The following is a 69973-nucleotide window of genomic DNA, read 5'->3' on the forward strand; positions in this document are numbered from 1 at the left end:
TGCTTGACAGCAACTGTTTGGGATATGACAGATGGCGCTCGTGACTGATGCGGAAACACACTTCATGACTCCACCATGGAAACTGTACTTCTTGAATCTGTTCTACTTTAAAGTTCATAAAATAAGTCACGTGCTTTACTGGTCCCTTTAAGAGGTTAGTCTAGTAAGTGCTTTTTCAGAGAGAGGAGAAAAAAAATCCAGTAGGAACTTCTCCCTTTTCTGAGAAATGTCTGGGCAAGTCAAGTGCTCCTCCAGAGGCAGAAATACAACGGCCAAGGTCCTAACTGCCACCAATTACTTTGTTCTGTTTGGTTTGGTTTTGTTTGGGTTTTTTGTTTGTTTGTTTTTTAAAACAGCACAGCAGTTCATAATCAAATTAGCTATTTGGGTGTCATTTTCATCATGCTTTGACTTTCTACCTGGCTCCTCCATATTGAAAAGCCATTATTAAATTGCCAAGTTAAATGTACAGCAATTGGAGATTTGAGGAGACAAACCAAAAGCCAAGCTTGCAACCCTCCTGACAGAGGATTATATTACCACCTTCTCTTATGAAAGGAAAAAAAAGGTCTCAAGAGTTTTAAGGAAATAGGATCAACACCAGAAATGCTGCATGAATTTAAGATAAAATTGTAAGGAGCCATTTTTTCCTACTATGTTTCTGCTTACATGATTACTCACAAGGGATACTGAAGGAAACCTACTTTTTCCCCCTCCCAATTCTGCAGTCAATCACCTTTTCACCACCACCCCCTGCCCCCCCCCCCCCCCCAAAAAAAAAAAAAAAAAAAATCACTAAACAGTAGCATGGGCCCATAGAGTTGATTTCAACTTTGGCAAATGGCAATTGTGCCACTATCTGAAGCTACCAACTTCATCTCTTTACCTAAAACAGGCTATGTTTGAATTTGGAGGACTCTAAATTCCCTACAAGATCTGTCAGGCATAGCTTTCAAAATCCAGCTCAGACACCCAAATGCTGAAGTCATGTGAAAGTCAAGAAGATTTGTTAAATAAGGGTCTTTGCTCCTTTCAGGGCCTCCAGCACTGAGCCGGCATAACCCACACTGGTGCCCTTCTCTGTTAGCCCAGGACAGGGCTATGCCACCATGATGCCCCCAGGACTGCAGGCAGAGCCCAGCTTGCACCTGCTCCTTCTGGATTTTGCATGTACAGAGCACGTTTCTATCAAGGACAGAGCCTCTGCAGTCATTTGAAAGAACCGCAGTTCACATGCACAGACTAAATGTTTTCTTCCTAAACTTACCAACAAAAACACAGCTAGAGTTTTCCACTGCGCCTCCTTCTCACGCTGAAAGCTTTTGCTACTTTCTCATAGAAGGCTGAAGAAGCCTTACCCCACACAAGACAACGACATTTCCTTGGCCCAGGCTGTCAGATGTCCAACCATCAGAAACGTAACCTGCCAGTGATAAATGACCACTCGTTTTCATGTGTGCAATGCTTTTATTTTGTGCTGTCAGTGCAAATGAAACACCAAAACTACCACCACTTGTGCAACAGCTTTCACAAAACAAATCTTACAAACATATAGCAATATACAACAGATCAAAACAGTAGTCTTACACTTTCAAGAGTCACAAAACCTACGCAGAATGAAATTAGACAGAAGAAATACAGCTATTACAAATATGTAACCGCTAGTGGCAAAGAAGCTTTGTTTTGCAAAATCTGAGAAAGCCAACCTATTTCAAACACTTTCATCCTCTAACAACCCTGTGCCCAAATTCTACCTGTAGTTGTAATGGCAGCTTATTTCAGTGCTTAAACAAGAACCAGGTGTCTCAGTGTTCCAGTGCAACCCCTCACAGAGGTACATGATGCAACATTCCTTTAGTGATAGCATATGGTTTTTACACATATTTTATGTAGTCAAAACCAAGCTTTGTGTTCCCTGCACTAGTTTGTGTATGTATACTCTTCTCCTATGCTTTCCTACGTAATTGACTAAAACAACATCTTGTCAAGTCAACAATCACTAGCATAAACCTAAAGAGAAACATGAAATTTGATATGCAGTTTAATCAACTGAACCAGCCCACCAAGACAGGGTAGCGTTTACAAAACAGTATTAACACAGAGTTGACAAACAAGATACAAGAGAAACCAAGGGCAAGAAGTGAGCTTATAGCTCCCAGATTTACATTCCTTGAGGCACATCATGAGGTGCAGGGTTAGGTGAGGCAATATAGCTGACCTGGTGCAGCGGTCCAGAACTTACAGCATTAGCAATTTGTGGAGAATTTCCATATGGTGCATTTACTGGATGCCAGGCACTAATATAGCGATAGGCAGGTACTAAAGAATCAAACCCAGGAAGAGATTGCTGGCTGAAGGGGTCCGACACGACTGGGTAATATACTGGCCCGTAGGACAGGGGTGGAGGCTCTGCATTTTGAAAGTTACCTTAAAAGAACAGAACAAAATACACACACACACACCATATTTTACCATATCTATGGCCTTTTTTTATGCAGACTTGCATTACCATGAACACAGCATTATTGTGGTGGCCAAAAGGGAAAAGCCATTTAGATGACAATTTTATGCCCATATACGTCCCTTCTAATGGAGGGGTCAAAATCATTTTGGGTTCCAAGTTATGACTAGAGGACAAACTTGCTCATCTCACTAAACTCTTTTCCAAGAATTGCTTAGCTGCCTTCTGCTTTGGAGCATCAGCTTTCAAGATGAACTCAGATAGAGAGCAAATATATTCTTTCCCTGTTTGATCTCTGACTATATGACACTAATCTATGCAAAAGAACCACCCTAGCTGAACAGGTGGAAGCATTAGCAGAGCAATAAGCCTGTATGCCTCTGAGCAACAGTTCTGTTATGATGCAGTCCTTTCCAACAGTTTGCCATGTTCCATAGATTTTAATGAGCTAGGCATCTGACCTTTTTGACATCTCTTTCCTCATTTAATACAATCGTCTTGCTTCCTGCCAAGCAGATCTACAAGCTTGCTACAAAGCCACCAGGTGAAACCAAGTCTTGCTGTAAATCTTATGCACAGTAAGATTCACAGCTAGCAATAATGGCTACTCAAGAGGTAACAGCTCAGCATGCTGAGCCTAAAACCAAGGCTTGCAACATCTTCCTTTTAAAAATTGCCCTGGAGTTGAAGTACCAGTGCTCAGTGCTTGCCAAAACTCAACTGCCTCCTTTAAATACAGGCATTCTGTTTTGATACCATCACTATTTGCTTATCAGTAAGCAAAGAGATTCCTTCACAGTTTTAGACAAAGTTCCCCCCAGTTAAAGGTAGCATACCTAGTACAGATCTAGAAAGGACTACTTCTTCCCTTTTATGGCTTTAGAAAGCCCTTTACACATTGGTGGCTACACCAGTGACTCCCGACATACTTCAAGTAGTACCACAGATGGCAGAGAAACTCGTGATAACCCCTTACAAGGCATACTCTATGTCCTCCCAACCTCACACTTCCTACAGGACAGCAAAGCTGCAGGCAAGCAGCTCCTATGGAGCAGTCATGCTCTGAAAACCTGTTCCTTCACTTCTTATTAGTTGTGTCTGTGGTATAACACTCAAATACTAACCATTTGCAGGTGCTTCCAAGGGAACATGGTGGACTTCAGTTCGCCCAGCATCAGTGTAGACCTGAGGTACTGACTGATCTAGGACAGGAGTTGGCTCAGCATATGCTGGATAAACTTCCACAGGCGACGGCGGCAGTGCTGGCTGTACATACACCATGGAAGGCCAATAGCTCTGATGATAATACTTGGAGAAAAGGAAAAAAAAACACCACAAGGTCATGCATACAACCACATACTCTCCATCCCTCCTCCAAATCACTGCTAGTTTCAGATCTAAAGCTCCCAAGAAGTGCATTTTTTTCCTTCCTAGCCCCTTAAGATACTACACATACCAGAACAACACAATACCGCCTACCAGAAAACACACTGCAATACCTGCAGCAATAGCCACCTCAGTTCCACATTGCTGTTGTGTCAGAAATCTTTACAGAGAAAGATTCCCACCTATCAACTTTGTCATATTCAAAGAGATTTTTCTTATTTCTTCAGTTGAAGAAGCTGACATTACTTCTTTTACCGCCCTGAGCAGCACTGACACCACATTTGACTGCTGGTGCAGGCAACTCTTCAGCAGAGCAAGAGGTCACAGAACATGGAGAAATAGCCAGTCTGAACACTGTTGTACGAGTCCTAGAATACTCAAACCACACAAACCACACATCTCTAAATGGTCTTTGATGTCTTGTCTAGGTACACACCTTTTCTTAAGAATGGCTCAGGTTTCTCCCTTATCTTGAGGGGAAAAAACAGTATTTATCCACCATTCTCCACAAAACAAAAATTCCACCACCACAACCCAAAGTAAAACAACTAAACACACATACTAATGTGCTTCACATTTGGAGTTAGAACTTCACTTCTCAAGCTGTTAATCTCCACCAAGCAAGCCTATATGTATTAATAGTCAAGTGCACAGGATGTACATTTAGCATGCTTGGAAGTCTTAAATACATCAGTACATTTGTCAAGAAAAACAGTTTTCAGAGGCAATTTTCTATACTCATTTGAAAAGCACTTACTTGCAATCCCAGATTAAAATAATACCGCAAGACCTTTGTATCTGAAAGGAAAGGATATGGCATTAAAGAGCAGAAGAGCATAAACCAAGAAGCAAAAGAAATTTACACACATTAAGAGCATTTTATTTTAAGTTGCTCTTACTCAGTGAATAAGTGAATGAATGAATTTTAGCACTACTTTTTCTTTAAAGTTTCAAGGGTAAAGAATACATCTTGAATATAAATAGTTGTTAAACCTACTTTATCTTTTTCAGTTAATCCAGTTAGCTATTTGTGCAATAGTAGAGCATTTGTCTGACCAACTTACTATCAAACTTCAATGATTACATTAGCTTTAATTTAACGTTTATTCATCTTGATTACTCAAGTGATAATTGTCAGCGTTGTTACAAGTCTCCCCTGTCAAAGCAACGAGGACTTAAGCAATTCTGGCTTCCTATTAAGGCTGCATTTTTAGAGGAAAAATTGTTTTATCAAATAAGAATTTGATTATGAGCCCCTAAATCAAGTTGACTACTAAAAGCACTCCCTCCCTTCCTCACTACAGAAATGAGAAAGGGTTTGGGAGCGCACAGACAGGCAGGAGCAGCCTTCTCGTACACGAGTGACAATCCACCCCCAATGTCTATGCATTAGATACACACTCTGCATACATATTGCAAGTACCCATACGGGGCTGGCATGCGAGGCAACAGGCCAACTCCATGGAGGCTCCAGCTTCACACGGTTTCTGCCCAGTGTGAAGTCTGGCTCTGCCACTATCTCCATCTTCAGAGCTTTGTTGAACAATGACCACAGAGACATGTCATATGCAGCAATCCTAAAACCTTCTGACCTAGTTCTGGGGTCCCCTCAATTGTCCTATCAAGTCAGAAAATGGAGGAGGGGGAGGAATAAGGAATATATTCCCTCCTTCCCCTTCCTCACAAGGGTACTCAGTTCCCTGCTTTCTTGCAAGCAGTCTTTTACTTCTGTCTTCCATGTACTGAATAATTTGCCCCCAGGCAAATACACAACATGCTGAGAGGCAATCCCAGATGTATGGACGAACCTTGAAACCACTCTCCAAGAACAACAGGGTTTTGAACTTGGAAATGCATTTCCAACTGTCCAAAAATGGTGAAGCAGTTTTAAACCTTTAAAGTTGACCATTGAAAACAAAAAAAGAGAGCACGTTTTAACCCTGTGACACAGTTCTGGAACTGTGCACAAGAGACATTGTTGATTTCTCAGATTCAAATACAGATTTGTTTTAAAGGCTCAGGAAGACCAAGTCACCTATTCCACAGCTGTAGGTTTGCACATGCATGCACACGCACAGACTTTGCTTTAGTACTGCTGGGAACTGAAAGGGAAAGCAGGGAGACAACTCAAAAGGAACAAGCCACTAAGGGCTTCGACTTAGCAACACCTTCAGAGTTACCATATATACCATCTTCTTACCACCTACCCACTTCCCTCTAGACCAGGGCCTTGGCTCCACATTGCTCCCCTGTCCACCCATCTACTGTGCATGCACGCTTTCCCAGCTCTGCTCTTCTACGCATCATATTTTGCTTCAGATAGGCACAGCAACAGAAATGCAAATAGCCAGTCTTGAAATGCACAAGGATTTGTTCCTCTGTGGCTGCTGCCAGTTCTCAACTCTTCTACTGTTCAGCAGCACATTTGATCAGGGCAACAATCCACGCAGCTATTTTAGGAAGTGCACACAGATCCTTCCTTACATCTAACAGCTGTAAGCTTCCTCCTGAAAGTGCTGGTGATTGGCTGTGACACTGACCAGTCAGTAAAATATTAAAAATAACCCAAAGGCTAATAACACAAATGCCAACTTCTTAGTATCTAGCTGAAACTGCATCCATGTTTGGAACAAGTTGTTGTGTTTGGGTTTTTTTTTTTTTAAATCTGATCTCATTCTTCAATTGTTTATGCAAATCTATGCAAAACAAGCATAAGAGCTGAATGAAACAGCTGCTTCATAGCAGCAATGATAACAGTACAAAGGAGAGCTGGGAGACTGAAGTGACAAACTGATACTGGAAATACTGACGTCTGTGGAATGCTGGAACAGAAGCCAGTACAGTAGGAGACCAGTTTTTGTTTATATTCCTCTTTTAGATGTCTAGAAATCAAGTCAATCTTCGCTAAAACATGACTACCTTATGAAGCAATAGCTAAGCCAAAAAAAGTGAACTACCCCAACATGAAAACATAAAGACCATGTTGACTACTGATAAAAAAATCTCATCTCACAATGCATCAGGACAAAAATCATGATAGAATTTTTACTGTGCTGATGGGAAGCTCTGGTCAACCCTGAGCACTACACTGCAGCCTCTGGAACACAGTAATATCAAGCAGTCTTTTATCAACAGCTCCTTCAAGTACAAGGGAGCAGGCAAGGGTAGGACACCTAAGGTCACCAAGTTAATAAACACGTTTCACAAGCCCTAAGATCCATTAAAAAAAGATCTCAAGAGACTGAAAACTGGAACAAATGCAGATGTACCAAGTAACACTAAGGCACAGGGCAGGGTTTCCTCCCAAATCCAGGACTTGTCTGTTGACAAGTCACACCCCCCACCTATACCATGCCATCTCCAGCTAAGTGCACAGAACTCTAGGACAAGTATACACACATACTTTATCCCACACTACTCCAAAGCTTCTGGATTTCTTAAATTAAAGGCCATAGAGATTATACTACAGCAAGCAGTGTGTCAACATAAATGCTACATGCAATTCCTTATTAACTACCAACCTGAAAATCCTTAACAAAATTTCTAGAGTCTATGCCAAGAAGAATATGGCCAGTATTATGTGGAGTGACTCAGCTGACGAGCTACAGGCAGGGTCTGAAGAGGTTATTAATCCACATCCACTCCAGATTCTTGTCAGTACACTTAACACCCAACCCTTCTAAGTGCTGAGAGCCTCAGTTAAGGGCATTCAACTAAAGCTGAAAACCATTAACACTGATGTGTGCATAGTATCATCTAGAGTGATACTAATGCAGCAGGGAAGTGTAAACAGAATATTCAAGATTAACAAAACCAGGAATTGAGAGCACCTGCAAGAGAGCAGAGTTACTACAGACCACATTAGCAGTACCTGTGAAAGCAGCACACCTTTGAGCAGCCATGCCATAGTGTTTTGGAACCTGCCTTTCTCCAGATCAACTTCTGACAAGACAAGCATGTTACATGGTAAATGCAGCTAAAAGACTCCATACCATTTCAGCCCAAAGTTCTTCTGCAACCTACCAGATGTAGCTACCTGAACTGTAGATACCAAGAGCAGCTCTATCTTACCCAAAATTAGCCCTCTAGGATTAGTACATTGAGGAAAGCCCCACACCGGGACAACAGAGCTACTTTAGATAGCAATACGTCAAATGAAGCATGAAAACATTTTGCATTACTAAAACACTTTTATGCTCCACCTTCAAGTAATAGATTTCAGAATAAAAGCCAAAAGCTTTACAGTCTGATGCAATAAAAGCTACAACTGTCATATACCTAAAATGCAGTCAGTTACAGGGATGTGGGGTTTTTTTTGGGGGTGGTGGGGGGGGTGGGAGGTGGGGAGGAAAGCAAGTCAGGCAGTTATAGCAGAACTACACTTTTCAAAAGAGTGTAAAAAGGAACACTTGGATTTCACAGACCCTACATGTATGCAGCCAGTTCATTCCCCCACTCACCTGTGAATGAAAAACTACTCCACACCAACAGAGAACGTGGGAGATTCAGGAACTTGAACTAAAAGTAGTTAAGTCTGATATAACCATGTCATCTCCTGTATCTGTAGATGGCTGTTAGAATAAGCCAGCTATGATGCACAGACTTTCAACATACCCAGTGTATGTGGAGGGGATATTTTAAAAGTTCATGTATTTCAACCAATGTGCAGAGATATACCTACTACTTCAACAGCAAAAATGTCAACAGCCAGTTTTGCACTGCTGCTCTTCACAGTAGGCTACAGCTTACCTCTAGCTTGACCACACTACTGACAAAAATAGCTTCCCCTAATGCTCCCTGCCAGAGGAGGGACACAACCAACACACAACCGACAATCCTTATCAGCTAAGACAAGACACTGTGGCACACAACAGTTTTATCTGCCTCTCGAGATGTGTGCAGCAATGCAATGGTGGCACACTTGGGCCTCACAGCATTCCCCACCTAGAGAAAAACAAGTCACGTAGCATAATAGCAAGCAGTACTGTTATTCCTGTAGCTGAGAGGCACTTAACTTGCAATAAGGACAGCAGACAGCTTGATCTTTGGGTTATTAAAAAAAAAAAGCTCTGTGAATTACAGGCTCTGTTTATGCCTTAGCCATAAACATGGCAGAATGAGGGGATAAATTAATAACAACAAAAAAAAAAAAATCAAATATATGCCTGTTGCACTGCCTACAAGCTTGGCTGTCTGATGCAACCTTGCATGGTATGCTGATATTCTTAAGTTGTAAGAGCAAGTTGACTGATGATTACCACTTTCAAAATGAAGTCCACATTCAGCTGACAAAGCTGAAAGCTGTTTCTGAGCTGCTTTGCTGGCTGGTACTATGTTGGTCTTTGCACACTCGTTGCTTAATAGCTGAAACATACCACGAACACTGTCATAATTGATGCCCATATACAAAAAAGGCTAGGCACCCAAGGAACAAGACACTGTGTCCCTGCTTTTTGACGACACAGAATGAGATCTTGGAGCCCTACAGGAACACCACAATATCCCACTAAACTGTGCAACAGCACAACTGTATAAATACACAGTTGGGTTTGTTGTTTTTTTTTTTTTTTTTTTTTTTTTTTTTTTTAAATCAGTTACCAGAAAAATAATTACTCCACCAAGAACCAGTATGATATAGGCTAAGCACCCTCTCCCTTGGTATTCCTTTCTTTAGGATGCTGTCTAAAGCTGCAGCCATCACATATTTGAGCCTGATATGAACTTGCTATTCAGAACTGGGAATTAAAACATTTTTTGCATAAGCATCCATAATATTATTTCTCATTCCCTGCAAGCTGCAAAGAGCCATTTCTTCTCACTAGAGGTATTCTGTTAAGTTTCCACGGAGAACACAAGTCAGAAGTGTGCTGAAGAGCAGCAGTAGTAAAAGCATAAAATACCGTCATTACCTCGAGGTAGATCACTGCCACTGGGATCACAAGAGTAAGGTGGGAGAATGGCACCAGCCTCTCCCACCTCACTGACTGGAGGAAGAGGAGCTGAATAAACTGGGAATGGCATCGAAGAAACTGCTACAATTAGAAGGAAACAAAAGTCAAGTCAAATTTGCAATGGCATGTCAAATGAGCAAGATACCAAGTCACACAATTAACCATGTACTTCTTTGTCATCTCAGTGCCCCTAAATGCAAGCTTTAACACAGTTCTCTTTAGTAATCACTTCAAAAGAAGTCCAGAAGAAATTTTAAAACTAGATGGAAAGTTTCCAGTCTCACAAGCCTTAACTGTATGGCTATCTGCAAGCTTCATAGTCCAGTTAAGAATAAATGTCTTTTTCAATAATTTCTCCATACTAGAAGGCAGGCCAGACTTTCCTTACATAACTGTCTGTCTTGGAAAAACAGGGAACAGATTAATCACTTTAAGTCATCAGAAGCATGAGAATAAGCCCACAAAAACAGGGGAAGGTTCAAGACATGTCAGGCCACAAATATTTTGGACAGACTACTGTTAAATGTTCATTAAGTGGTCCACACCTCTAACACACCAGTAGGTTATTTGTAATGGCATCAGCAAGCAAACAGCTTAGAAACTGTACTGACTAAACTCTCATGCAAAGCAGGAAGAAACAAGCCAAGGAGAAAAACAGAGAAGAAAAAGGGAGACGGAGTTGAGCAGAATTGAAGGTGGAGGGTTTTTTGGATGCTAAATGAAGAGTTACAGAAGACATAAAGAGTCCTCTTTCTAAGAAGGGAAAAATCATTTTTTCTTAACAGACATTTCACAAGAACAACATAGATACAGCATTTCAGGTGACAAGTACACCATGTGACAAACCACAAATTTGATCTCCTTGCATAGAAGTAATTAAGCACGGGTGCTAAGGGGCACAAAATTGAATTGGACATTTGTGTGGATCCTGAACTATCCCAGCCAGTGACACTTTTGGAAAGGATAGTAAAGCCTCAGGACCAATATCTCAACTCAAGAGGAAAGTTAACTGTAGGAAACGGGGAAAAGGGAGCTGCCATGAACTTTTGTCTTCTGAAAAAGAACTTCCTAGCAAAACAGTTGGCATTGATGGCTAAAGGTGGCAAGGGGGGAACCCAAAGCAGAGACCTCCAATTCCCATGCAAATTCAGGGGCAACTGTCCCCTCCAAAACATGAAAGCAAGAAGTCAGCAGTGAAGTTGCAACTACTATTAAGTCATTTTCAGACAAAGTGATTTTTTTTTTTCCAAAGCCTTTTAACATTTGTCTTGGATAGGTGGGGGAGGAAAGGTGGGGGGGGGGGGGGGGGGGGAGCGGTGGAGGGAAAGATGTAACCGAAAATGTAAGACATCTAAGTTGACAGCCATAGTATGTACACTCTACCTGGCCTCCCTATAGAAAGGGGAGATACTATGACTGGCTGAACTGCTGTTTGTGGGGAAACTGCTGTTGTGACATTGGCTGGACTGGAGGCAGCAGGGTTTGAGGAGAAGCCTGTAGCTGGAGCAGCATAAACACCTGCTGAGGTTGAGATAGCTGTAGAGTTCACCATCACCTGAAAAAGAGTCAGAGTATTCAGCAGGCCGCCTCTACAACTGGCTTTAACAAAGACTATGGAAATATCACAAAGTTCAAAAATTCTCACTTCACATAAATGCATTTTGGACGTCCTAGCTGTAAAGGTAACTAACTATCCCAGTTACCTAAAAATTGGCTTGAAAATACCAGTTTAGAGTTGCAGCCACCTGCAAGGCACCTTCTTACCCTTCTGTTTTGCTTATATTTATAGGGAATTGTATTCTTTGCTATAAGATGGTGTAAGAGGCAGGTAGAGGGACCCCACAAACTGGCACTGACCAAGCAGAGTGGTCACCTCTCCAAGGGGCTACCACAATAAAATACTAGATACTACCTTCTGGGGACAGCTGTAGGAAGCCACTCCATCTCGAGGTGACACAGAGACCGGCCCTTCTTCCTAGAGGGATTCCAAAGCAAAGCATGGTCCATTTAAGAAGCAAAGAAGTCACAAGGCATACACACACCACACCCCTACATTTTTTAAATTTATTTATTGACTATACACACACAGAGGACCTTTTGTAACTCAAGTAAAAGCAGTTTTATTCTGACATGCACAGGGCTGGCTTTCAGCTCCACTGTAGACCAGTAGGTGACTACAGATTTAGTTTCAAGTTAAAAAAAAAAAAATAAAATCAGAGGCAAGATCTCTCCAGTCCCACAGTGGAGGAATGACACTAACTGGAATAGGACTTGAAGGGTAGCATGATAAAAGCAAGCGCTGTCTTGAGCAGAAAAAGAAGAAAAGTAAACAGCACTCAAGTACATGCTTTCTCTTTGCAGAAGGGAAGGTGGAAAATCATTTATGTATCTAGTACAATTCAGACTGTACTTGCAGACTCAGACAAAAACCTCACCATTTAAGGAGGAAAGGGGGGTGAATATATAAATGAAACCATCATTCCTTTCTTCCAAAAGAAGTCTCTGACCTACTGTGTTAAGCCTGCATCCAAGGACAGTTTCCATGAAGAATGCCACACACTTCAAGGATTCCTAATCTGAACAGACAGTGACTGAAGCTTACCAAGTTTGCTGTAGGTTCTGCTGAACTAAATACTGTTGCAGTTTCACAGCCGGGATCTGGAGGACATAGGCAAAATTATTTGAAAAAGAGTAGCATTACATCTCATCTTTCAGAAACTTACAAAAATGTCATAATGACAGCATTACATTCACCAAGTGTTCTATCACTAAAGACTAAAGTTTTACTTACCTGGAGGTGCATAGATATATTCTTCATGAAATTTCCCTACAAGGGAGAGAACAAGAAGCTTTGATTTGGGGCAGGGGGAAAAGCTTAAAGCTGAAGTTACCACAATTACATTTCAGTGCATCCATCAATAAGCTGCTTTCAGTATCATCTTGTTTTGTGCAGAAAAGGCAGAGAAACACTCAAAATATGCTCATTTCATTATTCCACCAAGCGTCAAGGCTGCCACTACCAAATTTACACCATGCATTTTTAATCAGCAACTTGGCTTGTGTCATGGTTTAACCCCAGCCAGCAACTAAGCACCACACAGCTGCTCACTCATTCCCCCCCATCCAGTGGGATGGGGGACAAAATCAGGAAAAGAAGTAAAACTCCTGGGTTGAGATAAGAACGGTTTAATAGAACAGAAAAGAAGAAACTAATAATGATAATGATAACACTAATAAAATGACAACAGTAGTAATAAAAGGATTGGAATGTACAAGTGATGTGCAGGGCAATAGCTCACCACCCACTGACCAACACCCAGCTAGTCCCCAAGCAGTGATTCCCTGTCCCCACTTCCCAGTTCCTATACTGGATGTGACATCCGATGGTATGGAATACCCTGTTGGCCAGTTTGGGTCAGGTGCCCTGGCTGTGTCCTGTGCCAACTTCTTGTGCCCCTCCAGTTTTCTCGCTGGCTAGGCATGAGAAGCTGAAAAGTCCTTGACTATAGTCTAAACACTACTGAGCAACAACTGCAAACACCAGTGTTATCAAGGTTCTTCGCATACTGAACTCAAAACATAGCACTGTACCAGCTAATAGGAAGACAGTTAACTATCTCAGCTGAAACCAGGACAGCTTGCTACAGACCTACACAATCACAAGGGTGATAGCGTAGCAAGCTTAAACTGAAGGGACACATTTCTATCAGACAGCCAAGAAAAATAATGTGCTCACAGGCATGTTCAAAGCTCACAATAAACAGATATTTAGAAGATACAAGGAACCTGCTTTGACAATCAAAAGCACACTGAAAATCTTCTAAACCCGTCTCTTTACCCACTAATCCTTTAAGAACTCACCATTTTCACTTGTTTCTTCTTCCTCCTCAGAGGAATTCAGGCTCTGCTTGTTAGGTGGAACAGAGTTTGGGCCTCTCCTTGCTACCCAAAATCCTGCTGGACCATGGACAATGGGAGCAGGGCTACTCTGGCTCTAAAAAGCAAAGTCAGAAGTGTGCAATTAGAAATAGTTTAAAGCCTTTCCATGCTCTACACACACACACGGAGTAGAAGCAGGCTAGCAGACCAAGCTTGCTGCAACCAAAGCTTACTACAATTACCATTTGTGTATCTGTTCCTATGCACCTTGATTGCAGCACAACAGTTGCTGACACATTTCTTTACCTTTTGTTCCGCCTAGCATAGTTAAGGTAATTCATTTTTGAAGACCTACCACTGTCCTATGCCATACAGTCAAGTTGCTCCCTCCCAGAACTTAGCCAGCTTTATCTCCAGCTCAAAGCCAGCTGAAAAGGAGGGAGCAGACCCCAGACAACAGCCAAGACTGCTACCCCCAACATATACTCCTGCATTCCTCATCCTGGAGCATTCCCACCACACCAACAGATCAAGATCAGTTCATCCAAATACTCTAATTATCATGGAAAAGGATTATCTTTAGGTCACAACTAGTGAAACCCATGGGTGGCTGCTGGCATAGACACCACTGTCTGCACTAACCTGACCCACACATGCAAGCCTGACTCTGTCAGAGAGCAGCAGCCATCAAGGTTTCTCACAGGACTCCTTTAACACTTCACATGCCCTTTGTCTTTGCTTTGAAGTCAGTCCTTAGCTGCACCACAATTTAAAATACAGAGTTCTCTGAAGCAGGAATATAGGATTGAGATGCTCAAGTAAAAGAAGTTGATTCACTCTTTTGTGATGGCTAAGGTGACACTCAAAATTCTCCTCAGAAGACATGGTGACTATGAGATCGATAAAGTGCTCAGAGAGGCTTGTAAGATTTCCAAGGTTGAAGCAGAGGTGGTAAGTCAGAAGATTCTCCCACCAGGCCTCTAGTAGGATGGCAGAGTTTTCTGCGAGATGCATCTTTCCCCAGGAAATGTTATATTCCTTTACTAAACAAGACAAGGAAGAGACAGAGAAAAGGCTTTGGCATTGACAATAACAAAGTCACTGAAAGAACATGAAAAACTATTCATTAGGAGCTGCAGGTATATAGTCTAGCAATGGGGAGGAAAAGCTAGTAAGCTATATTGATTTCATGTCAGAAAAAAGAATTGTAGGATAACCTGTCCCTTATTCCTTGACACTCTTGGAGGAAAACTGGAGCAAAGATTACAGATCTAGCACATGAGGATGAATTTAAAAATGGCTGCTGCTGAAACAGCCCTGAGCAGATTCCCTCGCTCTCATTTAAATACAAGCCTAACACTTGTTAAGTCTACTGCTTCAACACAGTAAAAAGGAATTCAAATCTACCAGGTTTTTGGTTTTTTTAAAAAAGATCAGCTTTCCTATTCAGATACCTAAATATCAATTGATTTTTTTGTCGCATATCCAGCTTTGTAGTAGACTTGAACTACAAATAGAAGATTTATTTTAAAGTTTAAGAATACACTGTGCCACTTCATCTACAACCTGACAGAAACACTGTTTAAAGAAGTCTGGATTTGGAATTTACTCCTGTTTCTGTAGCAGAAGAAACTGTTTCAGGAACAACAAGCTAGCCCAAAACATCACAACTATAAATTCATAGGAACAATCCAGGCTATCACTATACAGTTTCTGAACCTAGTTACACGAATGATAAATTACAGCGCGGCAAACAAGTGAAAAACTTTCTCCCACAATATTTAGAGCTAGACAGACATCCACAGTAGGAAGGGATGTTTTGTTTTGTTTTCAAACAGCTATAGAAAGGAGAAACATGACTCTACTTTTATGAAAATATACTAAAGAGAAAACAAGTGCTGCCGGTGAGGGGAGGAAAGAAGGGGAACATTTAGAAAACTTGAGGTTTTAAGCAGGTTTTACAGGATCTAGACTGATTTCAGCCTTCCCTTCTCAAAAACCACATTCACTGCTAAAGCTTATTCCAAACAAACAAAAAAAAAGCTGCTGTATATTTAGGTAAAGTAGTGCTACACATTTGTACAGCTTCCCCCCCTCCTTAAGAGGTTTTAACATACTCATTGTTCATAACTTACTGGTAAAGTAGGAAAAGCAGTGTCATGCTCTCCCTCAATTTCATAGAAAGTTATAGTTTCTTCTGATCCTTGAGGCTCCTCTCCATTCCCTGGTACAAACCCATACTGACATTCCTTATTCACACACTGCATCTGACGGCGGCTACGGCTGTATGAGCTTTAAAAACAAGAAAAGAGATTAAGAATCACCAGTATCTGGAGCTTCACCTTGAGTTCATTGCTCAGTTTTAACTCTGTTCTTTTTGGAGAGACATAATAAACCCGTTGTCTCATATTGTGCCATTAACAGCCAATTCAGCCCTCCACACGCCACCACCCACCCCAACTCTTTTAGAGCAATGTTTTGTAAAGAGGTTTATATTCACTTACCAGGACCTGCAGGAGAAACTGTCATAGCTCTGATAGCATCTCTTTCCTGGACTGGGGCAGAATGCTATTTGAGGGCCAACCATGTTGTGCCTGTTTATAAATCGGGCAGATCCCCTAAGTTTAAAGGGTAAAAGGTGCAATTACCAGGAAGTGCCTCTCAGGTGGAACTCATTTGTAGTTTTACCTATTAAATAGCACAAACTCTCTCCTAACTAGTCTGCAGCAAGAATGAACAGAAAACAAGTGGTGATGTCACACAGGTTTTCAAGGCTTCATACCTTGCCATCCCAAATCCACGGTTATGTCTCTGAGGAGGGTTCTGAGGATGATAGGGTTCATAAGGTGCCATGTTTCCACCACCCTGTGAGCAGTGAACTGGAGGAGAGCGCCCCGAAGGACCACTGTGCTGTAGCCGGGGTGGAAGAACTGGCTGACCCCTGCTATAAGCCACAGTCATAAAGACTTCCTTTCCACGAACTTTCTTAAGGATTCTCTTCCGTGTTTTCATATCCATTTCTGCAGTTTCAATTGAGGACAGAAAAGATATGATTTACACCTTCAACAGCTGACTCCAGAACTATGTTCTCGTTATCATTTGAGAAGAATCAGTATTTGGACGGAAGAGAAAGAGCCAATGGCCTAGCCCAGAAAAAGTGCATTTTAAGTACACAAACTTCATACCCTTATTTTGAAGGCTCAAGCAGGCATTCCAAATTATGAGCAGAATACAAGCATCTCACATGTGAATACCTTCCCAACTTCAGCTAATCAAACCAGCACTCTCAGTGTTAAAACCTCTTTATGAAGGCTGCATTTATTTATTAAAAAAACTTCTCCAAATTAAACAAATACAATCCATATTTAATTGCCTGGGCAAGTCCTAGTTCATCCATGCATCTCTGCTAAGGCCAAATCAGACAAGCTTTTTGGTTCACAGACCCAGTCTTTATACATGCTTCTCAAATGCCCAATGTCTTCTTGGTAATTTTGAGCAATACTAACTTTGCTATCTATTTTCAATGGATTTGCTCTTTTGCAAAGGCAAATTCATCCCTCTGTCTGAAGGATCACTTTACATTAAACCCCTGCAGTGACCAGGTTTTTTTATCACAGGCTGAATTAAGTCACTTCCAATATGCAAATACTGCTACTTTTAAAACTGTCATGAGTGTCTCCCCCACTGTCCCCTGGCCTCACGGGAAGGAATGCTTGTGGAAACCTTGTACAAACCTATTCCTGAGAAGTATCCCCCTGTTATTTTCTGATAGGTTCCTCCTTTTCGGCTGGGAACCATATTCCAAGCAAGGACAGGTGCCACTTGTGTCACTGGTTTTAAGTTTGCCAAAGGAACTGTATGCCTACACAGGGAACACTGATGTTAGCAGTGCCACAAAGATACACTGTGCATAACTGCACAACAACATAAGCTGAAGCAACACCAAGACAGACGAAAAGTAGAAAAAACAGCCAAACCTAAAGAGTGTAAGGACCTTGTGGAAATTAAAAAAAATCTGTTTCTCTGACACCAAGCACACATTACTGTTACTTGTTTATTAAAAAAGCAAGCTAGGATTTAGTCTCAACACTATTGACTTCCTGGGTCAAGTCTTTCTTCCCTGCATTTGTATGCCTTCAGAGGTATACCTGAAAGCATTTGACAACACAGCATTTTTACAATATGTCATCAAGCTGAATTCTAGGTTTAGAGAAGGGTGTATGCTTTGAACAGCAAGGTGGAGAAAGTCATTAGACTCACCAGAAGTGCCAATTATTTTGTTGTTTGGGTACAACATAAAAACTCCAGAGAAACCAACAGCAGAGCGTAATTTGCTATCCATGAATTAAGCGCAAACTGCAAAGATCACTTTCACGTTCCAGAAAAGAAAGAGCAGAAAGATTTCAGAGAAAGCATTACAATAATGATTTTGGTCATTAGAAATCAAAGAGAAAAAACTTCCTGCAACATTGTATCTGAAGAGTGACAGCCATCAAGGAAGCAAAGCCTCACTTTATATTTAAAAGCCTAGGTTCTCTTTTCTTTTCAAAGTATCTTAACAATCCTATTTTAAGCCTCTGTGAATATACAGACTCAACCAGAAAGAGTTCAAACATCAAGTTGTCACCAGACTGCTTACTTTTCTGCCAGCTCCTCAACAAATACGGTCAACGTGTTGCCATCCTGTCCAACTTCCTGGATATGAGCGTTGTAATACTTACCTCCAGGCTCCAGACGTACCTGGAAAGAGAACAAGGGAAAAATCTAAAAAACCCAAACTATATCAGGGGATTCAGAATACTGTTTACAAAGCACTACTAGCAAAGGCCGCTCCTAGCTGATCCTGTTACTGAGTTAACCGAGAGTCTCAAATACTTCTTAAAAATAAAGAGCACTGTACTAATTTTGGGGAGGAAGGAAAATAATTAATAATAATAATAATAATGTCTTGCAAGTGACTGACAGGTAAGAAGGTACCTGCTTTCTAACTTATTTTTATACACTGTTCCAAGCAGATCAGTACCAAGGAAGACCACTATTTAAGAACTCAAGGAGGATGGAGGATAAAACAGGAAATTGGAATGGAAAGCTCTGCTCAGCTAGAAACAAGTCACTGAGAGAATCATCAGCACTACCTCAAACAGTGATAAAAAATAAGCCGTCACTACCTACGACATTGGAATACAAAGAAAGCTGACCTTCCTTTCAGCATCTCCTGGCCAGATCATGCTTCTCCTCCCTTTTTAGCTCTTCCTTTTCTGTTTTATGAAAATATTTGCTACATTACTGTGGAGAAGCAGAAGATTGTCCAGACTTGTTGCTGACCGCCAGTGAAAATCTAATAGACAACTACCTCAAATGCACACTCTGTGCATTTTGAGCTCTCAGTCTAGAATTTCCACACTCACAGAACATAGATCACCGGTTTGCAATGAATTTCCAAGCAGTTTTTCCTTCATACTACCCAATGTTTAAAGGAAGATTTTAGAAAGAAATGAAATTAAAAAGAAAGTCAGATTAATAGCTACAATGAAAAGAACAAGAAAAGCCTTGGAAAATTCTATGAAGTCACATGACTTTATGGCTTACCATACTCCATTTAATGCAGCTGTAATAGTTTATCATAACTGAATCTCCTTTGAGTACTAACCTGACACTTGTCTCCTAAATAGTACTGTCTCCCAGCAAACACCATGTAGTCAGTTTTTTGAAGCTCTAAAAAAATAAATAAATAAAAAGGAAAAAGCCTTTAAACCACTGTTCTTCCTTCGTGTATCCTATAAGTACTTCATGACAGCATCCAACTACGTATTGCAGGCCAAATGAGTTAGATATTTCCTATGCATATCTGAACTTTCCCCACAGTAATGGTGAAGTAACTGTAGATGTTCTTATAACAGACCATAACTAGCCTAAGCCACAGGAGATCAATAATAAGCTGATAGTGCAGTAAATAGCACTACTTCTTCAATAGTACAATGTGTTTTGTGATGGTACTGAGTTAATCTTGCATTTAATACCAATTCTGGTATTGAAAGTGTTGGACATGTCTTGTCTTGCCAGAGTACTGGTAGAACTTGGTAAAAATGAGATGTCATCCAAGAAAAACTAGCATCGCCTAAAGTCCCCTTGCTGCAAGATTTCAGTATGTTTTTCTCCATTCCTTGCCTGGATTCTCTGCACATCAGTACTCTACATAGATAATTAGTTACTATACTCTGTTCCAAGAATTTTAATGACCCTCATTACTACTTATGCAGTTGTAAAATGCTGGAGTCCTTCAGTATGCAAAGCACTTCAGGTCAGATATCAAACACCCCTTCAAAACTCGTCTTTCTTGGTAACTTCTTGCTTTACAGATCAGCCATAGTGTATGCCAAAAAGCAGCAACCTATCCCAAGCCATGAAGACTATGAAATCTCTCCAGAATGTTCAAGCCCAGAAGAGCGCTGGGAAGCAAGAGAAAACTCATCTCATTTGACAGATCTCAATGCTAAATTTGAGATCTTCATTATTATACAATTCTGAAGCCAAAATCGTGCTTTAAAAAGCAAAAGTCCTTGCACACATGCTGCAACAAAAAACTCTTGAATTTCAATATGATTTCCAACACAACAGAATGGTAGCACAGTTCTGTACTTTGCTCCGACTCCTCCTATTTCCTATACTATAATCAGTAAGTAGCAGAGGTCAGATTTTTAGCAATCTTATCACCATTATACAGTGTCAGAAGCAGTTTGTTTTGTACCGAAATGAAGCCAAGAAACCAGCTGCTAGCAAGAATGTGTAATACCTACAAGCATCTGCTGGGTTAACCAGTATCCTTCACATTTCAGCTGTGAAGAAACAAGTGACATAGGCCTCAGATTTGTAAATGTAACACTGAGCCTGTACAGAAGAAGTTGTGGTTTTCTTCCCTTTTTGAAGATACCTTTTCTGCTGTCCAGCCAAACGTCAAACTCCACATTCCGATAGATCTCAGGGTCCAGCGCCTTTAGCACTTTATAAGGAACAGGCATCTTTGATGGATTTTCTGGCAGCTAAAACCAGAGTTCAAATAGAACATTAACAAGTGCATTTCATGTGTTCAGCATAGTCTCTATCCTGCCAGCACCTGTGAGTGATTTTAAGATGTACACACACTGTTTTCCAAAATTTTCACTTCCACTATATTTGCCTAAAAACTAAAGCTCAAGAATATGAAGACACATTTAGGCATTCAGAAGCTGAGTAAACAGACTTTGGAAAGGTTAGAAACAGGCTCAAGAGTAACATTTGGCATGTTCTTTACTCAAAAAGAATCAAAGGAAGCTAACTAGACCAATGCAGCCATGGCTTCAAAAGTTGGTGGGAATTTAAGTTATTATATCTGAAAACAGGTTTCTATAGAGTTTCTAAAACTGTTCCAAAGTGATTTATGCTGTGTTCAAAACAAAAGTGAACTGATTTAAACCATTTCTGGGAAAAACAAACAGCAGACCAGGAAACATCTGCTCTGCTCCATCTTTGGGGGGGAAGGAATATTAGCTAGAGATGAACAAGAAAATCTCCGAAAGGAAAAAAGGTTTATGCAATTAATAGAAACTCAAGGGCAAAACCAAAAGACAAGCAGATGGAAGAAACAAGCCACCCACTTTCCAAAATGTCATTTTTAAAAAGTGGAAAAGAGGGTTTAGCCCCAACAAGGGTAACATCATACAACAACAACAACAAAATAAAACAAAAAAAACCCCAAACCACCACCATAAGGAATTCTTCCCTAACTGACAAACCTTTTCTTCTTCAATGCCTTGTTTGAACTTATCTTCCTGTGGATTATCAGTATCATTGCCTTCCCAGTCGTCCACTCTAAGTAATTGAAAATAAGATTACAGAAGATGCAATATGTAATTTCTAGCCAGGATTAAAATCAACCAATTGCTCATACAAGCTGAAAAAGCACCACGGTGCCATCAAGTGGTAGGTTTTGCCTTAAACACTAGCCATGGCTGTGATGCAGTACATGACAACCCTTTTCCTAGTTTCAAGAACATGACCTTTACTTGTTCCAACACCCACCCCTAACAAGGGCTACTGCTTGCGTTAGGAAATTAAGATGATCCCACTAGCTGATTAAACTCTTGCACTGTCAAGTACAAGACACCCTGTTCTAAGTCCTATCAAACCAATGTCATCTGCAAGCATTCAGTAACAGTCAGAGGCATCCCTCAAGCCTTTCTAGTGATCTGAACAACACAGGATATGAGACTTTCTATAGGTACATTCCGTCTGTTCCCCTCATCCCCAGTGATCCAACAGACTTGAATAATGCCACTATTTAATTATCTATCTGGGATATGATTTCATTAAAAAAGGACAAACAAAATAAAGCAGAGCTCATTTTCTCAGTACACTATTGCCTCTGCAGAGATAGAGGCTTAGAAAAGCAATAACAGTTTCTCACTAAAAAAAAATATTCTGATGATGTAAGGAACATTTTTATTTACAAATAAGCTGTCATTTTACAGAGTAACACGCAACTATAACATAGCCAGCAGCAGAGGATGTTGAACTATATGACACTTCCCAGCTTCAAGGAAAGCACACTCTCTTCGACAATATACTTCAGCTTTGTGTTTGTGTCATGAGATAGAAAAAAGAGTTAATACCCCATGAACATTCAAAGAAACTTGGAAAAGTTGCCCTTCACAAGGTTTTAAATCTTTTTGCTTCCCTTTTACCACATTCCCTTCCCAAAAAACTACCTCTTTTCTGATGGATTTCTGGATACTTTTTCATGAAGACAATCAAAGTTTGCATCCTCACTTCCTACAGAGCCACTGTTTCTGTTCTTCTTGGATCCACTTCGAAACACCTCAACTGCAGACCGTAATTCTTCCTCATCCATGCCAAACACATCTTTGTACAGGATCTCGTACAATACAGCTGAACAAATCAACACAAAGCTTGAACCAAATTAAGATAATACCAGACCCATAAGAACTGCTGCAATTTTCAAGGTAAGCAGATCTTCAGTATTATCTACTGTTACAAGGCACTAGTTATATTAAATTCAATTAAGAAGAGGAGCATAAAATAATTCAGGTGGGAAGAAGGGACCTCTGGAAGTCATTTGGTCCCATATTCCACTTAACAGATGGAATAATGAGCATATGTATATATTAATATACAATAAATGAGCTTCCATCTTTCTCCTCCCCGCCTCTGAAACCAAAACAAACACCGCCTATAAACATATGAAAACATGTAATTCTCTTCCATAGAAAAATTATTTCAAGTTTACCCTGGCAAATAGCAGCATTTTCCTGGAATTGTTTTGTATACACAGAGTCATAATGGTCATTGCCGGAACAACACAGTAAAATCTGGGGGGGGGGAGAAAAAAAAAAAGCTTTAAGGCTGGAATAATGCAAAGCCTCATTCTTTCTATTTGATATCCTAGGTCAAGACTACATTATTCTTTCATTTTACAGTCAACACCAACTTATCAAGAAAACAGTAAATATTCTCGATGTAAGTATGAAAAAGCTGTAGAATCAGCTTAAAACTGAATCCTAGTTAAAGTCTCTAAATAAGTTTGTCTATTATACAAAGAAAAGTATCAATTTTTACATCATGCTGTATTAAACATGAAATAAAAGAGTTTGTTTCCAGCTTGCCTCCAAAACCACCAATTGCTCAGGAGGCAAAATAAATACAGGCCATTAAATGCAGAACCCCTGAGATACACTGTCCAAGTATCAAAGGCACATTTCACCCTTCCCTACCTGAGGGACTAGAATAGCATCTACTTCTTTTACGCTCAACAAAGCCTTGCTTTTAATAAGCAATATTATGCTGCCTTTTGAAAAGATGCATGCTTTCTGCAACATATGTATCGATACGCCAAGTAATAAACATATAGCATTAAACCCCATCTTGGCACGTGACCACAGCCAACTGCAGCTGGCAGAAGCCCTTAGGCAGCTGTCAGCACATTGCCAGCAAGGATGCTTCCCGGTGACCCAGCGGGAGCTGGGATGCCAGGGCTCTTAATTCAGTGTGCACTATGTCTTCTGCCAACACAAGCTCTTATCTCATGGTGAGAATGAGCAACACCAGAAAGAACTGCTGCCTGTACATGCAGTCTAATGACAGACAGCTGCTGACACTTAATGAGACCTCTGGTGGTAAAGCCTTTGAGGACAAACACACATTTAGACCATACTACTTGATTTTTAAAGTTAGCTCATTTTGGAATTAGATTAAGCTACACAGGAAACTAACTACATAAAAAAGAAAGAAGAGCATGTAAACAAAGACAGTAATACTAATCAACAGAAAAGAACAGCTGCAGCAGCACAGATTTCAGCGCTAACTAGCCACTTTGGCAAATACAATAGCCCATACTGAAATCCATACTGCAGCAACTTCACTGGCATCATGCCTGAGCTAGCCACGTAATTGTGCCGGCACATCTACATGAATGCACAAAAACCAAGAGGGGTCAGATGAGATGTAATACAGAGTATTTCTCCTTTATGTTGCTTCTTTTTGCCCCCAGCAGTAATTCTTGTGTAGATAAGCTGTTTGATTAGTTCCCATAACTGGGCTCTATTTGTATGTCATAGAAATGAATCAGTTTATTAGATTAATCCGACCACATTAACATCCCCTTTTCAGGAAGAAAAACTGCACATCTCGTCCAACTTCAGGAAGAGAAGCCCTGGGGGCTGGGGGGCAACACCTTCTCTCCACCAGTATGATAAACACATCTTGTTCTGCTCTTCAACTCAACCCAGATATTTCATTCTACCCTGTCAGATCAGTCAAATTCCCACTGGGAAGTGCTGTTAGCCAAAGATATTTCAGAAACATGAAAGAACATTTTGGAATTGTGATGTTACCTCTTCCTGCCAAAACTAAACTTCTTTCCAATAACAAGCTGGAGTAACAAAAAAGATTGGCAGGGGAACAGCACACAATCCATCCCTCCTATGGGAAGCAAAGCTACTGTAACTGAGTTAACCATTGTGCAAATACTGTGCTTTTTCCATGAGCTGAAGTCAGCTTTAGGGTTTTGTTCAGGTACACAAGAGCACTGGAGTTAGAAGAGCTCAATTCCAGTGGCAAGTTTTTACAACTAAGCAGGACTGGAGGTAACTAGGATTCAGGGGTAGAGGTAGGAAATTGCCTCACTTCTCCTCACCTTGTCTTCAAATCCATTGTCTGTAGCATAAGTGGGTGGTTTTCCAGGGTACCGGTACAGAATGAAGTCTCGCCTAGGTAAGCAGAGGAAAAACAAGACTTGAAAGAGCATACTTTTAGTAGAGCAATGTTATGAAGAAGTTTGCAGGGAGCTGTTTAGAGAATCCGCTGCTGGTTTATAGAAAAATCAAGCAGAATACTTTTCCTGATAAATGAATGCTACCATACAGCAACAGCTAGATGAGCAAACACCACCCATCTTAGGGGGGGAAAAAATTACCTGGGAAAGACCATTATATTTAGTCACAGATTAGGTCAAGTACTTATGCTTTCAGACACTGAGACAATTAAGTCCAAGTAATTTAGTCACCCTGTAAAAGGATTAGAGTCTCAGTATAGAGAACTAGTAACTCTTGTAAATCTTCAGTTTGTTCCTTTAGTACTGGAACAGAACGAGCCTGCAAAGGGAGGGTTCTTCCTTCTACCACCAGCAAGCCAGACTCCTTGTTATAGGACAGCATCATTTTTAGCAAGACAGCAGCACCTGCGCAGGCTTATGTTACCTTTGAAATAAATATCAGGGTTTACGCACCAAGGAGAGCAAGTACTCCTTACTACTGGAGCTTTCAAGAACACCTACATGAGTTTTAGTCACGCTTGTAACTACCAGACAGTGTTTCCACCACACAGACCCTTGTTTTTCCCCCCTGTTTTCCAACCTTCACCCACTAGAAGGAAACACTTGACTTCAGAGTTTAACATTAGCAAAAAGATAACAAACATCACTGGAAACTGACCCTCCCCTTAATCCTAACACTGTGAGAACAGGGGTTGTGATGGCACCCGTGTACATGTTAGTTTAACTACCTTTGTTGGGGTAGCATTTCTCACCATGTTTCACACATTAGTATCTCAACAACAAACAAATAAGAGGTTCTAGGGCCAGAACCCAAACACCACCAAGTCAAAACCAAAGTGAAACTTAAGAAAGAGATGCTTACTTGTATATCACTGATAAAGCACTCATTTCCAGCTGGCCAGCACTTTCCTATGCAAGATTATGAGATTACATCAGATAGCAGAGCCATTTTCAACACTGAGAAGTCTATTCTAGCTCTCTGTAGTATTAAAATATCTAACGAAACTGATCAGTTTGTTAAAACAATCGATCAATACATTGAGAGTTGAGATACTAGGATTTCTGGGGGCAGGGGGGACGGGGAAGTCTGCAACCAAGCTGAGTAAAATGGAGCTAGTTCTGGCAGCGACTCTTGAACACATCACTCAAGATACATTTTTTTAAAATTAAAACCACTAGATTTGTTTCAGAGACTGTTGCATTCACCATACTTATTGGTTAAAGTCTAAAGAAATAAAAGTTTGAAGTCTAGTATTCGAATCTGAGGGTAAGGGAAGAAGCAAGGGATTGCAGAGCCTGATAAACATTTGATGTGAGGTACACTCCACATATTTTGCTTTTTCCTTCTTAGAGAATAATTGCAATTAAGGCCCAGGAAAGGCCTCAGCTTTACTGTCCAGTCTGCATAAATTGCTCCTTTGCAGCAACACAAATTCCCACTAAAATTGATACTGTTTATACCTGTGAATATTCAGTACAAACCCATAGTATTACCTATGCAAGTGAGACCCCAGGATTGGGGTCTCTCTCAGGAAAAAAACCAAGCCCAATCCACTGTATTTTAAACCATCACCTAATTAATTTCCTGTTCTAGACTCCTCAAATTTTAATCTCTTGACAAGTATTAGATCCATCTTACCTTTGGATCTCCTAGTCGTTCAAGGTATTTCTCAAATGATCCTTCCACATACTTTAAACAAAACAAAGAAAAAAACCACATATAAAAAGTTAGCCAGCTGGAAAGCAAAGTTAAACATAAACTTTACCCATACGTTACTAGCTGTTGAACGGGAGGAGGCAGGGCAGGGGCTGGGGGCATAGACACCAAATTTGGGACTATTTTGCCAACTGCTATCATTTTTGGGTCCTGAAGGGCTGTGGTCTAACAGGGGGCACGACTATAGCTGTTCCCTGCCTTAGAGCATGGGAATGATTTGGGGTACCAATGTGGAAGTACCAAAGGATCCTAAAAAAATTAAGAGCATGAGTCTGAAAAATACTCAGCGACTCATCTCCCTCCTAGGTTAGATAAAGCACTTAACTGTGATGGGGGGGGAAGAGGGTGCAGGGGGAAAAAAACACACACCAAGAAAAAACAAAACAAAAAAAGCCCCCAACACCACAAAAAACAGTGCTGTGCATGCACCCACACAAACCACCACATGCCTATGGCCACGCTAACTGCCACACGCAAAACCAACCAACCAAACAAAAAAAGCCAAACCCCATGACTTTATGCAATGATTAAACATACTCTGGAGTTTTCCACCATTTTTTTATGTTTGTTTCTCACTCCAAAATCCTACATATCTCCTACCTACTAAATTCTGCAATGGCTGCTCCACAGAGAATATACTACACAAATAACCATCACCTTACTGGTTACTTGGGTATTAGTAACTTGCTTGACTTCAGGAACTTCAGAAATACAAAGTCAAATAAAACTTGAGCGATTACAACTCGAATGAATTAAGCGAGCAACCACCCTGCCGTTTCTCTTCTCTTACATGCATTAGGCCTGGCAAAGCATGACGTGTTTTCAGTGCATATATTTACGTGGGTATGTTTATGGCTAAACCGCTCACCCCCGCCCACCATACGTCCCAACTACACATGCAAAACCGCCTAACGCACGCGTTACTTACAGATTCAAACTTATGCTGGTGTTGGCTTATGAACGCGACACAAGCTTTCCTGACTTCCATGTGATGAATCTGAGATGAAAACAGCTGAAAAAACGAAGGTTATGAAAGAATGAAGACGACCGCGGTTTAATTAACGCTTCGCGTTAGCCTTATTTTCCTCGTAGTTTACGAGGACCAGCACCACCACAAAACACTTCGCAACACAGCGAGAGGACAGGCTGCAGGGGGGCCACGGGCGCTTGGGGAAAGCCGCTGAGGGAAGCCCAAGCGACGCAGGAGCCCGCCCGCCCCCGTCCCCACACGCATCCCCTCGCGGGAGGGGTCCTCCGGGAGCACCCCCCTACCCACCCCCGGCCCTGCCAGCCCCGCCGAGGGCCTGAGGCGCCGGGGCTGCCCCCCGAGGCCGTGAGCGGTGCCGTCCCGCCGCCCACCTGCTCCGAGACGGCTCGGAAGAGGCAGGAAGCGTCCTTGGCCGTCATCTTGCGGTACAGCCCCAGGCTGCCCAGGTACTCGTCCATGGCCACCTCGCTGAAGGACTTCTGCCCGAAGTACTTCTTCCAGCCCTTCTGCATCTTCCACGGCCGGCGGCGGTGGCTGAAGCGGCAAAGGCAGAAGCGGGAGAGGAGGAGGAGGGGGGGTGGGGTGGGGGGGTGTCCGCGCGGGGCGCTGCACGGCGCGTGGCGGCGGGGCACGCGGCTGCCGCTAATGAGGGGCCGCACCCAACGCGCCCACCTGCGCCGGGCGCCATAACCCGACCCCCGGCATCCCCCTTCCCGCCGGTACCGGGCGCTGCCGCCCAACGGAGCGCACCCCCGAGCCCGACTCCTCCGGCTCGCCCCCGTCCCGCCACAGCTGGGGCCGGTTCCCTTCTCCTACCAGCCGTCCCGAGAGGCAGCTGCGAGCGGTGCCCTCCCGGCCAGCCCGCGGACCGCCCGCAGGACCTGTCTCCCGCAGCAGCCATTTTAAGATGCCCGTGAAGAGCCCCGAGTACCTGTCCCGCTCTCCCGCTGAACGACTGCGGGGGCTGTCCGAGCGCCTGGCGGGGGGGGGGGGGGTGTCGTTTTCCTCCAGCCCCCGGTAGCTCTCGGCGTGGGCGGGCACGCCGAACCGCGGTAAGCCCCATCCCCCCCCGCAGACGGCGTCTCCTCCCGGACCTGCCTCGGGAAGAGAAAGGAGTCCGCGCTAAGCTAACTCCTTCGGGCTTCATTGCTTGATGTGCCTGCGACTGCAAAGAACTAGCGGGAAAAACGGTCAAATGGCTATTCAAAATTTCCTGTGACGTTCCGGCCTGCTGTCGGACTGGAGAGGAGCTGCTAGAGGTAAACTTGAAATAACAGCCTTATAAATATCGTTAAGGAAGCAAGAATCTTAGTTGCTGCCAATAAAGTACTTGGGGAAAACTTTGGGCATCGGCGAAAATCACTCTCGCACAACTCTGCGGCATGACTTACTCTGCGGATAGCCCCTGTGCTTGATTTGATGAGGAAAACGCCTCTATGTAAATTCAGCTTGCTAGTAAGAATTGCACTCGGATATCAGATGCACCGATTCAGAAGTTTCTCTGTCTTGTTTTAAGCAACAGCAACAAAAAACCCCAAACAAATAATGCCTTTGCAGGAAGGGCAATTAGCACCAACTATGCATGTACAATTATATAGAGTATTATAGACCAAACAGCCCGCATGTACACTTTTATGTTTAAACCCCCTCTGTTTTTCAAAATATTTACTTAAATTGATGGTAACATCAACAGTTGACAATTTCAATTAAATTACATGGGGAAGCTTGAAATGGGGAGCTCCAAACAGCATCGAATAGGAAACATTGCGCTTTACTGAAGTCCAAACTAAGTAATGATGGAATAATGCCACGTAAATGGATTGACTGTACTGTCAGCTCCATTCCTCTCTTATAGGCCGTGTTTTACTCTGGGAGCAAATCACCCAAAACCAGGCAAGTCAGTTGGTGGACAGTTTGGCAGCAGGTTTGCAGCTCTTGACTTTTCCCACCCAGATTCACCACATGCCCCTTTCCCTTTAAAGAGGTATAAATCTCTCAGTTTTAAAATTCTCTTTTCAGTGCTTCTGTAAACACATAAAATGAGAGCTGAAGGCATCTGCTTATCTGCAGAACATCAACGAGGACAGCTTACTTCCACCAGTACTAGGCAGATATGGTCAAGAGACCGCTATGGATATGCCATGCCTGTTAAGAAGTAATTTAGCTTGTCCTTCTCATTGGAATTACCAGCTTTTTTTGTGATGTAAATATCTGTCTGTCCAAGAAACTAGACAACTCATACTCCCTCCGCCCCTTGTTGGCACTGTGCTCTCTTAAGCATAAAGCCAGATGACTTCAAACTGGCACTAAATAGGAAACCACTTAATGTCAGTTAATATTAACAGACGTTTTCTTTGAGGGTTTGTCCCAGTTGGTGGACTCTCTAAGTATGGAAGGCCTCACTAGGAGAGGAGAAAGGTTTTATTCTGACATTTTTATTCCTCCGTATTGTTTATTGAAACCCAACAACTTGATCCAAGAACAAAGCAAACTTTTCTGGCTGTCCAGGAGGATAAGGTTTCAAAGTTGACAAGTCCATTGACTGCAGTGTCTCCACAAGAGTGCTGTAAAAAGAGACCAAGACCAAAAATTAAAAAAAAATCCATCCCAAAGGGAAGTATTTTCTTCACACAATTTTCTTTCTATTCATACATACATAATCCTTTAGCATGGAAACAAAAATAAGGACATGTATTGAAAGGAAGAGACCCCCACAAACCAGCAGGCCCCAACCATCGTTGGCTCCTAGGCAGCATTGCTGAGAACACACTTGGACCTACACCACAGCTTTGACAGACAACCTCAGCTCTTGACTTTTTAATCTGCTGTGGTTGCAATGTTGGGAGACTGAACAAGATCTGAGGATCTCCACCATAAACGGTACCAGGAAATTAATCCTATTTTAACACACGGCATAGTTCTCCACTTAGCACATAGCCAGAAAGAACAGTCAAAAATCAATCTGTTTGCTTGCTACTATCAGACTGCCAAGTAAGGCTCAAATACTAGGCACTGTTCAACACTGTCCTGGTTTCAGCTGGGATAGAGTTAACTGTCTTCCTAGTGGCTGGTACAGTGCTATGTTTTGAGTTCAGTACACGAAGAATGTTGATAACACTGATGTTTTCAGTTGTTGCTCAGTAGTGTTTAGACTATAGTCAAGGATTTTTCAGCTTCTCATGCCCAGCCAGGGCACAAGAAGTTGGCACAGGACACAGCCAGGGCACCTGACCCAAACTGGCCAACGGTGTATTCCATACCATGGGACGTCCCATCTAGTATAGGAACTGGGAGTGGGTGCGGGGAATCGCCACTCGGGGACTAGCTGGGTGTCAGTCGGTGTGGGTGGTGAGCTATTGCCCTGCACATCATTTGTACATTCCAATCCTTTTATTACTACTGTTGTCATTTTATTAGTGTAATCATTATTAGTTTCTTCTTTTCTGTTCTATTAAACCGTTCTTATCTCAACCCAGGAGTTTTACTTCTTTCTTCCTGATTTTCTCCCCCATCCCACTGGATGGGGGGGGAGCGAGCGAGCGGCTGCGTGGTGCTTAGTTGCTGGCTGGGGTTAAACCACGACAAACACAAAGAAATAAAAATTCCTTCCTGTCTCCAAAGCTGTCAGAAGCACTGAGACAGTAAGTTTAAGAAACTTGCCCAATATAAATCAATGACAGGCCTAGTCTTTTCAGAAGGCTCTTCTGAAACATATGAAAGCCTATTTGCAGGGCAAAGGAACAAGATGCAGACTAAATAATGGGAGTTGCATTTCCTCTGCCTTCAATTTAGAGGTCATCTGTTATTTATAGAGTGAAATCAATCATAAATAAAAACAGTAAGATATAGTCAAAACAAGAGAGCGAATGAAACTAACAGGAGCCAGGATGAACACAAAAGGAACTGGGGTTTTTGTTGATGGTTGGGGGGGAGGCTGGTTGTTTGGTGGTTTGGTTTGTTGTTTGGTTTTTTTTCCCCTGAAGTGACAGGCAGTAGATCTGTGAAACTCCCTGTCAGAGGATGTGGTGGATTCAGGAAGCTTGTTTAAAAGGGCAGCCTGAATAAGTACTTGGAAGACAGAGGTATTGAAAGTTACTAACCAAACAGCATCTGATTTAGGAATCCCCCTGAATCAAAGCACTTAAGAGCATCAGAGAGAAAGTAATACAAGGAAGTACCTTATGTTCTTGCCCTGCTTCTACTTTTGGCTGAGGATCTGCATATGGCCACTGCAAATAGGATGCTGAGCTACGTGGACTCCTGATCTGTGCCAGTAAGGCCATTGTCATGTTTTGTTCTAAACACTCCAGATACTTACGATTTTATTATGTCAGTGCATCTATACAGTCAGCTTCAGTGCCCTTTACTAGGAAAATCCACATAGCAAAATGATGAAATGGAATCGTAAGTCTGCAGGGAGCATTTTATTCCTTATGGCTCATGGTTTCATAGAGATGGTCTGGCTTGTATTATTTCTAGACTTCAAAAAAGAAGTGCCTCTAGGACGCTACCTGACTGTTCCAAATTCAACCACTTCTATTTGGTTTAAACTCCTCTTCTTTCAATCTGAATACATGTGCCCTCAAAAAAAAAATAATTAGAAGGAGTCATGGCCAAATGGTTTGATAAGTTTGGTAAATTAGCACCTAATGTTAATCTATCCACTATGGGAAATCTACATTGCAAATGGTTGTTACAGAGGAGGATGTCGATTTCCTTGTTACATTCTCAATACTGTAATAACACACCGAGTGATGGTGCTGAACACTGCTTGTTCCATCAGGACAGCCACAGCAGCTCCATACCTGCAATTACAGTAGAGGACGTGCCCATCTCTGTGGAGCTGTTTTGCCAGCTCAAGCTGATGGTTGTTCATCAGTTTTTCATTTGTTACTACTATTAGTGGCTTTCCTTCTTCTAGAGTCTCCAGACAGCTACCTGCACCTACAGGAGAAGCAGAAAACATGATGAGTTTTTTGCCCTGACAGACGCAATATCATCCTACTTGCTCTCGAAACACAGGAGACTCCTGAGGGAGAACATTTAACCATCCAGCTCTAGCTCTGGACCTGAACATTCACTGCCAGCCCACCTCCGAGCCGCAGAGAAACAGATTTCATCCAACCGACACCCACTCCTGCCCCGAGGAGAACGGCCTGGGCACACAAACAGGGCTCTCTACCTGCGTGGCTGATGACCAGGTCCGCCCTCCGCAGGTCCTCGGCCAGCGAGTCCTTGAAGCGGAAAGCTTCCACCGCCAAGGCCGGGCTCCCGCGCAGCGCCGGCTTCAGCTCGCCCCGCCCGACCTGTAGCACCAGCTTCTGGTAGCCGCGGCTCTGCAGCACCTGCGGCGGCAGGAGGGGAGGGAATGGATGGGATCGATGGTGGAGGGGGTGCGTGTACCCGGGTCGGACACCGGGCCCCGCTCCCGGTTACCCCGGCCCGGGGGCCGCTGCCACCCCCCCCTCCCCGCCTCCCGCTTCGCGCCACAGACCGCCCGCGCCTCCCCGTCCTCCGCCACTTGACGCCGCTCACCACGGCCCTGCCTCACGCCCCCCGCCACCGAGCGCTCCCGGTTCCCCCTCACCCCGACACCCCCGGCAGTCAGTGGCGGGCGGAGGAAGGCGGGGCGGGGCGGAACAGCTCCCAGCGCGCAGGCGCCCGGTTGAGGCGCTGCGGGCGGGCCCGGGTCGGCTGCCCCGCGGAGCCGGGCCTGTCCGCCGCCTCACCTGCAGGGCCGGCGGGGAGCAGACGGTCGCGATCAGGTCGTCGAAGCTGGTGGTGCCCACGGTGACGAAAACGGACTTCATGGCCGGCGACCGCCCGCTCCTAACTGATCTGCGGGCGGGGAGCCGCCAGAGGGCGCCGCGCACCGGCCGCTCGCCGCACCGCTCCCCAACATGGCTGCCGGCCTGAGGGGACGGCTTGGCGGGAGGGGGCGACACGCCCACTTCTCCTCACGGCCCACGCGTGCTCGTTTGGGCCCGCTGCCTCCGCCCCGGTGAGCGGGGGGAGGGGGGGCGGGACGGGACCCGGACCCGGTGCCACCGGACCCTCCCCAGGACCCCCTCCGCGGTGCCGGACCGTGCCCGCCCTGACGAGCCTTCTGGCCGGCAGCGGTCAGCAACCTCAGAGTGGCAGCCGCGAGTGTGTCTCAATTTTTCAGACTTTCGGGGGGGGGGGGGGGGGGAAGTAGCGCAAATTCGGAAAAGGGATTCAAAACGTTTTGATCTCCACGTATTATTTTAGCGCTTGGGGTCACTGTAACTGACAGCCTGACTGGGACCAGGTGCTGGGTGTGTTCACAGCCTAGCATTCCCATAGCATGGCCACAGCAACCTCTTCTTTATAGACTGACCTGGGCTAGGCATGGGATTATCCAGTCTGGCCCAAGCCTCCTATGGCACTTACCCTGGGAGTAACATTACAAAAGGATAGTAGCAAGTGAGCAGTCAGTCGCGCCTTGGAGGAGAGATTGATGTTTCAGACAACTTGCCTGAAGCTGTGCTGCAGCGGGTCCTGTCATGGCAGCCCGAGAGCAATGGGCTGATGAGTCCCCTTGAGCATTGGGCATCACTGGAGGACATGCTTTGCTTCTGGTCAGAGCATCACCTGGGCACACGTCATAGCATTGCAGAGCAAATGCATGGGATACAAGCCTACCTTCAAATGGCTGAAGGCAGAAGATTGCATACATTTCTATTGGTGGGTGAACTTGGGTTGTTTTGCTGCGTGGATACTTCCACTGATACCACAGGGACTGGTGAAGATAGGAGACAGAAGGAAAAGAGACATATAGTTTGAACTCTGCATTCTATGGGGTTTTTTAGGGAACTTTAATAATTCTGGCTCTGTATGAGCACTGTGTCCGCTCCCCCAAAATCCCAGAAATGCTGCAAACTCCAATAGAAACTGCTGTCTGCTGGCTCCTAGTTGATTCCGGAAAGTCAGGCATAAAAATTATTTGGCCTAAATAGATGAACCTGTCACAGGACCTGAGACTGCAACTCAAGGAAAACCCTGAAAGTGAGACTGAAATCAAAGCTAAGAGCTCTCTTGTCCTGGTTTATTTTCCGCACTTTGCCGATGGCCAGTGTTAGCACCTTTGGGAGGTGCTCATCTTTTCTGTTTCTCCACCTGCAAGGCAGTGTTTAGCAATTTATCTCCTCTAATTGAAGAAAAATTGAGTCTTTTAAAAATCTTCACTGTAGCAAATTTGTAAAGACATTGAATAGTTTTTTTGCCTACCCTCCTTCCCTTGGCCTTTTGAAAGATACATTCTCAGTATCATCGAATACAGGTAGGTTTCCCCTCCCTCCCTATTGCCCTTTCTCTAAGCACACATCTTTCTGATGCTGTTTCAGGCTGGTCTTACTACCTTCTAACGAGGACTAAAGGAAAGTACTCCCTTGAGCAAAGGCATGTCAGCTCCTTGTGGAATGTGATCCTAAGAGCCAAGGGACAGGAAATCAGGCAGGAGCTGAGGCTGGAGATGAAGGCCCTTTCTGAAAAATAAAAATGCTGTGCAGTGCTAAACCACATTAAATCAATTGCAAAGGTGAAGTCACCAGTAAGTTTATTATTTAAGGTACATTTCCCCTTTGTGATGAAAACCCGGGGCGGGGAGAGGGATAATATTTTAGTCTCCTAAAAAATCTGAACGTTAGATCTGTTAACAGTCTTGTCCACTGAAGGCTAGGAATAACCCCTTAGCATTTGCACAAACTGAACTAGCGGTTTTCTTAATTGGAAATGTAACACAATGTACAATTCTACAAAAAGAAACTACCCAAGTTACACATCTAAATCTGTTTATTCCCTGGATTAAATTTAATAGATGAGGTCACATCTGTATACGCTATTAAGTGTTCCAAGAAAGATGCAGAAAAGATGTAGCTATCTTGAGGATACCTCTGATTGCCATGTTAATGGATCATTCACAATGCTCATTAGCCCCCTGTTGCTTTCATTTAGCATAATGAGCCACAGTGAAATGTATTTATTTTTTGATTAAAGCAAATGCTGCTGACAGCAGAGATGGCTAGGGGGGGGAGGGTAGCACTTTATCTCGGGAAACACGCTATAGAGCAAAACAGTATGGGAGTCCTGAATGGACAGGGCCTTGTGGCCCTGACCAGCCTCGCTCAGCTCTTACTGCTCTCCCTCAGGACAAGGAAGCCAGGAGCTGAGGGTGATCACAACACAAGCCAGGCAAAGACGTCACCAACAGGGCACAGTTTGACTGCACCAGAGAAAAGCAAGCAGAGCAGTGGCACCAACAGGTCCAGTGACCATCAGGCAAAACAAGGTAACAAGCCATTTCCGAGGTCAATCCAGGAAACCCAAACAGCAATTCAGGAGCAGAACTAGCAGCAAGGACACCTACAATTTACCTCTGTCATCCCAGCATAAGAAAGACATGGACCCACTTGAGTAGGTCCAGAGGAGGGCCACAAAGATGATCAGAAGGCTGGAGCAGCTCCTCTGTGAGGACAGGCTGAGAATTGAAATTGTTTAGCCTAGACAAGAGAAGGCTCCAGGGAGACCTTATAGCAGCCTTCCAGTACTTAATGGGGGCCTACAGGAAAGATGAGGAGGAACTCTTATCAGGGAGTGTAGGGATAGGACAAGGGGTAATGGTTTTAAACTGAAAGAGGGTAGATTTAGATATTGGGAAGAAATTCTTTACTGTGAAGGTGGTGACACACTGGAACAGGTTGCCCAGAGAGGCTGTGGATGCCCCATCCCTGGAAGTGTTCAAGGCCAGGTTGGATGGTGCTTTGAGCAACCTGGTCTGGTGGAAGGTGTCCCTGCCCATAGTGGGCCAGGGAGAAGGAGGGGGCTGCAACTAGATGTTTTTAAAATCCCTCCAAACCATTCTACTTAAAGCCCGAGCTTAAATGAACTCCCCATCAGAAGGTGTGGGTGGAAGCCCCAGCTGCGGCTGGTCAGGGCAATTAAAACCTATTAGTGCAGTCAAGGCCCTGACAACTGATGGATAGGAGGTCAGACTTTGGGACAAAAGGAAGGATGCTGATTTTTTTCAGGTGTGTCAGAGATGAGGGTCAGCACAGGTGTAAATCTTTGTGAGAAAAAGTAAGGACAGGATAATTAAGTGATTGTAATTTTTTTTAAGTGAGGATAGAATTTAAATACATTGGAGTGTTTTCCTGTTTATATAATTATTTTATATTAGTTTAATTACAGTAGTTTAGGAAATTACTGCTCATTTGTGACTAAAGCACTGTAACTCACCACATGCATGCTCTTAACTCTGCCAAAATTGAAAAATAAACTCACTATCATGATAAGTCCACGCATTCATTCTGCAGGTTTACAGTGGTTGCCATTGTACTTCAGCTGTGACCTTGCTTTCAGCCATCCACTCAACTTAAAATTCGTATAAAGTAAGGCACTCTCAAGAAAATACTCCGTGCATGAGCAGCAACTTGTTCATACTCTCACCGCTCCCTCAAACTTCAGCAGAGTAAAATGTGTATTTAGAATAATGAAGACACTTTGAATAATACTAGTATTCGTAACCCTCAAGCAAGAGAGAAACTGGAGTACAGTCAGCATAGTACTGTGACTTAAATTCCTATATCGAGGTTTGCTATTACTATTAATGTTTGCATACAGAAAAACTTCTTACTCTTCCAGTCAATGGGTACCCATTTGGTGGTATTTTCTAAACTCTGCTCAGTTATTCTTGTTAGTGCTTTAGGGTATTCACAAGTTAAATTAAACATTGGGCATTTTAGGAGAATGACACATTAGATAACAATAAACCCATGCAGCTCAAGAAAAAAAGATTCGCTGACCTCTTCTTACTCTTAAGAAGAGGTTTGGACTAATTGCAGTGTGATCAGAGGACTGCTCAGAGGGAGGAAAGCATACTGCTCTTCTTCCAAAATGTAGAAGGCCTGATTGCATAAGAGCACAGTACTTCAAGTTTCAAGGACAGCTGAGCATACTCAGCAGTTTGCAAAACCAGACCTAATGTTACTAGTGTGTTAAATGGAATCTTTCAGTTTTCTTAATCAAAAATGTCCAGGAGTGAGTGAGCACCTGTCAACAGGGAGTCCTTCTTACACTGAATCTCTTTTAATACTGCTTGTGGAAGATGTTATATACAGTTTTGTTTGAAATAATAGTTAAAACAGCTATTCTTAAAATACAGTATGTTCAGGATTGTGGCACATCAGGTTTTACATTAGATTCTTTTGCTTTTTATTGTATGAATGCTGAATTTCACTTCTACAGGCCCCTGTTTTGCTCATTTGCTTTCTAGAATGCAGACAATTCAGAAATCACTGGAATGATTTCTATGGTATGGAGTAAGTCTGTGTGATTCCAGCTTGGTAGTTTCCATGTGTCACTGAAAGTCAGTGTCCTCTGCAGCTTGTACTCCCAGCATCATGCTGTACAGGGACTAGAAGAAAAAAATATTCACAAGTAACATTGCAGTGACTTAAATTTGCATCCGAGTTTTCACTGGAGGATACATTCTGCTAGCACATTGAATTAGGCTTGTTACGGTGATTTTAAACTAAAGAGAAAAAGGAAAGCCATCCATTATAGGACTCAATCTCATGCTAATTTGTACCTGCTATTTTAATTAGATGTTGTGTAGGGCATAAGTAGAATTTTGTCCCTGAGCACTTGTGCTCTGGTCCATGAGAACTACAGATCATTCGCAGAATGAGATACTTGGAGCTGATCCCTTGCAGTTTTAAAGCAGTTAAAGATCATGTAATCCAGAGTTGGTGCTATGCCTTGTTTCTGGCCATTCTTTGCTACCTCTGTTCTGCATTTCTACAGATAATCATACAACCACACAGTGATCCAATTCAGAGAACTGATCTGACAGGAAAGTGATTTGTTTGCAGTTAGATCAGTTCCCTGAGTTGCACGAGCACCACTCCTAGCACAAGGAAGAAGGCGGAATTGTGGCACCTTGGATTTAGGTTGGCTTAAATGCTGGGGAATTGCACCTATGTCTACCCCTTCATTGCCATTAGAGCTGCGGTCACATTCTCTGAGCCATGTGGCTCAGGTGGTTGACTACCCATTGCCTTTGGGGCAAACCTTGTGTGAACCTGTCACTGCTTGGGCTGGAGAGTCTCTCTTTGCAGTGCCAATTGTTTCTCTCCAAGATATGTGTGTGGGATATTATCAGGGACATTCAAGAAATATGGGCTCAATCGGATATAATGTAGTCCAAGACCCTAGAGAGAGGCTAGGAAAGGGCTAAAATGGAAGATACATTCTTGTGAGAGAGCTTGCTCCATCTGTGCTTTATATGGTATAATTTATATTCTGATATTTTCTTCCCATGACAACATCTGGGCAAGAAACTGAAGATGGCATGAGTGCAAGCTGGTTTTTGTTAAGTGAAAAATGAGGTATGCCTCCTCCCTTCTTAGCCTTTATTTGAAGTGTTTCTGGATGGCTCAGTTTTGAGCACTGTTGCTTTGTATTCAGCTCAGCTTGCCACAGTTTGCCCTGAAAGTTCCATAATTATGTTATACAAGAGTAAGAAAATGCATGAAAATAAACTGGTCAGTTCACATCTTGGTTTCTGAAAACTATATACTGCTCAGTTTGCTCTTGAAGTCACAACTGTTGCAATAAAACTCCAACAACCCCTGAAATGCATGGGCTGCAGACAATGTATCAAATAATGAATCATAACATATAATTTAAAAATATACACCAACAGAAAGGCAGGTAAACCTGTAAGCCTACACAGTCTGATTTTCTTTGAAGGAAAAAAAAGCCAATGATTAGCTAGTTAAAAATGCACCCCTGTCTTTCCTCTACCTTGTATTTTGCAGATTGATTCTCCATTTGGCTTGTGACATAATGGTGCAGTGGATGACATGAGGCACAAGAAAGCAATTAGACTTCTCCACACTAAATTTAAGACTTCTCCACACTAAATTTACATTGTGTTTCCGTACTTTTTATATATTTATGAATGTGCAAAATGAGTAAAGGTAGTCTTACTTCTATTTCCAGTTGGCTTTATATAAATTTGAACTGAAAAAATGTTCACTTCCTTATCCTCTCTCATTTAGAGGTAGTGCTGTACCTATGATATTTCTGTTACCATAGGGAACTGTGAATATTAGATGGAGACTATTTTGGGGAATGATTCCTTCATATTACCATGATTCAGAGATGCTTGTTCTGGGAAAATAACAGAGGAACATTTGTCAGGCAAATTTAAATAGTATACTTTGAAATATTTCATCACAACGCTTCTACATCCTTTGAATTGTCTCTTTGTGGGCCTGTTATTGGGCAGTGGGGATTGTCAGATAGCCTACAGATAGGAAAAGGCTCAGACTGACTGGAGACAGCGAAGGGGATGTTTGATCACCTCTTTCTCAGGGCTGACTAGCCTACAGATAGGAAAAGGCTCAGACTGACTGGAGACAGTGAAGGGGATGTTCGATCACCTCTTTCTTAGGGCTGACTAGCAGAAGACAGGCACTGGAGCAGCACAGAGGAACTGTGTCCGCTGACTAAATATTTCACATTTGAAGTGAAAGGGGAGGCTGTGGCTTAGCTAGAATGAGTGTCCATGATCTGACAACTCTCATGGATTTTTCTGAATTTTGCAGTATTTGATGGTGTGCCTTGAAGCCCCAGGTTCTGGAATTACGTGATTGTCATTTCTAAGGCCTTATGCTTCTGAAGAGACCAAGAAAACAACTCACTGAACGTTAAGGCCCTGAAGACTAACACATAAATGTAATATATAACTACATATCTTTTTATTACTCCTGTTTTGCTTTATATTTAAACAATGTCATGATTCTTTGAGACCTGACTTCTGGAAGGTCAGAGCTTACTCATTTATGAAAGTAAAGTGCTGCTGGTCTTTGCCCTGCCCATGAAGCAAGAGGTCACCTCTACACTGGGATATAGCACATGCTGTGTTTCAATCCTTGTTACAAGTAGTGTGGCTCAACTGATATGTACCAGCTGTTGAACTGGACCTTTGCTGATGTTTAGTGCCTCTGCTAGGTTTCTATCAAGGGTAAAATGCTTGCATTAAAGAACCAGAAAATGGGCTCATATCAAATCAAATTTCTTAAAGCTGGTAATTTCCAGTAAGTGTCGGGGATATTTGGGAGACTGTAAAGGAAATAATTTGAAGAATGGTTGCAAAACAGGCCAGTATGCAGACGTAGGAGGGAGTCTGAGGTCTGTCGGAAGGAACGTTATCCTGGCTGTGAGGCTCAATATGGTGATGTCTCCTGGCAACTGGTCCCTCCAGGTCCCCAGAGAACCTCTGCCTGTGACAGCCCAGCACTACTCCTTGCTGTCTGTGGAAAACACACACCACTATTCCTGCCTACTAGCCACCAGCAAACACGTCTGCAGCAATCCACTGTGTGAATGCCCTGCCATTTCATATTCCTACATAATCCCTCTGACAACTAAATCTATTAAAAATTCATTTTCATCCAGGCAAATCAGACTCCTTGAAATCAATTGAGCTTTGTTCTCTGAAGGCAGCTTGTGCTGCTGCACATGTAATCAAATCCTGAGGTGCTTTGCATGCATTTTTACAAGCACTGAGATAGACTTCATGTTTCAATTATTCTTTTTGATGTGCATTTTTGAAGGAAATTAGAATGTTATGCTGAAATAAACTAACAGTTTTAGATCTTTAGGAAGGAGGTCCAAGTGAGCAGAGTTCCTCCCTTTTCCCAGCCAGTCCCAACTATACAAGTACATATAAATATCTCTCCTTGCTATGCAGCATAAAAATAGGTAAGGAGGTGACCTATGAACCCATTCTAAAATTCACCTCTGTCCATTTTCCTGCTGTTTTCCAACAGCTGGCTCTCAGCAGCAGTAGTTTATGTAGGCATTTTGAATTGCTCTTCAGAAGTCTTCAGGGACACCTAAGTCAATCCACTGATTAAGTAAATGGATTTTGGAAGTATATAAACTAGCTGAATATACCGTACAATTAATGAAAAGCTACTCTAATTCTGCCTGAAAAGGAAACAGAAGAGCATGGTGTTGGGCAAACATGATCAGTGGCATTCATACCAGTAGATGGCTGCCCGCATACACTGCACTGAGGGAATCAAAAGGCATCAAGCATGCAGTCTCCTTTTTGCTCGGTGTTTTCAGTATAATATTAGCATCTTTACATTGACAATGCCTGTTTTTTCTTCTCAAGCTGGCTCTCAAAACCAAAGTGAAATAGCGAAAGCATATGAGATTCACTTCCCAGCTGATCAACAGAGATAGCCATGGATAGCCATGGATTTGCGCAAGGCCTGAAAGATCTAATGATGTTTCATGCACCAAGCCTGCCTGTTTCCAGCAAGTCTTGTTCAGAGGAACTGTTCCCTCTGCATCATTCCCGAGCCTTTGCAACAGCAGTGGGGGTGCTAATAGCAGCGAGAGAGTCGCGATTCATTTATCTCTTCTCTTTGTTTGTACTAGTAAGATGATAGTCGGCTTATTTACAGGCAGTCTAGTTTCCATTAGACATTAGGGATCAAAGTAGCTACTAGATACTTGCCAAAACCACTGAGCTCAACTTGAAGATTCTTTAACAGCTCTGTCTGGGCCACCATTTTTTTTGTTTGCATGTTTATATAGCAGTGAATCATACTGAGAAGAATCAATACCAGAAATATCTTTGTTTGCACGCATTTCCTGTTTATGGCCTTCTTTTTACCACCAGAAATGCTAGAAATATTTTATGCAGAGGCAAACCAGAAGGTTAATATTATGTTGTGAATTTCACAAAGATGTGAAGATAAAAAAATTGTGGCTTTTATTTTTTAATGTCCTAAGGATGTATGCAGAGAGACACGCAAGAGACATATATAGTCATGTTTACAACTGGAAAACTGTTTTGAGTGTGTGTGCCTGTGCACCTCACAAATATATACTCTGATTTAGGTATCAACATATATAATGGTGAATCTGCTCTCAGGATTTCTTGCATCATAATTCCAGGATAACATTCAGCTGTTTAAAATAAATAATCTTGCTAGAATTCGCTCAGAAATATTGGACCAGATTCATCCCAGGTGTAATTTAACTGACTTAGGTCTAAAACAGAGCTCAGTGTTACATTTGGGAGAGTCATTACTGCTGCATGCACTAATGTCAAAACAAGACTGTTTTACATTATCTTGTCCCTAGAGAAAACTTTGCTGAACTCACGATAGTCCTGTTTGCTTCACCCTGTAGCATATTTATGCATGGCCACCTGTACTTCCATCTACAGTAACACTGCCTTTCCCTTTCCCTGATGAAACTAAGAGATGTTCAGATACTAAATGTGACTGTTCCTTTATATAAGGCTTCGTGTACCAATGTTTCCTGTTAGTGGCACACTACAAAGCACTGTTCTTGTCACCGTGCTGTATTAAAATGGTGATTCATGGTTAAATCAGTCTAATGAAGAGCCTTGGTTTTGGTTTGTCTGATTTTTAAGTGTATCAAAGATTGGGCTGGCTGCTGAGGGTAGACTGAGGTCTTTAATCAATCCAAAAGTGAGGTGAAACGTACTTGGCAGATATACAGATAGGTCAGCTTTCCTTTGTTTTGCTTGGGAGGTGGAACTATGAAGGCTGAGAAAATTCTTCATGCTTCACAGCATGGTCCATTTCTAATCCTTCTAGTAATGGCTCTGAGCTTTCAGTGGAGATATGGGCAGTTGGCCATCAGAAATTGGACTGAGGACACTTGCAGGCTGCTGGGCAACCATTGTATAGAATAACATCAGGTTGCTATCAGACAGTGTTGTGCTTGACCCAGTGCCTTTGCCATGAAGCATATAATCTTCCTTTTCTGTCCCTTATCAAAGGGATATAATTGCCTGGCAGCACCTGCAGTTGATATGATGACAATTCTGGCATAACTAGCAAAATCAGTTAATTTTTCTGAATGTAATGAGCTTTGATATTGAAGAAATGATTCATGTCTAAGATCAAAAAGAAACATCTTCTGAAGCAAACAGTGTTCCATTTCCCTCCAGGGCCTTAGATTTCTGTCATGATAGGCAAAAACATTCCCTTTGGTTTCTCTGAACCTGGAATTTTATTTTTTATTTTGTGAGGCAGTGACTTGGTGAGGATTCAAGTGAAATCTTAATCGATTCTGAGACTGGTATTACACAAGGTACTGCTGGGATATCTTGCAGGTCCCTTACCATTTTCTGTTTATGAACAATGTACCCCAAGGTGCTAATTAGCTAGAAGAATTGCATATACACAGAGTACTGTTTTGTTCCTCCATAAAAATACATTTTTGGTTGAGGTGAATTTAACTGCTTGCCTTAATTGTGAGCATACTGGATTTCTGAAATCAGCAAGCTAATAGCAAAAATTTGTGAGACTGGTATTTTTCATCTAAAAACTAATTACAAATATTTGATTAATTCTTAACACCCATCTCCATTAATGATTTGTTAGATGCAACAAACCCATTGAAATATTTTTATTTATTTCCCACAAAGTGTGGCCACATATTGCTTGTACTCAATACAATCTGTCTTTGGTGGTTTGTACCTCTGTTCTATGATTGTAATCAGCTATCTTCTTGGCCTATGTTCCGCGTAGGCTGGAAGAAATTCTTTTATGTGTCTTACTTTGACATACAGATACGATTTGTGCCATGCCAAGTGTTTCTTTTCTGACTTGAGTTCAAGGATGCCTGAACAAGGAACATGAGGCAAAGCATGCCTGGCTGTAATCTATTGCTTCTGAGAGTAAGCAATGCAAATGCCACTGATCTTAAATTTTCTTTGGGGCATTTTATTTTTCTCAGAGGAAGAAGGTTCACGTCAGACTTCTTAGATGGATGAAGTCTTGAGGATACTTGTGGGTACTAAATAATAATGATACATCAGTTTTAAATTGAACACTATGCTTTAGAAGTGGCTGCAGTAGGAGGAATCAGCATGATCTCCATGGGTTTATGTAACAAAAATGAACACCAATTACAGTGCATTTTTTCCACTGGGACTTAGCCCATCATTTTGTCTAATTATGGTATGAATCCCACAATGGAGAAAACCCTTCTTCTGTAAAGAACTAATTCCCTCTAGAAATGCTAAAAATCTTAAAGAACTCTAATTATAATACATTTCTCAATAGATAAAGAGAGCCAGAGAAAGCCTGCATCAGCCACTCACCGCAGGAAAAAAAAACCCAGAAAAAGATGAAGGACTACCCTGCAACACAAAGAGGGGATGTGAAGTAGTTTGTATAAGCTCCTCTCATCCTTCATCTAGGCTTTTACTAAATATAATGACTGATCTATGCCTAAAAGCCTTGCTATCAGTTGAGAGTTGATAGATTTATTGACATATACTCAAGGAATAATGTTGGACTAGAGAAACTTGGGAAGAAAATGGCTGAAGACAGGTTCTACTATACTCCTAAGAAGTTCTGAGACACTCCAAACTAGCATGGGTACCCAGACTACTCAGGTATGCAGTTAGCTTTGTGTTTTGTAGTTTCTGTCACTAGGCATGTTATACCATGAAATGGGTTGCCTGTGATCAAAAAGGGAAAAACCTCTGATTTCCTCACTCCCAATCCTATTCTTCAGACCAGGTTCCAACATCAACTTGATTGGATTTCTGCAAACCTGAGATAGTTCATTAAGCTGCAAAGCTCTACTGAGGGTTGTTCAAGACTGCTGAATGGTAAAAAAGCTATCAGAGAGAAGAGCCTGCAAGGCTTTTTCAGTACTACAGAGCATGGTTGTAGATGAGAATGACAAAGAATAGGCTACAGTCACTTGGGGATGAGATAACCACACATACACATAACTAGGCATTAGTTATTTTGCCTGATTATGAGTTTTAAACCTGCAATATTAAATAAAGAGGTGGTATTTAATATTGAAATTGCCTAAAACATGCCTTCCCCAGCTATCTGGTGAAATTGAGTCCAAACTCTTATTTTCATTCAATGGAATGGTCTCACTGACTTTATAACACTGAATGAAAGATCTTTCAGACTACAAGAAAGAATTGTCCTGGTTTCAGCTGGGATAGAGTTAACTGTCTTCCTAGTAGCTGGTACAGTGCTATGTTTTGAGTTCAGTACACGAAGAATGTTGATAACACTGATGTTTTCAGTTGTTGCTCAGTAGTGTTTAGACTATAGTCAAGGATTTTTCAGCTTCTTGTGCCCAGCCAGGGCACAAGAAGTTCTACTAAACCGTTCTTATCTCAACCCACAAGTTTTACTTCTTTTTTCCGATTTTCTCCCCCATCCCACTGGATGGGGGGGAGTGAGTGAGCGGCTGCATGGTGCTCAGTTGCTGGCTGGGGTTAAACCACGACAAGAATAAACAGCCTTCCCAAGAGGAGGACTGCATTTATTTACAGATTGATCTACAAAAAAAACCAAAACCAAATGATGATTACTGCTGAGAGATGATAGCTTGGGAAGTGAAAACCTGGTATGGCTGGATCTGATCACCCGAGAGACAGACAACAGCTCTCACTGCTTCCTGGCCATGGAGATGTTTGTTTGTTGTGTTTGTCTTTCCTTGAAGGAAACAACTGAGAGAATTTATACACCCACAAATACAAAATCTCCAGAAAACAGACAAAACCTGGCAACTCACAGGTCTTTCTGCCTCAATAATGCCGAAGTTGAACTATGTGATAACAGTCCAGGGAAAGCTGGTTGGCTTCTCCTCATTTTACCTTTAAATTACATTCAAAGAGAATGTAAACTTAAGAATGTGAAGATTTTACTTAGATAATTTCTTGCTATCAGTTTCCTGTGTTCTTTCTTAAGTGGTTGACACAGTGATATGGAACAGTAAATGGAAGGAGAAGCACATGGAACATGCACAGAGACAAACTGGGTACAGCTCAGCTGCATTTGGTGTACCTGACCTCAATGCAAGGAACTGCTTGTTGAAAGAGACTTTTTCAAAGCAGGTTTTACTTATAAAAAATAGTCTCATAGTCTGTCTGCATTCCAAAGTCTTTGGCTGGCAGTGCAGCATTGACTCTTTCATTTGATTTGGCTATTGCTGGTTTCTCAGACTCCATTTCCTGCTGTGAGAGAGGTAACATTGCTCTAAAGTAAGAAATAAGAAATTACTATCCTCTGCAATCACACTATCCATTCCCATCTGATCTGAGTCTGTTTCATCCCTGTAGAGGAGACATACAAAAGTTTGTGCAGTTAATTGTGGTGAATGATATGTCAAGCGTTATTAAAATCCAACCACTGGACCAAAAGATCAGCTCTACCAGTAAGGGAGCAATTGATTCTGCCAATGTCTTTGCCTCTGAGACTGACACTTACAGCACCATCTGATTTCTTTGAGAAGGTAATGGTTCTGTAAGTGATGCTAGTATAGCATAAGCTTCTTATGATTAAATGGGTTACTGACATTGTCATTGCACATGAGAGTTCTAGCACATAGACAACACCTTTCTTTCAATCTAAGTTCCTTAGAAGCACCAACATCATATTTTAATGCCATTTTGCCATCGTGAGCTATTGTGATTTTAGTTGGACATGAAGCTCAAGTGCTGTATGGTACCCGCTGCTGATGGAGTTGGTAATCCCGTCTGACCATTGCTGTATTCCATACAAGATTAGTCCCCTACTTCATTGACCTCTTTGACCAGCCTTTTAGAAAAGAAGCACATTAGAGCTTGTCATCCAGTAGCCCGAATTCCAACTTAGTGAGCCTTTTCTTGGAACTGTTCAATTTATGGTGAGCTGTTATTTGTTAGTATAGAAAACAAAACTTTAATAATCACTTCTTGTTAAGGTGTTTTCAGCTTTATTAATTGAATTGGTTCCTGCTTCATTTCCTCTCTCCCATAAGCTATTTACTGTTGGGGGCAAGTATCTACCCATTTTGAAGTTCAAAACTAAGCATGCACTAAGAAAGCTCTGATGTGGTCCTCCTATAGGTCTTGCTTTTCTTTACCTTTTTGTCTGATGTGCAACTGGTCTCCAGATTTGTCTTTTTACTTTATATGAACATCCCTAGCACTCTGCTGTGATTCATTCCAGTGATTTACCGTGTGGCTCTTCTGCCTGTTCTTGGATTCAGAGCTGGATCATGAGTAGAACATTCTCATCGTAGAGAAAGCTACAGTTACACATCTACCCCCAACAGACCTTCCTTTGCCTTGCCTGCCTGTTGTATGGATTACTGTTCTCCGTGTCATGGATACTTGTGTGCCTGCATAAACCGGACACTCTGACCTAAAGTTTTAATTATAAGTATTTTACTCTGTCCCCTGTTCTTGAGGTGTGAGTAATTCCTGTGATCTCAGGTTTCCTCAGCAGGAGAAAAAAAGAGGCAATGATGCTGAACTAATCTGTATTCATAAAATGTAAAGGCATTTTCGAGCCTTTAAGTGCCAGGAGTGATACTGAATTTAAAGGTGTTGTCTACAAGCATTATGTCTGAACTGTGACTTGCTCAGGGATATGGAAGGCAGCTTTTCAGAGAAGGGCCTTCAAGATGGCGTCTGTTCCATCCCACTACCTCAAAGTACGATAAACTCTTCCTAATCTCTGTTATTGCTGTTGTCCAGCGTGAGCACTGAAGACACTGAATTTCCACTAAAGCAGTATCCATTTGGAGGTATTTTAAGAATTCTAAGCCAGGCAAAATTCATTGGAAAAACAGAAATAGAACAAAATCTTACCCAGGCTAAGTATATACTCAGTCTGTCAGCATATCTTTCCCAAATTACTTTGCAGCAAATTATTATTCAGCCTCATGCCAGCTAAGCTGGTGCTGAGCAGTCTGTGGAGGTAAGCAGGGCAGTAGGCCAGTGGTGTGTCTGGTAGTGAACTGATAGATAGTTACAAGCAAAAGTCAAACAAAGGAAAAGCAGCCTCAGCATTCTGATCCCAGTGGTTTCTTTCTTCCCAAGTAGCTTGCAGAGGTGCAAATGGAGAATGTTGCCATGCTGTAGTTATCTGTCAGCTGTCCCTTTCAGTGTTGGTTACACTCTATACCAATAAACAGATTTGAAATTCAGCACATTAGCCAAAACCAAGTGCATTCAGAATGCTCCTCTCTTTCCTCTCTCTGTTTTGTTGGATGCATTCAACAAGTGAGTCACATTTCTTCCCCACTAGGTGCCAACATGAACTAAATGCAAACTGGTGTGGGGTTATCACCTGGACTCCACATCCTGACAGAGTCAGTGCCAAAAAGGGCTGTTCAGAGCTTTTCCAAGCTGTGGAAGCATGAAAAATTTGTGAACAGCAAACCCACATCAGTTTGATTCTGTTGTGACAAGCTGTAAGATTTGCCAGTGAGTGTATTGCAACAACCTCACACTGGCCCAGATGTGAGCTTCCTGGGGCATTATGTGCTTGTCATGCCACAACTATTTGGACAGGTTTCTAGTAACCTAAAGATTATGGAGTAATGATATAAAAAGTGCCACACATTAACTGCTATGAACATGAATTAGTTTGAATTAGGATTGCTAAGGCATAAGGAGTAAAGGGGAAATCTTCCCTGTAAATTTTGCTTCAGCAGGTAGCATCCAGGTTTGCATCTTTCAAGCTAATAATACAGGCTTACATAGCCTTAAAAAATCCACCCTCAGCTGCTCTGTGCACCACAGCACTGGAAACACCTATTTCTGAGTTCTGGGCCAAAGACAGGATTCTGATATGGAAGATGTTTAAGGGGCATGGGAAGAATAGTAGGAGGGTGCTGGAGGATACCAAAGCCAGTGAAACACTCAAATCCAGCTCATGGGTTTGTGTTGTCCTGTGAAGAGTGCCCCAATTCAGCACCTGCTTGCCCACACAGTTCGACAGGTAGCCCAAGCCCAGTTTGCTTCTGAATCTCCCCTGCATTGTAAGGAAGAGCTTGTCTGCCTCATGTTTGGTCACGTGTGGGGTACATAGAAGTATCCCAGGTAGGTGCTACTTGCTCCTCCAGTGTTGCTGGTAGGTATGTGTTTTTTCATAAAACTACATGAATAAACATCAGCCAGTAGCTATTGTGGTGCACGTGTTTCAGGACTTGAAGAGGAACTAGCTTCAGGATGACAGCCTGGATTAAATAAGATAAATTTCTTGCTTGCAGAAGAGAACAGATTTCAAGTATCAAAGAATGTTGCTGAGCTCTCATTTGACTTGCAGGTGCCTGTTGTTGTATCTTAATCGATTGCTATTAAATGGGACTGTAAGAGTAGGACTATGACCATGAAAACAGAATTAATGCAGAGAGAATCAGTTTAGGAAGTCTGTGGCTATTAGCTTGATCAAATTATACTTTGAAAATGGGTTAATAAATCTAGAGGAGTAGGAAGGGAGGGGAAGGTCTTCTGAATTATTCATTATTTGTTTCCCAGTTGACAAGTTTACATAGACATGAAATTCAGGTGGGAGTATAGGGAGTGGGTTATTTATTAATTACATATGAATTGGACAGACCTTTCCCTCTTGTATCCAGATCTGCTTTCACAACTCAGCATTGCCTACAGCTGGACAACTTCTTTTTGCTTTCAGCTGAAAGCTGAAAATCCTAGAGTACCTCTGAAAAATCCAACCCATCAAAATTCAAATTCAGTTTAGGATTATTTTTCACACATAACATCAACTGTCCTAGATGATACTTTAACCGTTTTCTCTTATGAAAGGACCGAGGAAGAAATTTTCATATACTGCATTCTAGAGAGCAAGTGTGCAAGGAACCAACTTAGCATTGTGATTTTTCAGGCTTTGTTGTGATAGCTATCTGTGCCCACAGAACGAACATCAAGAATTGAAGACTGCTCTTATTCATGATGGAATTTCACAACCTTCTGTAAAAGCCTGAGGATGGTGAAGATCTCAGAGGGCTTTATGGGATTAGGCTTTTGGTAGACAGAATGTATAACATGCAGTTCCTTTTTGTGAAAAAAATGTGAAATCTGTGTCAGGAACTGTAACTGAAAACAATATCTTCCCCAACGCGCAAGGATGTAGTCTTAAATCTTCTCCTGCAACTTTAGCATTTGTTTATAGAATTATGTATTTGGATGCTTTTTACTTAACATTCTGTGCAGTCTTTTTTAAGCCCACTGCACCTATCAAGCAGACATCACCATCTCTAGGTTTATTTTTCTATCAAAATGGCAACAACTAAATTGACAGATCATGTACCAATAAAATACTGTTTGGGATTTTTCCCCTTTTCAGATATATCTGCATCTGAATTTTTAGTCATGCATGTCATTTAATACTGCAGATTTTTTGCAGGGCACATGAATAAACAAGACTTCGAACAAACTTTCTGTCCATACCAGAATTAAGCTGAAGTATAGACACACCACAAAGATCTATCTTCTTTGAAAAAAAATACAATCATTCCACAATTTCGCCTAACTTGTTACCGAATCTGTAGCAAATAGCTGGCTTGTAGCATTTACTTCAGCAGAGCCTAAGTAGCAGGAGGAATTGTCTGTATCTTTCCTGATCTGCTAACCTGCTTTAAAGTTATAGCTGTCTATCTGCACTAGGGTGTTACTTCTGAAGTAGTTACCACATTAGTGACTAGGGTAAGGACCTATTTCTTTTCCTAGTGAAGACAAGGCATACAAGCAAATTTTCATTAATGCTGACAGTTAAATGGATGTGTGACTTCACATAATATTGGGGCTTCAAACATTTTTTATTTCTTTTTCAAGTAAAATCAAAAAGGGTCCTTTGGGGAGCTCAAGGTTGATCCTCTGCTCAGTTATGCTGTTTGCAAAATTATGTTCTTCTCTGCAGCCCTGTGAGGATATGAAAATATATGTTTATGTTTATATATTCTGACACAGAGAAGCAACATTTTCTACATATCAACCCATTCTGCTCAGTACTTAAGGGTTTGTTAATGCAGAAGATTTGTGGACGTGGATGGAAATTACGTGGATGAGATTACTCAAGCATAAATCCTGCAGAATATATATGGTTTGGAGAGTTAGACCATGCTCAGTTCCTGAGACCTCCTGGACTAAATACCCTTGGAGATTTGGTAGCGATGGTGGTTTTCTGATGACTGTAGGCTTACTCTGACCTCACAGTTCCACCCACAAGGAACAGCAATGCATAGTTGTTTTGCTGCTCCTTCAGAACAACAGGTGGCTGTCTTCCCCCGCAGGTAGGGAATGGAGGAGGTGATGAATTTACTAAATAGCCATATTTGTTTCCAGTGTCTAAGATGGGAGTAAAGATGGGAGCAAACTGTCCTGGTTCAAGTAATACTTACAGAGGCTGGTAGGGGGTCTTCTTACACAGATGCCCCCTGAGGCCAACAATAAATTTGAAATGAGTGGCACCACTTGAGCCTATTTCTGCATGTAGGCTGGTCTCTCAGATCTACACATGGGAATAGTACAGAGCAGTCAATGACTCACCATTGCTAGTAGTATGTCTCTTTATTTTTGTAAAAAAACCCCAATTTTCTGTAGCAGATGGACAAGTGGGAAGGAAACAGACTGCTGTAGGGAAAGGGTATGGATGTGACACCTGCAGTTCTCCAAGATTCAGCAAATCCATGCAAAAGTTCCAATAACCACTCCTCATAGCCAAAGAATGCCAAAGTCCACTAAAGCCCACTCAGCAAACACAGGTCAACACATCCTAACAGCCTCTTTCCTCAGAGACATCAGGTCTAGGACATTATAAATGAGAATGAAAAGAGGGGAAAGGCATTCTTTTATTTCTCATTGGGAAAGGCTTTAAAATTTTCTGGCATTGTACAGACAAATGAGGCACTCTAAGTGTATCTGGGACTGTAGATATATCAAGTAGGACAGATACTTGCGTGACGTGACGCTTTAGAAAGGAAAACTTGTCATTTTTTTGTTAGAAGATAGGGCTGTCTTCCTTAGCAGTATTATATAGAGATATACAGTCTGCCCAAAGATATAATGTGATATAACATAATGATATATAAAGTGATTGCTCTTTTATTTACAGTATATTTACTGAATTAAGTTTTAAAGGGTTGTGAGACTCTTCTGAATTAACATTCTTTAGTGTGAAGGAAAGAAATGCAGTCTTGACACTTACTTCTGGGGGGCTTTTCAGCTGAGATCAGAGCAATCAGAATTTGGGTCCCAACCCAGATTCTGATACTGTCATTTTCGATTTGTAGGCCTGATATTTTATGTCAATATTTGAATCTGTCCTGCAGCTTCTTGGAAATAAGGCTTTTCCACAGATAGTTGTGCTGGAAGGGTAATGTGGTTTAGCTGCTGATTTAGTATGTTAGAATATTTATGGTCTAAGTAAATTGTGGCTTTCGAATGGCACATCAAGAAAATTGAGAGGCTGTACAGGGCAAACCAGGTGTTGAGCCTGGGCTAGTCTGTCTCATGACGACTGAGTGAATGACACATACCAAGCCAACTTGATCTGCATAGATTTTTGTTAAATTTAAATGTCACTGACTAACTCAGTAGCCATCTCTCTTAGTTGGATTAATGTCCAAATCATAACACAGAATTTGGGCTCTTGTGCAGTACTGAAAGTAGCACTCCTTGAGGAGCCAATCTTTAGATGGGCTGTGAAGCCAACTATCCTGCATGGTGATACCTGTGTGTTGTCCCCACAGCAGAAAGCTTGAGGGCAACCTGCCTCCTGCCTTCTTTTCCAGGTAAACACAGCCAAGCATGGCATGGGGAGATATTACTGAGAGTGTATTGTTTGCTGTATTCTCTTACACAGTCACCATGCTATTTCACAGATTAAACCTGCTTTTGTGGGGGTTAATGGAGTATAAAAGGTGCTATTCAATGTAAGGAAGCAATTTTTAAATAGTTTTGCACTAAACACATCAGTGAGAAAAACACTAGTCCTGTCTATGGACCAGCTGTATCCAGTATGGACATTACTTGTCATTCTGCTCTCCCCACACACATAATCTGCTGTAAAAGCCATATTTCTAGTCCAAACAGCTCACCCATATGCAGACCTTTAAAAGTAAATAAAAAACCTGTTGTACACAAAGCATTTGAGAAACAGTTTCTTTTTACTATCACAAGTCTATGGAGTCAATGTCTTCTCTAATTTTAGCACTGTTTTTGTGGGGGGAGTTTATACTTTCCAAGCCCTTGGAGAGAGTAGAATTGGCAAGTAAGTGTACATAAATGTGGAAAGCACCAGGGGATTTTATCGCTAAGCTAGAATTAGACTGTAGCAAAGAAGATAAACTGGGTAAAATTCATGCCCCTTAGAGATGTAGCTAAGCAATCTTGCTCAAGGTTTTTCTGTAAGAGGCAGTGGCTCTCCCAGAAGGGATATGCCATATTTGATTCTATCTTTCCTGTCCACAGAAGCAAAGTATATCTCTGCACATCATTCATAGGTAAGAGGATTGGGTCAGATTGTTGTTTCATAAATTTAAATAAACATTTTTTTCCTCACTGTTCCAAATGATCCACCAGGCTATTTTAATCCAGTCCTATCTTTTAGTGCTCAGTGACTTTACTTTCCATCTGCATGTTCCCTACTAGTCTATGTCCAAAGCTGTTCACACTATTCATTATTGCAGTGCCAGGCCCTGGCATTTCTTCAGCTTTCTTTGGAGGAAAACAAATGAAAAAGCTTTGGAAGAACTGGTCTGTCTTTTGAGAAAGAAAACCCAACACGGATATGAAAGGAAATGTTATTATGAATTTGAGTCTGTTAGGAGAACAATGTCCATTTGACTCACAAACTTTACACTGCATTTTAATTACTGAGTGATACGGGGAAGGCTGAAATGCATGAACATGTTTGTATTCAGCTCAGTTAATGTAATGGAGAACAAAGGAAGAGAGGTAGAGTGTCTTTTAACATTTTTTCTCTCCTGATGCTCATTTCCTGCTGATGCTTTCTTTTTATTTTAAAGTTTTGTTAAATTTTATCTTAATTTTCTTTTGTCCTTTAAAAGTTCTGTCTCTTTCTGATATCTGGAATGCAACTATTCAATGTATGGTTTTTAACGTCAGAAACCAATAGTTCCAGCAGGTGATGAAACATTTGTATACTTCTGAAACTCCATTGTGTAAATCTGCTGTTCAAGTGGAAAAAAAAGCAGTTTAAGCTTTTCCTTCTTGAATGGGAGAAATGCCTGAGAATTTCCAAACCACTGATAATTTCTGTATGTGCCCCGTGGGCTCTTCCTTAGCTTTGTTGATTCACCTCTTTCCACAAGCAAGGAATTTAAGGGCAGAGAGATAGGTCAGCAAATACAGGCTCCAGGACACATTCTGGTATGCGTCTCTTTGGGGTTTTGGCTGTCATTATTGTGGCTTTTACCATTTTCTGCAAGGGCTTTTAGAGCCATATGAGTCTTTCCTGACAGCAGTAGGTTTCTGTAATGTAAATTTTATTGAGGGTGTTGCACACATGTTGCCTGTAGTGTCAACAGCCACTGGGTCCCAGCCAGTCAGTCTGAGTTGTGTGCCACTCTCCATATGCTCTGGGCTGCTGTTGGTGGTTGTGCAATAAGTTGTAGGGCTCAATAGGCAGGCATTCTTTCCACCACCATTTTGCTGAACAAAACATCTTTCACAAGCACAGAGCCCTCTTTGCTTTGGGGTCTCTAAGTGGTAGGAATCCTGCTGTGCATTTCCACATCTGTGAACTGTTGGACGTTCTCAGTGCTTTCTGGAGACGTGGTAATTGGGGAAATAACATGCTTCAGGCGCAAAAGCATGGAGAAAAGCAGTATGAGAAGGATAGCCAGAAGTGTTAGGAACAATCCCACATACACATAGAGGCTGGAATATTTATCTGCTGTTGTGTCTACTTCTGTAGCCAGAGTTGGAAAGTGGATGCGGCCAGTCAGGTTTCCACGGAATTTGAAATAAATCTCAGTCATTGCTTTTTGTCAGCTTTGGTCCATTTTCCCTATTTACCTTCAAATTTCCTGTCTTCCCTTACCAGACTCACAAAGGAGGTCAAGAGAGGAAACTTAGTAGAGATGGCACGATGGCTTCAGCAAGAAATGCTCCATCCTCTTGGTCTCAAGACTGCTGGTTCACACAGTTAAGCAGACTGCATGAGACAGGCCTTTGCAAATCATTTTGCAAGTTGCTATTAAAATGACAACAAGCATCAGACTTGTGTTTTACACTGCCATCTGGCTTTTATTTTGTCCTGAAAATGCTTTGGTCCTTCTTTTGGTAGGTCATCTCCTTTGGTAGGGGAAAAGCTTTGGTCCTTCTCTCAAACTGAGCTGCAAAGGATTGCACAGCTTTGGTCTTTGCAAGTGTTTTCCAAACAAACCGAGTCAGCTTCCTTCCAGCTTCTCCCACAGCAGGTGGTTTATCCTTGTATGAGGTGGGGAAGGTTGTCTTCTGCTTTGCCAGACTGCTGGGGGATCTCTCCTCTGCTCTCCTCTCCTAATCCAGGGCTGTTGATACTTTCTTAAAGAGTATGGAGTTTTGAGTTTCTCATTAGGAACAGTCAAAAAGTCAGCTTTCTAAAAGGAAAAAAAGAGAGCCTATATGTGGTATCTTTAGAACAAATAGATAAGAAAACCCTTGTCATGCTCCTGTGAGACACCTTGAAATCAGGAGAAGCACTGAGTATTGAACTTTAGAGTTCATGCAAATCTGATTGTTAAGGTCTCCTCTGGTAACACTCACTACTTATTTATGGGTAAGAGAAGACCCCACGGTCTGTGGAATTAGATGTCACAGAGGAAGGGAAGATATGAATCCAGCCAGTGTCTTCCACCATGTGTCTCTCACTTACTGTTTATCAGGACCCTCTGTTTCTGAGGCAGGATGCACCTGGCAGGCATCCAGAGCCCTACCTGTCCCACTGGGATAACTCTGCCGCAGGATATGACACTTCACTCACCTCCTGGGAGCAGAACTTACTAGAAATGGGGGGAGTCTTAATGTTGTAGCATTTTCAATTCTTCCAGCTGGAAACAGAAGAGATAAGTGCTGAAATTTCACTCTAAGTGGAACATCCAAAAGCATCATGTTCTGCTTTGGTAAGACCAAAATTTTGCTTTTAGCTGAAGCAAAAATTATAGCACTGAAACAAAGTGATGCAGTAATTTATAATGTTCACTTCATGTACACCTACATGAGATGTAGATAGAGTAATATTAATATAGTAATATACTGTAGTAGTCAGATTAAAATGAAACATTAGGTCAAAATGATAAAAGCTCTGATGCTTTTAGATAAAGATTTCACCTAAAAGACGTTGTGCTGCAAAATGTTTTTACTTTCATGGGCCTTCAGTTTGTAAAATACAGCTGGTTTATTGAAAATGTTTGGTTGCGTTCTCCCCATATACCAATGGGAACACCTTGCTGTTCTTCAGAGAGAGGTGGTTGAAATCTGGAGGCCTGAGTCATCAAGGAGCTGATATTCAGGCTTTCATTACAAGCAAGACAGACCTACTTTGGCTCATGTGATGGGGAAACTTCTGATGTGCTGAGTTTTTGCAGAAGGGACGCTGGGGATTGTCTACACTTTACCTCCCAGCTCCTGCAATACCTTCTTCAGTGTCAAAGCGTTTGAGATAACAGCAATCCAGTTTAGGGAATATTGGGTCAGAGCCTGCTTAGTAATAGGCTGGCTAAGCTGGGCCAAATTGCTGACTGAAAAAATTGTCTGGGGATTTGACTTCTGCAGTCCCTGCGTGGGTAGTGGATTCTGTGCTGTGCTTTGTGTAGGAGGGTGTGGGCAAGCATGGTAGAAATGGGCTGCTCAGTATTTTTCCAGGGGCTGACCCAACCCCTTGGAGCCAGTTATGCTGGCAGCAGGTTTGGTGCTGATGCAGAAGCATGGGACATAAAAGTGAAGGTTGTGTTGCAGGCAGGCACTTTTGCTCTCAATTATAGGGCAGTAACTGTTGATTTTCACACTTTGAACCTATAAATGGAAATGCTTCCCCCATAAAGAATATTCTTGTGTTATACAGCAGGTGGGAAATAGAGGGTGTGAAGGTTACTGGCCATATTAAACCTCTGTTTTTTCAATATGATTTCTCTGTTGATAATGAAATGCAATCAGTCTGGAATCTGACACCTGTGTGAGTTAAAGTACGGAGCAATGTATTTGCCCATCTCATCCGCTACCTTACTGAGAGCAAAAGCCAGAGCTAGTTTCTCTTCTGAAGGAGCAGAGAGCCTAATGGCTTTACATACTTCATAAAATTAGACTGCAGAATGCTGAGGACATTAGTCTGAAGTTCAATAATTAACTACAAACCAAGATGTTGAATTAACAAAGCTCAGCTGGGCATTTATTGATAAAAGGAGCAGATTAGTAGTAAAAAGTATTAGCTATGGGGAGTTGGCACAGCTTGCTTTTTTTTTCCTTAGTCTCAACTATAGAATTGTCAGGAGCAATCAACTATTCAGACTATTGAAAGCTGTGAAATTAACTACATCTTTTCCAGAAATGAGCCAGAATTCAGTAGCTCCAGGCAACCCCAAAGATTTTTGCTTTTTAATCTACCAATTATCTCACTGAGCACATCTTTTTGGATATTAGTAGATTCAGCTTTGCACACTCCCCTTTAAGGAATAGAAGCTTGAAGACCGTAGAGACCAAGGTCATGTGAAAATAAGTGGTACGCAAAGATTCTGAAAAAACTATGTATAAAGCAGGTCAGCACTATAACTTTGTATGACTCAGATTACAGGAGGCAAAACCTCACTCATTACCCTCAGAAGCCCTCAAGTCCATGGACAGAGATACTGAGTAGTTGTTATAGAGCAGAGCAGCTTTAACTATAGCCCACATTCCCTGTGATCTAAGTTGTTGATCAAGGCTTAGTCATTCTTCTCTGGCTGGTCAATACTCCCATTTCTGAGAGGTGCCAAGCAACATTAGTGTTCACTGATGGTCAGTAGGTACAGATTGATTCCAAGCAAACACTTTTTTTTTATCAGTTTGTGGTTGTTATTAAGCAAGGATTAAAAAAAAGCGAAACCAACATGTTTCGTTTAATAAAAATCAGTAATGAAAACAGAATCCTCATACAGAACAACAGAAAGGTTTCTTCTCAGCTGCAGCTATCAGGGTTTGGGGAACTTCAGGTTGCGGAGGTTTTATGAAGCCTGCATGGCCCTATTCTGCACCTTTGTAGGTCACAGAGGAGCAGAGAGAAAAAAAGATTTTCCCCAAAACAGCGCAGACAGACCATACAAATTGATCTTACAACTGCAGTAAATGTCTCATCTTGCCTACTCACTTCCTTTTACTCCCATACTCGGTTTAAGTGCCGCTTGCCAGCAAGGCATCTCTGAAAGTGCAAGCAACTTTTCTGAGTTCTCTTTTGCTTTTCCACCTGATACTCTACTACAAAGAGGTGAGTGGGACAAAACAGAACAATTACTTGTGTAGCTTCTCCAAGGCTGTTAATTTAAACTGCACTGAACTGGCTGGCAAGCTCAGAAAGGTTTGGTTTTGAACACAGACAGTACCGGGTATATTCTGTCTAGGTGACCTCTAGAGAACAAAATCAACATTGAAGAAATGCAAACAAAGCATTAAAGTATCAATTCCGTCCATGGCTTGCATTTTTTCCAGGGAGGATCTGAGGGAGAGGAAAGGGAGGATGACTCTTCTTTCAGTGGCGGACAGTATTTTTTGTTCTCATGGTGAAGTGCAAGATAGTATGTCAGTGTCTCAGCTGTGGTAGTGCATATGAAGAGAATGGAATAAAGCATAGTTACCTTTCAGAGCAGGCAGAGGTTGTTGGGACTAGGCACTAGAGCAGCTGGTTCAGACCATGAGCTTGCTGGTGATTTATCTAGGAACATCTCCTCCCAGGTAGTGAGATTTGTGCAGAAAAGATGTGCTGTCTTATTGCTGGAGTCAGGATATTGTCCTTTCAGCAATAGACATGCCAAGTGCACTTTTTCTTCTCCTCTGCTCTTGAATTCACATGGTTAGCTGGCAGGGATGGTTCTTACTGCCGGTCCCGAGATGTCAACTGACAGCCTAACTGAACAGCATCACTGCTGATGCCCTTCCTTCGCAGGCAATAGGAGAAGGGGGCAAGGAGCCTTCTCTTCATGAGCTTCACTGCTTGGATGGAAACAGCCAGTCCCCTCCCTCAGCGGCGGTTTGAGCAGAGAGGATCGTAGTGCTCCTCGCTGCTGCGTCTAGGCAGCAGGCAAGGAGGGAAGGGAGGGAGGCTGTGAGCTCAGCTCGCAGCAAAGTTTATGCAAGGTTCGTCTTAACCCTTTCGTGCTTGCAAGTGGTTAACAAGACTGAGCTGCCTGCTAATTGTGGAGTAAGACATGAGCCGGGAGGACAGGTTATCGGTTTCTGTCTCTAACTTTCAGGGAGGTGCAAAGGTTTTTTGGTTTGTGCCTCTTGGTAAGGGTTACCTGGTGAGGGTTCCCAGCTGGGTTGCTGTCTGGAGCCATGGACAAGTGTCACTTTTCAGCAGAGACCCTCAGGATAGTCCCCAAGTGTTGCTCTTTGGCATTGGAGCTTTTGATTATTTTTGTCCCTGTGCTTACTGTTCGGTGGTTTGGGAAGGGCTGTGTGGCTCGTTTAGTTTACAGGTCCTCTCTCCCCTGAGTAGTTTGAAACTCTGCATGAATAAGCATAACCCCAACGTTGCAGTGCTGTGGGCAAAAATGATTTTCACCAATTTATGAATGTGTGAAGCACAGATCTACCTACAAGGTGCTACAGAAATGAGGCAGAAGGAGCCAGGGTTGGGGTGAGAACGCAGACAATCCTGATCCCTCTGATTACCACACCTTTTGACTTGCATTTCTTGGCTCCCCTTGGCTGACAAAGTAAGGTGATCCTGTTCCAGTTATGACACAAATTAGGGTAAACCGTATCAATGAATCACTATAATTTTAGTTGTGTGCATGTTTCAGAAGGGTGATGGGGAACAAGATTTCCTTTGCTTTACGCAGGGTGGCTCAGTCTTTTGGGAACAGATATCAGTCAGCAAGCCCCAAGGTTTCACCAGCAGTGGAGCACAGCTGGAGGTGACCAGCACATAGAGTAGCCGCAGTTTGCAGCTGAGCACTGACCTGTGTACAGCTGCATGTTTCACATGTTCGTGTCCTTTGTGCCCCAGCAGGTGGGTTGGCTGGAGGTACCTCATGGGGTCAACCTGACCCACAGGCCCACACTGACCACTTGGCTTGTGGTAGTTCCCAGTGCCTACAGGTTGTCTTTCATGGCCTGTGTTTGCGGCACTGGGAGCAAGGTTCCCCTCTGAAAAGTGGGTCCCACACAGGGGTTTGGGAAAGCGGAGTTCTTTCTCTCTCTGCAGCTTTCTGTGTGACAAAACAGAGACATTTAATCTCAAAACTGTCTCCTCAGAATGGAACTGTCTCCTCTCCTCTCTGGTCCCCCATGGCCGCAGTCTGAGCAGAGGGGCCAAAGGGTAATGAAACCCAGAGCTGCACGATTCTTTCATCCTCCTGGCATGTACAGCTGTATTATAAATCCATCTTTCTAAGGGCTTTTCAATCTCTGGAACTCACAAGCACAGTGTATTATTGCAATGCAGCAATATTTAGATAAATAAAACATAGTACCTGGAAAAAATACAATTCCTCCACGCTTCTGTTATGGGATGAACTCTCTGAAAACCAAGACTTGTAAGGCAGCTTTAATTGCTGATTTTATTTCACATTTCCTTTGTTGTAATATCATGTGCAGTGCCCAGTATTGCAGTCTATGCCACAATTTCCCTGGTAGGCACAAGGAATGAAAGTACAACAATAAACCAGAAGGAAGACTATGTGTATTTTTCCCTGGAATCTGTACAATCACTGCTTTACCAACTAACTACCTGACAGCACCTCCAAACCCTGGGTACATGACCTCTTATTTAAGAAGAAATAAGTGAGAGCTCTGTTTAACCAGGAATTATGTTCCTGGCTGAGTTATGAGACCCAGAAGAGACAGACGTGTTGAAATCCTGCAACCCTGCTTTCTATATAATGCTAATGAGCAGTGCTGAAATGAAAGGCTCTCTCTCCATGTCCATGCAATCCAGCTTCTCTGCTCAGCTTTTTTTCCCTTTGTTGATTTTGCAGTAAATTATCTCTCCCTTTTGTAGGACCAAACTGCTATTTGCTGGATGGGTACACTTAGATTTCTTGTTTCCTTTGTAGCAGGGTATAATAAAGACAGATGAATTTTAGATAATGTCACAATTTATACCAGCTGAGGCTGATGAATGCTTGACTGAATGATTGCTGAATTCCTGAATTGTTGAGAAGTATGGAAGGCTTTCTCTCTATGTAAATTTTTGGGCCAATCAATGACAAATTTGTGCTACATAAAATGAAGGTGTACAAATTCCCTTGGAAATACACAGAGATATGAACCCAGTGAAAATAATTTTTCAAGCAGCCATTAAGAATCTGGGGGCAAAAGACCAAGGAGCTCATTAAGTTCTTTCCTTGGCATTAGTTGACGTTTGTCTCAAGCTTTGTATCAGGTCATTTTACACATCTTTCTCATAATGGTCCCATACCAGTCTTAGAGTGAAATTTGAATTCAACAGAGAGCAAATAAGATCTCTGAATGATTGTTAGTGAGTATAATCTGTACATTCTTATAGGGATTCTTATGTTATCCAAATTCATGAATCCTATGAACATGGTAAATGCATACTTTGGGTCTTTAAAAATTGCTTTCAGTGCAGCTGCAGCGAATGGAGAAAGATCTGTGCACTCCTCTCCCCCGTGTCCCTTTCATAGCAGGCACAGCCCAGAACAGTTTATTCAAGCCCTCAGCTGAAAGCTAAAGACTTTCCATCATTTGGGGCTGTTTGTGTGTGGGAGGGCCAGGGCCAGGCAGAGGTGTCTTTTGCTAATGTAGATGCTGTAGAGTGAACTCAGGAAAGAGCAACAACTTGGTAGGTGCCTGTGCACATGCCAAAGATGACAGAAAACAGAAAGAGTGGCTGAGTTTTCAGTATTAAGGGCAGAAAGTGTGTTAAATTAGAGCAGATTTAAAAGTCAGAGCTGTTACGTCTGAAGTACATTCTGTGTTTGGACATATTTTCCACCTATTGTTTAGAGGTTACATTTAATACAAACTCACCATTTCTCCATTACTGTCCTTCCCTTTCCTCCTGTTAAAACAATTTCTCTCCTTCGCCTCTGTGGTTAATCCCTGCCTGGATGAGAGTTTGGCTGACTGAGCTGTTGTGCTGAGCTGAGGCAGCTTGGCTTGCCTGGAGTTTCACCAGCTTTCAGAGGGCTTAGGGGGAGTTCACCCACTTCTCCCCTGAGAGCACTGCTAGAAACCTGCACCAGATGGCTTAGTAATCAGCTCAGCACTGTGAACTTCTAGTTGTATTCATCACTTATGGCAATAGTAACCATACTTAGCACTTCTGTATTTTCAAGACACTTCACAGTTACACAGTCCCTCTGTGAGGTACAGACAGCATTGAAGAGGACTGCCAAGCATCCAAATTTTAACAGCTTTTGTGGCTGTTACAGGCTTTATAGCTGTGCAGTGTAGCTACCTATGGGACACCTCCTTGAAGAGGTGCCTAGCCCCTCTCTAGTCTTAGAGGCCACAAGGTCCAAATCCTAAGGTGCCCAGCTGATATTAGACATATTACATGGAAAAAGACCTGTCCTTTACCTTTCCTGCCTTCCCCACCCCTGCCCTGGCCATCCACAGAGGTGCTAGGAGGCCCCTTGCTGCCTTGGGGAGAGTTAGATAATTGGAACTGCCTGAGGTGGTTGCCTGGGGAATTGTTCTTCCAAAGACCAGGATGGTTCCTAGTCTCCACCTAGAACTTACTAGTGCTGTGAACAAGGGGGTAAGTCACTATGGAAGAGATGCTGGAGCAAGTGACAGCACTTAGTGCTGTTTGTCTTGGCAGAGTGGAATCTGTTGTAAATATGGGTTTGGTTTTTTTTTGGAACCGAGTGGCAGATGATCTATACCACAAACAGGCTTGTGGAACACATAAAAAATCATGTTTCAGTAGGTTTTGAGTCAGGAGTCTCTAATGAATGTTTGGACATTCAAATATTTATTGCTTATTCAGATTTGTGTGAAATAGGTCTAGCTGGCACCAGCTTTAAGGGAGAAATACCACAATCCATGGGATGGCAACCCTGAAAGCAAAGAAACTTGCCTGGAGCTTGCTTCTTGCTTAGGCCACTAAGAGTCCCAAGAAAATGTACTGACTTCTTTCTGTCTCATTTCTTTTTCATGAAAAGGGAAAAATTACTAGTACCTCGCCCCCTGTAAATAATCTGTCAATACTAAGTGCGACGCAAATGCATGTGGTCATGTGCCCACTGGTCCAGCAGAGCCAAGTGCCTTTCCCTCTCTGCATTCCCACACAATCTTGTTTTGTCCAGTACAGTGTGTCTGAAAATGCTCATGTGTTTGAACTAAAAGACTTTTGTTGTTTTGAAAGGCTTTGGGCTGTTTTGACAATTTGGCTTTGTTTTGAACTTCCTTCATCAAAAATATTGCAATGCTTCAGTTTATTTATAGAAACTTATTCTCCCACAGATTAACTGAAGAAATTCAGCCTAGTCTGATGTTGCTGCTAATTTTTAGGAACATTTCTAATTTGATTTACTGTTGTCAGTGAAGGGCTACATTGTCCTGCACAGAATTCTGTCTGAAACAGTCATAAGCTTCATTTTCTTGAGTAAGCTTGTGAAGAAGGCATTGCAGGTCCCCAAAAGGGTGTTAACACCACTCACAGAAGAGACTTCCAGTGCTCTAGGTAAGTCAATGAGAGCTAGCTCAGGTAGGGCCAGCTGGCAGTGAGCAGGGTCGTATGGAAAACGCTTGGAGCAAGGGATATCTAAAAAGCAGGTTCCACCTGGATCCAAACCGAAAGTATGTCATCCACCCTCCATCAAGGTCCCACAGAGGTCCTTGTGGGCCTCAGCAAAAATTAGTTGAACAATGAGTCAGGGATAGAACTCAAAACAGATCCTGTGTTCTCCATCCAGCCCATGGTCTGGAATATTATTATTTCCTCTGAAGCAGGACAGTTCTTGCAGCAGTGCCTATTGTTAGGGAGTTCAGCGCAATTTCTAGACTCAAGAGCTTCAGGTAAGTCTGGACAAGCTTTCAAATGTGCTGATCATCTGGTTTTGGCTAGCCAGTTGCTAAGATACAATCTGAGACGTTATTGCATGAAAGTGAGCCAGTCAGTTTTAGTCACTTAAAATGGGTGCTTGTTTTTTTAACACTCACAGTCAAGCTTGTCTTACGGCCCATCCGCACTGCTTACTAGATGAGCTTAACATGACTCATGGCAATGCACAATAAATACTAACAACTGGGCCTTATTTTAGCAACAAGATAGCAGACTGGCTTCCAGGAGACTAGGTTGTTTCTCTGCATGATGGACAAGTAATCCATGTGGACAGTGCAGCATTTGTTGGGAATTGGGTCACTCATGGAATTTTCTTCTTCCTGTCTGCACAGCAGGGATAGTGCCCCACGGGAGACTCGGCATGGACCTCAGGATCAAAACCAACACCTGAAGTGTGTCTATGCATGAAACATGCATGTTTTATGCTTTGGTACTCTGTTTTTTTCTGAAACTGGACTTCCTTGATGGAGCCTGAAAATCTACTTGTTCATTTTTTATTCCCACCTCATTTCCCCACCACCTGGCTCCGTGCTCTGGTTGTGGACAGCATTGCCCTCATTGTTACTTAATATTGGGCCATGGGCAAGTGGGTGAGTCACCCTCGAGCCATGGGATATGCTGTGGCCACAAAGCTCATCTCAGCCCACCCAGAGCTGGGCCTGTCTGTGTGCAAAGAGCCCTTTGACTCCTGTGGGCTTCACACAGATTTCTGCGTGCAGAAACAGCTTGTAGGGCTAAGGCTTAGATGTGATTCCCTGAAAGGTGCTTTTCACAACACAGATGATGTGAGGAAGGTCTCAGATACAATCACAGATGTTAAAACACGTGCCTTTGCTCCTGTTACAAAGGTACCACCTGAACTTGCCAGGCAGCACTGTGATTACAATGCTGGCCAGTAAAAGGCTTTTTCTTCAGAGTTGAAATCCTGAGCAGAAGTGTCCTAAAGCTGGAGTTCACTGTTACGCAGGATGGTATTTTGGTCTGAGCCCAGAGCTCAGACTCAGGTATTCACTAACTCATGGCAAGGACCCATGAGGCATAACTTCCAGAATCTTTAAAATATGAACAGATATTCCCTGAGTTCTAACCAAATCCTCCAAGCTAGACCATAAAGCTGAATGCACAGTGGGTAGCGTTTGAGGAATGCTAGCTGCAAAACAGTTAAACCCTTTTCTGAAGTCTCCGATGTCACATTATTTGCATGATTCACAGTTAACAGATGGGCTTATGCCTATATGGAAGGGGGACCAGTTCTTCAATTGCTATCATTAAATAATAATTATGACAGTTTATACTGAGAGGAAAACAATTTTTTGATGACTGCATTACATCACTTTTTATTTCTTTGGTTTGTTTGTTTTAATTCCAGTCTTAAAGAAGAAAATCCCTTTTCTGAGTTCTCATTTACAAAATATGCAGTTGAGAGAACTCTGCCCACCCACACACTCAACATTTCAGATATCAGCATTTCCATCCAGGGTTGGATGAACTCTTTCTAAACCCGTTTGGAGGAAACATGGTTGAAATCTTTACAGCAGGAGAGTGAAAAACAGTCATAGATGTAAACACTGCCATCTCTGCTCTGCCACCAGTTTTTGCTGCAATTTTGAAGAAAACCTCCCTTTGGATGTATCTGTTCTATACAGGAGAGCACAGCACAGGAATCCTGAGCTGCTGCCATTTATACTAAAAGAGTTATCATGCTTTAAGATAAAAAAAATTCTTCAAGTGATACAAAAGCCTATGTTGCTGTACCTGACTAGCATGGCTTTGGATTAAGTCTTCCAAGGGTTCAGATTATCCCACATCCGTCTGCTTCAGAGCTACTGGCACCTTCCTCAATATGGCCTTGCCCAAGCAAGGTGCTTGATGGGTCTGAAAGAGTGTGTGCTGCTCAGCCCCATTTTCTTTGGGTAGCTGTCTGTGGTTACCTGTACAACATAGGAAGATTCATCTTACAGCTAAGATGTTCCTGATGGCCTCTGCATGGGGATTCTGGTGCAGAGGGACATAATGCCTCCTGGCACAAATATCAACATCGCAGATGTGCCTGGGAATAAGCCCTCATTTGTATTTAACCTGTATGTGGGTGGGCATGAGAACCCATTGGTGTTTATCACTGAAATAGTCAGGAACATCAGAGTGGGAAAAATAGCTGCACTTTCTTCCTTTGCATCATGAAACAGCCATTCAGGTATTTCTCTTTAATCCACTTCCCAGGAGTGACCCTTCCCAATAGCAGGGATCCCTCTCCTGCCCTGACTCCCTTAGCACTGCTCTTGCTTCTACCCCAAAGCCTTTGTGCCTTCACATCTGCCATTTGCTGCCAAAAAGCCCCATAGTTCTATGCTGTGGCATAGACCCCACACATTGCCCTGACCCTGTGCAACAGTATCGCCCTTTTTTCTACTGGAGTGAGGGAGCAGGAAGAGTTACGTCACATAAAACAATTTTGAAATCCTTTGTGATTCATTGGATGAAGAGATGCTACACTGTTGTCACTCATCTCAGGTACAATAATAGGAACTAACATTACCAGTGAATTCCAAGTAGATGAGTCTTGAGCCCTAGTTCTAAATTTTAATCCCCAATTGGTTCTTTTAGAGTGCTGAAGAGGAGAGCAGCCAGTATGAAGACAAATGAAGAACAACTGCATAGTGTCTGTGTTTGAGTTTCCACTCTGTTTCACCGGAGGCTTCTTTATACAACCACCATTAGAATGTATTGCTTTCCACTAACAGTGAAGACAGGACGTCAGCCTAGACAGACTCTCAGTCTGAGTCATGACAGCAATTGCTCTACATTTATGGTAAAGCCAGGAGTGTTTCCATTTGATGCCTTTGTTTGTCTAATAGCAGTCACAAGTTCCCTCTTCCCCAGCTTCTGGGTCAGTAAGAGAAAAGCTCGCTGACCAGTTCCACTTAATTATTGTTCATTTTTGATGAAGCAAAGAATAAATGTCACTGTGTGACTGTGCTTAACTAATGTGCTTGATTATTAATAGTCAGTTTTGGTCCCCCTCCCAGCCTATGTGCCACAAAATACATTTCCCTTCTGTCTCCAGGATCAAGTTGTCTGGGAAGCCACTGTTCTGTGAAGAGACTAGACAAAAAGCTTATTGAACATTCCTTCCTTTTTATCAGAAGACTGATCTCTCTTCTTATTTTTAGGATGTTATCGACAAAAGTTGCTTTATTGCTTCACTTTTCATAGATGAAGACATGTTTTCAATACAGACAAAGAGCTCTACCCAGAAGAATTCACCACATGCTTCTCCTGCATGACCCACATGAAATCCACTGCTCCGTAGCCTGGTCCTTCTTTTCTCAGGCCTCAAATGCACACCACACCCTGCCTTACTCTACACAGCCTCACTCAGTTCTCACTGAAAGGTGAGGTTTTGTCCATGCTCCAGATCAACTTTACCAACTTCTCCCAGCTTCTTAAACCCCAGACTTCTCTAGTGCCTAGACATCAGCTCCAAACACTGACCATTTTGCCACATAGATCTTGTACTGAAATTGGGTGATGCTCTTTTGAAGAGAGAGGCTTCTTGTCCTGCGCAGCAGTAGGAAGCCTCCTTGCTGGGCAATAGTGGCCAAACAAGATGTGCATTGCTACAGGGGAGGATGCTGAAAGAGACACCTTATAGATGCCGTGCTATTGCTAAAGACTAGCCTTTTCTCTGGCAGGTCCCTGTTGTTATTTAAACAGCAGTTCCATGTACCCAGATTAAAGGACATTTAAAAATTCTGGGCCAGGTCTACCCTCCATACACCCGTGTGACTCCCACTGGAGACACAAAGGCATTCAACCCTTCACCAGCAATGGCTTTAGGAAATGTTAAGTCTGTGCCAGTGTCTGTTCAGTGCTAGTGCTGCTCTCTGTAAAGCTTTCAAATGCTCTATTTCCACTTCTGGAAGAGATAGTAATTTGCTATCTTACCTGCTAATGCCAACAAAATCCTTGTTTCTGTTTCCTAGGATTTTAGTCCTGTATAATAGGGAGGAGAAGGCATGTTATCTGCTTCTGCATACAATTTATTATCAACATTTTTTCCTGCTTCAGTTCTGCTTCTAATGACACGCTCAAAATAATAAAAAGTGTAGCAAATGTAGGAATAATGCAATGAGCTGCTGGTCTCTTTAAGCTGTAACAGGAGCACGTACAGTGTGTGTGTGTGTGTGAGAGAGATGTTCTGGGACTCTCAGCAGGGGTCAGACCTGCAAGGATTATCCTGGGAATAAATGTATGCATTTAAATGGGATAACAATGTAAAAGATTAGACCTCGAAGGGCCACTGCTTTAAGATGAGGAAATCTCAATTTTAGTCAGCTTTGAGCAGACCCAAAATCACCAGCTATAAGATTTTCACACCACTCTGTAGAAATTCTTGTAAGTGAACCCCACCAGACTGCAGTGAGTCCTCTGTCTAGTTTAATGCACACTATTGAGTTAATCATACAGATAACTGAAGAGATCATTCATATATTGCCCAGATGCAAAGCCTCTATTGATGATCGAAGCTTGTGATGGCAATGCTCTGCTGGGCTGCACTACAGCCGCTCCTAGGTGGAGCCATGCTTTCCCCAGGCACTTTTTCACCATTTATGTGCTCACTTCCCACAGCTGGGCTCCTTGGAGGAGCTGTTTGTTAGTATGGTGTTGGTAACTTCGTCACTGATGTTGCAGCTGGCTCTATATCCAATCTGTGTACTGAGAACGCAGTCCTGAATGAGTCCTGAAGCAAATTTTGCTGCACAGTAGCATCACCAATAGGGGCCATAGCTACCCTTCTTCAGCATCCCCTGCACATTTGGGCTGATGTTAGTATAGGGACTGGTTCTTTGAGTACTACTCTAGCCATTGATGTTTCATAGAATCACCAGAATTGGAAGGGACCTCAAGGATCACCTTGTCCAACCTTTCTTGGCAAAAGCACGGTCTAGACAAGATGGCCCAGCACCCTCTACAGCTGAATCTTATAGGTGTCCAGTGTCGGGGAATCCACTTCTCTGGGGAGATTATTCCAGTGGCTGATTGTTCTCATTGTGAAAAATGGTCCTCTGGTGTCCAGTCGGAATCTCCCCAGGACTAACTTACACCCATTACCCCTCGCCTGTTCCATGCGACTCCTTGTAAGGAGGAAGTCTCCATCTTCTTTGTAGCCCCCCCTTAAAATACTG

At 42.4% G+C, this 69973-nt stretch overlaps 2 protein-coding genes across 2 annotated transcripts; both read right to left on the reverse strand.

The window, feature by feature from the left end:
- Positions 1-1476: 1476 nt before the first annotated feature.
- ALG13 (ALG13 UDP-N-acetylglucosaminyltransferase subunit) lies at positions 1477-33641 on the reverse strand. Its single transcript, XM_049828138.1, has 30 exons — positions 33438-33641; positions 32891-33053; positions 32514-32652; positions 30176-30272; positions 28400-28806; positions 28080-28242; positions 27649-27732; positions 26643-26693; positions 25866-25912; positions 24866-24938; positions 22961-23042; positions 22422-22602; positions 21450-21525; positions 20609-20717; positions 19328-19392; positions 18317-18417; positions 17412-17539; positions 16460-16697; positions 16182-16295; positions 15813-15969; positions 14515-14715; positions 13660-13792; positions 12590-12625; positions 12401-12456; positions 11711-11773; positions 11182-11353; positions 9757-9879; positions 4605-4645; positions 3586-3769; positions 1477-2427 (listed from the first exon to the last, which is right to left on the reverse strand). The coding sequence occupies exons 1-30, from the start codon at positions 33516-33518 to the stop codon at positions 2162-2164; spliced, it is 3831 nt and encodes a 1276-aa protein (XP_049684095.1). The 5' UTR covers positions 33519-33641; the 3' UTR covers positions 1477-2161.
- A 21640-nt stretch (positions 33642-55281) lies between these two features.
- SERTM2 (serine rich and transmembrane domain containing 2) lies at positions 55282-55560 on the reverse strand. Its single transcript, XM_049827273.1, has one exon. It carries the CDS (start codon positions 55558-55560, stop codon positions 55282-55284), a length of 279 nt encoding a protein of 92 aa, XP_049683230.1.
- Positions 55561-69973: the final 14413 nt, after the last annotated feature.

Source organism: Accipiter gentilis, chromosome 24 (assembly GCF_929443795.1).
Source record: "Accipiter gentilis chromosome 24, bAccGen1.1, whole genome shotgun sequence".
Lineage (NCBI taxonomy): Eukaryota > Metazoa > Chordata > Aves > Accipitriformes > Accipitridae > Astur > Astur gentilis.

Bases quoted from the DNA above. Each gene is read 5' to 3' on its own strand.
- ALG13 (XM_049828138.1), bottom strand. From the start codon at position 33,518: ATGAAGTCCGTTTTCGTCACCGTGGGCACCACCAGCTTCGACGACCTG. The intron at 17,540-18,316 runs GTAAGCAGTCTG...TTCCCTGTGTAG, and splicing joins GTTGAGGAGCTGGCAGAAAA to GCATACAGTTCCTTTGGCAA. The intron at 14,716-15,812 runs GTAAGTTATGAA...TGTTTAGTAAAG, and splicing joins CTGCTTTTCCTACTTTACCA to GAATATAACATTTCCTGGGG.
- SERTM2 (XM_049827273.1), bottom strand. From the start codon at position 55,560: ATGACTGAGATTTATTTCAAATTCCGTGGAAACCTGACTGGCCGCATC.